The following is a 72089-nucleotide window of genomic DNA, read 5'->3' on the forward strand; positions in this document are numbered from 1 at the left end:
ATGATTCTACTGTAATATCAGTACCACCGTCTGCCGATGCAAAGTTCTCGCACATGTCTTGTCTCGAGTTGTTCTGTGATTGGGCACGACTGTGCGGCGAATTTTCCACGTGAACTGAATTGTTATTTATTTCGTCCGGAGACGTGTGTCCATGAGAATCAGCCTCCATGGTGTAGTTAATCGCCGGTACTGAATCCAAAATCTCATTTGATTTTGATATAGGATTGCTTTGACCAATGACATTGGAATTGTGTGAAGTTTTTTCGATCAAATCATCTTTACTGTTGTTAACCAGGACTGACGAAGGTGACTTTAGACCGTCTGGGATTGGTTCTTTGCAATATATCTCTGGCACACACCTGTTTTGATTTTCAATGTCTCGTTCATCCTTTGCATTTTCCATAGAAGTATGAATATTCCAGCGTCGGTTACGAGGTTCTACAATACGAAACGACGGATTACAGATTGTATCCCGTTCAATATCGTCCGAATCACATATGTTCAGAATATTACCAAAACTGTCTGGATATTTACAAACTATAACCGGTATCAGTGAATGACTTACGACAAAATTACAAACTGATCCTAATGGATGACTTCCGGTGTTGTAACCACGTAATCCCATAATAATCATGGACGCCTCTTGATGGACAGAAGTGCTAATGATAACATGACCTGGTGAGGAGTGACAGGATGTTATTATTTTACCCACAATCTGAAAAAAGAATGATTTGATTTGATTCTTATTGCAATACAAGAGTTAAGAAACATTTAAGCTATGTGAACATAAGCCTCGACCGTTGCAGTCTAATCTTTGCTGGACAAAACTGCGACTAAGCTGTATACTGTGTGGCTCTTCGCGTATACAGTTCATGCAATGACCTGTTGACTTTCGACCAAACGTAAGAAATGAAATGGTATTTAACGTCCTACTGTTCTACTTCTACTGGGCTAATGGAAATGAAATGAAATGAAATGGAGTTTAACATCCTACTGTTCTGCTCCGACAAGGCTAATGCAGACCGACATACGCGATACAGTGTGCTATGAGGGAAATTTTGCCCGGGCAGCGGCACCATAGCCTACTCTTATATCGAATTCCAACTGTCAAGGGATCTTTTACGTGCACGCAAATCTATACACGGGACCCGGTTTTTCGTCACATCTGAACGACTAGACAGCTCTTCTTGTCAGACCCTCCGGCCTGCACCACTGACGAGGGGAAATCACGTCGGCGGAAAATCCCAATAAACTTTCTCGGCCAATGCTGGGATCGAACATGCGTCCTCCAGGCTAGCGATCCAGCGCCTTACCCACTTAGCCACTGGGCTAATGGAGACGGGCATGCCGCATGCAGTGTGCTATGAGGGATATTTTGCCCGGGCAGTGGCGCTATGGCCTACTCTTTTTTCGAATTCCAACTGTTAAGGGTTCTTTTACATACAGACCAATGTGTACACGGGACCTCGTTTTTTCGTCCCATCCGAACGACTATACGTTGTCCCTTGCACTCTCTCCGTCATACATCACTGACAAGGAGGAACGACGCAGGAAAAATCCCGATGAACTTTCTCAGCCAAAGCAGGGATCGAACACGGGACCTCCAGGTTAGCGAGCCAACGTCCTGCTCGCCAATCGTAAGACGTGCGACATGGCATATACAGTGGATGCCTTTTTTGTTCCAATTTGGTTATATATGGCTGACGTGTAAATATATCATTACCATTGCATTACGCAGCATTGATTGGTATTTGACGAAATCATCTGACATTTTCATCTTCTCGTTTTCTATAAAACCTTTTATAACATCAGTATTACCAGCTTTCCCTGAAAACATATACATATAGTTCATATAGTTCTCTCTTTACTTTTCCCTGAAATGGAGAAGGGTGGAGGACTCGAAGGATCTACAGCATTGCGCTGTGGACCATGGTCGTGCTTTCCATCCACATGTGAGGGTAGACTGTCAATCTTCGTTGGTTTTCTCAGGGGTTTCCCCACAGCTAAACATCCTTGCACGTAAGTTGGCATCGTTTTACATGCCCTGGTTTAACTTTATAATTGGGTTCTACATTTGAATCCCCTCAAAGGATCAATAGTCTGGAAGAAACATTATGCGGAGTCAATAAACAGAAATTCACAGAATTTAAGCGAGTGCAATTATACGTGTATAGACATTTCTATTAAATGGGTCATTAACTCGAGAAGGCGGCGTTTTATGTTAAACTAATACAGCGATTGTACCAAAATACTTATAATTCAAAGCCACGTTTGTTGATATATAACATAAATATATGGCATTAACTCTGTAGTATTTAGTGAGTGGGGGGTGGACGTTCCAAAAATCGTCTTTAGTAGTGTTAGGAAACCGGAAGACCCGAGGAAAACCCACGAAGTAAGGCCGGTGCACCCCCACCCCCCAAAATACTTATTATTTAAAGCCACGTTGATATATATAATATGAATACATGTACATGGCATTAACTCTGTAGTCTTTAGAAAGCGAGGGGTGGGGGTTCCAAAAGACCCGAGGAAAACCCACGAGGTTAGGCCGGTGACCCTCCCCTAGTCACATGAGAGATCGAAACGACGCCACTTGACTTAATGACACACCAAATGGTCTAAAGAGCACACGTTAGACATCCAACTCACCACCATTCAAGGAAGGCGAGATGTCAAGAATTACGAAGTAGCTTACCCCCTTCATTCTACCTCCCTATGATTTTAAACCCTTGTGTCGGTTTAGTTTAATGATACATTAGTTAAGAGTTTTATAAAGAGTTGGCCATTCTTGCTATACTAATTCAAAAATAGATGATAAAAACAGAAAATGCTGAAAATTTCAGTCAAATTTCTTTGTTCTGAACGGAATTGTCACTGTTGGAAGTTTGGGCTAGAAATAGGCATCAATCGTGTCTGCACCGTCTATGAGAATCAGCGATCGTTTCATTGACAGACGATAACTCCACCCACATATTCTCGATTATCAAGTAGCATGTTCAATGGCTATGGTGGTCTCGCTTGGCAGGCCTTTCATCACCAGTTTCCGGTAATGACATCAGCGACTAAGGTAAACGTTAGCTTGGTCCGCCATTTATTGATTTAATTTTAAATGAACGACTGTTTAAATCCAAACTGTATCCAAGCCATCCGAGGGTCTACAGAGTTGATTTTGTGCTTGTCATGTGAATAAAGGTCTAATTAATAATTTCTATAACATCTGAAGCCTAAATAAAGACTTGCAATAGGCAGATTTAGCTCTTGCATAATGTATGTTTAATATCAACACAGTCACCAGAAGCCTGGCGGGTATTTATTTGGCATACAAACGCTATGCCGGTTCGTTCAGATCGTTTAAAGGGGAGCAACTCCAATATATTATTCCATTCTAGTGGACATTACTATTCTATTACATGACTTACCTGCAGAAACAGCAGCCAACCTGTCAGTCATCTGAGAACAGCTAACGATGATAACATTATTACCTGGACGATGCATATTACCACAATACCCTATAAAAATATAAATCTATACTCATTACTTGTCAAAATTTAAGTGCCGAATTTGTGAATCCTCTCTACCATCATATTCAATGTCGATAGCACAGGTAATTTTTGCCATTTGACATATTTTAAATTTGCAGAAAAAAACCTCGAAAGAAATACATATACCCTAACAATTTGTCAGTGGGTAAAAATATAATTCGCCTCCGTCTGTTGAGTTCCCTTAAAAATGTATATTTATTTTAGAATTGATTTTACCATGAACCGTGTATATACGGTCCATGATTTAAGCCTATAAATGACAAAATAAAATCATTAATCAATGTCAGGTGTGAAAAGTTTTATTTCACTTCGAAAGAAAGGTTTTATTTTACGGTTAAGTATCATTTTAAAAGGCGTAAAGCTCTATTGTTTAGAAATAAAAATGGACGACAATGGGTCTAAAGCATATATTAATGTATATGAGTGTATATAAAGTGAAATACGTGATCAGTCTTAATTGAATGACAGTCGTTTTAGCCTGCTTTGTCCATTCTTTGCTTTTTATTATTATTATTATTATTATTTTGTCGTTTTTGACCCAGCCCTGATTTTAAAATGTTCATTGTGTACTAAATACTATATATTAAAATTCCATATTTTCACATTAAGACAATAACACCAATGTTGATAGAAATGGACTAATATTGAATTCTAATTCGTTTTTTAAATTTAATACTGATTTAGTGGTCTTGCTCCTTTAATTTAAACTATGGGGTACCAAAATATGTATATCGCTTATACAGTCTTAAAATGTCTTAACACGACCCTGCTCACTCCACCTTACCCCAGTTGTCTAATTGCATAACTAAAATACTTACATTCAAAGGCCCATTCAGAATCCTTGCCACCATCCATTGCTATCAATATAGTCTGTTTCTTTAAGAAGGCCATTGTCTTCGAATATCTCTTGCGATGTAATTCTGACGTGATTATTAAATATCCAAATTTATTTGAAACATACCACGGTCATTTGTAACGTTGCTCTGTAAACCCACCTTAATTACAAACAACGTAATAGATCTACTTTCTTTGATATGAAATGTAGTTTCATTTCACTTGTCAAATATGTCTGGTAACTAGTTAGACTTGATTTACTACCATGTCCTTCGACAAAACGGTTGTACGAGACGGTGACATTAAATGTTTGACATCTCAAACTTGTACCACGAGAATGCTATTATAGACATTCTAAACATTCATAATACGTGTATATTAAGCCCTTTCATCGTGTAGACTATAATACCTTATATAGTTGTTGGATGCCTAGATAACTGGATTAACCCGAAAGCAGAGTGGGTTGGATCCGACGATTTTTGCATGATGTGTCCTGTAAGACATTTTAAAGGAGCTAAGCCTCTCAGAAAAAAATGAAAAGAACGTCTTATTTTTCTGTACAAATGAAGGCAGGCATTATGCGTACGGCACTGGTGCTAGGGAATACTCTTATTTCTATTTCCAACTTTCAATGCTACACACATGATCTCTGCTTTGCATGTCACCCGAAGGACTTAACGATTTTCGTTGTCCGTCCTGCACCACTGATACGGGAACACCCAGCCATGTATATCCCGTTGATCCGGCCGAAGATATCCTGGTTAGTGAGACACTCTCATGCTCGCCGAGGCACCATAACTCCCCTCTGTTAAGATGGTTCACTTCAGCCCCCCCCCCCCAACCTTTGTTTCTTAAGGAAAATCAGTGGCCATCGCTCCCATTGGTTAATATTGTATTTCAGTTATTTTGAAACTAACGCGTTGTTTTATCGAGGGGTGGGGTGGGAGTGAGACGAACGGCCTAATGCGTGCGCTTTAGACCATAAGGTCCGTCATTGAGTCAAGTGGCGTCATGGATCTGGGTCGTCTATCTACACTCGTGGGCTTCTCCATGTGTCTGGTATACTCCCACTGTACCGAGTTTGTGTTTTGAGTGGACGTTAAAATGCAACTGTTTTATCTATTGGACCATGTGTAATTCGAGGTTTGGGGTCACAGCCAATCGCACTCGAGACCTCCCGAGTTTTCCCACAGTTACTGCCAGCACGATCGGCGTTATAGTTGACATCTAGGAATCAGACTACAATAAAATAAACCAGGATCCAAATTCAATTAACTACTGAAGAAGAAGGAACTGACCTCTGATGAATAATCACCATCTGTTTAAGAGGTTTTCTACTTGAGATAATTTCTTTCTGAATTGAATTTGGAACTAGACATTAAAGCTCTGACCGATTCTGGATGGATTTAAATACCTTGCAAACTGGGGAAAGTTGACTCTCTTAAAGAAATATCAGTCCGAAAAGAATTCAGTTCCGTTCAGCATCCTTTATAGGTGAAACAAACAAGCCAGCGTGTTGGGTGAATTCTGCTGATGGATCGTTTTTCGATCCGATTGAATCCAAGTCAGGCGATTATCTATCGTTGATATTTTGATTATGTTTTCTTGAAGTCGCTGATCATCATTTGCATTTTTCGGAAAGTATCATATAACATTTCATGGCTTAGACGTACAACGCTACAATTCATCGCTCTTCTGGCGAACCGACGAATCTGATATATTTAAGTATTGAGAATTATGTGTTTGAAATTTGCCTTCTGTTGTTCCGTGCACATCAAATTCAATTTGTGATTGAATATTTCATACATATACACCAGGACACCGAACGCCATTTACATAAATGTTATTATTTGATGGCTACAGAGAAACAACGGAACGCACATTTCAAACGCATAATTCTCAATACTTAAATATATCAGATTCATCGGTTCGCCACTAACGCGACGAATTAACATAAATTCATTATTTAATATTTAACTATGAAAACAAAATCAAACTAACAACCATAGATAACCCAGTGGTTTGGAATCAATCGGATTAAACAGATTTTCGTGACGATTGTGTGTGCGTGTTTGGGGGTGCTGTCTCGATTTGATCATTTTCCGAATGCTAACAGATTTTGAACTGATATTTCTTTTAGAGATCCAACTTGTTAGACTTTTGGGCCTTTATGTCAGGATCTGGATGACAACACTGGTTTTAACTTCATAATGTGATACGTTTATTGTTCTTTAAACATATCATGTACAAAACTTAAGATTCCGTAATTAGCTCGCGTTGAGGAAGCCGTGGTCCTAGCTTGGCTTGACACCTTTGGGAGCCAACCAACTCCCAACTAACTTACATGACCCTTGTTCTAGCCTTAACCCAAGGCGAACATGGCTTTCTCTTAACTATCTCCTTTTCATTCTTGCTTATATCCCCTTTCTAGACAAAAGATCTCACAAGATTACACATCTGGCTATTGCCAGATTAAGTCTTCAGTACAGATTGCATTACAAGACATTACATAATCGGGCCAGCTATAAGTTTTTATTATGGTAAGACTAATGATTGCAATCTGGACAACGGTGGATGTCTACAGCCGACATACAGATATTTTAATCAATTCTATGTTTCTCGAAATCTTAACTAAAGATAATTATCCAAATTTTAGTAGATACTTCAATTTTGATTGGCCCAACACTAAAATCAATCTACTAATATTATCCAATCAAATTACTAAAATTTGGATATTATCTTTGTTAAAATTTCGTGAAACAGGCCCATGTTTCAAGATGGCACGATAACTATCAATAACATCTGCCATTATGTAACAAATCTTCATAATATTATAACGACCATAGACTTTATATATGTTAAAATAATAAATAGGAGTAGATTTTAATAAGCCGTTAAAAAATGAGATTGTAAACAAAATGAACGATCGGGATGGGCGAATTCATCTCTACTGATTATATCATAAATATATGAAACATGTTGAATTTTACACAGAATTAAAATGAGGTGATGAATGAGTTCTTTAATAAAAGTTTATTTTTTCTCTGATGGTTTCCGACACACAAGTACAGGTATAGATGAATGGTTCACAATATATTCACTGACGCTACCTAGAAACGTTCTTCTGAGACGACCCCTACCACGTGTTCCGGTCACAATTAATGTGGCTTGTTCATTCTCAGCTTGACTGACTATAGCATGTCCAATATCTTTATTCATCAGACGGGTTATTCTACCATTTACCTGAAAGTAAATAATATTATAACAAATTATTCATAAAGGGAGGTAAGTACCTAGTGGCGTAACAGGAGGGTCGGCGGCCCTTGGGCGAATGTACTATGGGGGCCCTTGTCAAATTTTGTTTTTTAGTACAATGTATAAACTGTTATCAATTCGGACATTGGAGACATTACCTGAGAAGAAATCAAAAGTTATAAGACGTCCGGTAACTCTTGCTTAAATTCTTGATGAAATGGCCACAATTCAGAACTAAAACCATTTCTTATATCAGAACTGTAAAGTTCTATGATTTTAACTGCGCAAATGCCTATAATTCTTCGTTTGATAGCTCCAGAGATTCGCTGGATATATAATATTAAACACAACAGTTACCATCTTTGTCCCTCGAATCCTATTTTCAATTGCAGTTTATCAACAATTGGATAAAATACATGACCTTTGAACCCCCTTTCCAGACCCTGAATGAGTAATTTGACTAACATTTTCAATATATTTTTTTTTCCAAAACAAAAGACGTGTTTGTATCAGTAATTTCCGACATTGAAAATAAACTTGGTATAATGTAATTTTAGAAGTGCTGCTGTAGCACCTCGGACAGGAAATTGAAAGAACAAGTACCCTTGGGGTACATTTGATTAACTTGCTGTGGGTTTGTCACGAAATAAGAAACCCATAATTACATTAGCTTATCAAGCGAGCAATATTGTTTTCTTGACACAAGATAACTGACAAGATTACGAAAATGGCCAACAACTTTGGATTTGTATCGACTTTCTGATTAAATTTTGTCACATAGCCTCTCAACGGATTTACTTAATATTTGAAGACATGGACATGGTGATACATATTCTACGACAGATATTTCTGTTCTGATTTCAATTATAATGTTGAAACCTTACCCAGACACCGAATAGTATTTTCTCTGATTATTATTGCATCGTGGGTTATACTTTGTTTTTTATGCGCACATTATCCTCCATTTTCCTTACATCAACCAGATTGAAATGAATTGATCGATATTTCTGAGGAGGGCTCCGCGACCCAAAAGTAAACGATTCTGGAATCAGTGCCTTTACGAAGATTTCATCGATCACAAAATAATTATTAGGAACCTTTTGATGCTGACACGTGGGCCTTTGAATTGCGATAACTTATTTAATTCCAGACGTTCTCTGTTCGGTTGTTTCAACAAACCAGAAACCTGAAAATCAATATAGACTTTCGGAGTGGTCTTAATCATAGACCTTTTCTTTTAATGGCTTTGGTATAACCCAGGTTTTCTTCCTACATTTGAAGTATTGTGACCTGCTGACCACACATGTGTACTAAGCTATCCTGGAATAGCCATTAAGCAAAATAAATACCACAGAGTTGCTTAATGCCAACAAACCAGGACCGATAATAAATGGCATTATCCAGGTTGTTTCGATTTGAAAATCTAGAAAAATATCAGTATGTTTTTCAACAGATAAAAATATATTTTACAGCTTTGCATCGTTTTAGTTTGAATAATGTATATGGGGACCAGTAAAGGTTTTAGCTCCATGTGTAGCAACAGTAATCACACCCTACCTCGTAAACGACACCCGTAGGTCATACACATGGATTGGCGTGGACGGTTTAGTTTGAAGTTTTAGTCCATTTTCTTTGCCTTTCTTGTAAAATTTGACTTCCAAGAATCAGCAGTTTTCAAAAAACATACTTTCAGTCGCGATCTCAAGTATGATCCGAGCAGTGCTTCGTTTAATTAGCCCAAATCCAATTAAACACTGCTGGACTGCCTGATGATTCATGTCCTAAAAAATGACTGGTTAATAGTCGGTTTAACAAACCAATCCATTGTAGCGTAACAAATCAATTGGGAATAACCCGAACTCCAAATATGTTAACTTAAAAGTGTATAATAATGACTGACAATCGCGGCTACATTACGTTACCAGGTACGTCACACCCCTCGAAATTTATTATGAGCGATTAACCAGAGAATTGCAGAAAAAAAACTCTTTGTGTGATAAACGAGGCTATCCGAAATAGCTGCAAACGTAAACAGTGGATAATCGTCACATTTAGAATCTATTTATCAGACGAACAAAATTTTCACCATCTTTTAATACATTTAACCAACTGTTTGAAGTTTTTGAGAAGACCCCCCAGATCAAAGAGATGGGCTGTCATGTTAGGTATTTTGTTTCAACAAACTGAATAGAACTAGGACTGCTAGCAATGATACTCAGGAGAGATTTAATAAACGAAACAGACACACTCCGTCGGACCCAATTTTGTGCTCCAAGCGCAACAATCGCTATAGAGGGATTTCTCGGGTCATTGCCTCAGGAATTTGGACCTCAAGTTGAGAGCAGAATGTCACCCTCATGAAATTCGTTTATTTGTTCATATTTGGAGAATAGTTTTATAGAATTAATAGATTTAAGAATTATAAATAGGATGTCATAAAAAAAAACCCGCAGAAATGTGATTCTTGGAGAAAAGAGCGAAATCATGTAAGAAACGTGAAGGTAAGAAACGAAATTTTGTCCCGGAAGTGCAACCAAACATCCCAAATCAGACCGGTCTCCGTGACCAACGTATAGCTGTATAAGCGAGCTCAGCGCATATCAACACAAATTGGTTAATCACCGCACCGTCCTTGGAATTTGGACAGCCGATCTACCCTGATAATTCTAGCTCATTAAATGAAATGAGATGGGGTTTAACGTCCTACTGTTCTGCTCCGAACTGGGCTAACGAAGACGGGCATACGCCATGGCATACAGTGTGCTATGAGGGAAATTTTGCTCGGACAGCGGTACTGCGGCCTACTGTCAAAGGATCTTTTACGTGCACGCCAATGTGTACACGGGACCTCGGTTTTTCGTTCCATCCTAAGGACTAGACAACTGTCCTTGTCAGACCCTCCGTCCTGCATCACTGACAAGGGGGAAACCACGCCAGAAAATCTGTATAAACTTTCTCGGCCAATGCAGGGATCAAACACCCGATATCCAGGCTAGCCAGCCAGCGTCTTACCAGCTTAGCCACCGTGACCCCATCTAGCCCATTAAAATACACATCAGGTATCTGGCTTTAACGTGACCAGACAGGCATGTCACGCGAGACAATTTGACCTCATGTCGATATTTTCAGACACCCCTTCTGTGTTAAACGATGCAATTTAACACGAAGTGAAAATCTGACGTTGTGAGCTGTCAGGGCTCAAAAATATAAATCGACATCTTCCATCTTTATTCCGACCAAAACCGCGAGATAAGTATTCATTTTAGCCAGGTCCAGTCTCTGGATAATCGAGGTTACTTTATCAACTATATATCGCGCGTAAGTATAGTTCCGACTGTCCAATAATACGACTAATGGAAAGGGTTTTGATGTTAAAGTTACATGAGCCACGCGTGTCTTTGAGGATAGAAATGACCAATTAGACCACGTCAACCCGATATTTCGGTCATTTTGGGAGAAACATACATTAATATTTATTTTCTTCGTGTTACGTAAACGTGTACACTGACAGCGGCGTTTCCACAAAATCTTATTTGTCTGCATCGTCTTTTTGTCAACCAAACAGACGTTATACCCGATAAGCAGTGTCGGATTCAGCCTGCATGGGTTCCCTGGCTGAAAATATCGGGGGGCCCTTGAACCAACAGTGAAAAGGGAGTATATTCTGGTCATTGTCCGTCACACCCATAATTTATATACAGTAGGGTAGATAGATAGATAGATAAATTTATTTTGCACAAATTCTGGGACCCCTTTAATATTGGGGACCCATGGCTGCAGCTCAATTAGCCCCATCTTTAATCCGTGCCTGCCGATAAGTTGATCTGAACTTTGTTTGATAAGCAAAATATTAGTTAACAATTTCTCTGAATTTAGTTTTCTTGCTATTAATAGACAATGGCCTTCTCTCCTTTTCATTCCTGCTTAAAATCCCTTTCTAGACAAAGGATGATCAAAGAGGTTATGCAGCTGGCTATATTACATCATATACCAGATTAAACGTTCAGTACAGATTGCTTTACAAGACAAGGGACATTACATAATCGAGTCAGCTATAAGTTTATATTTTTGTAATGACTAATGATTACTATCTGGACAACGATGCATGACATGCGTCAAGATGGCACGATAACTATCAATAACATGTCATTATGTAACAAACGCGTACATGGAAAGCCGGCCTAACACTAACCAATCCCCAATGTTCTTAGGAATTTTTAAACCGTGTTTGATAGGTGAAACAATCCATTACTTTTATTTATTCTCTTTCCGGTCAAATTTCAAGATGAGAGTTTGGTAAGGAACAGGTGCCTAGTCGTTCGGATGGGACGAAAAACCAAGATCCCATGTATGCCATTGGTAATACATTAACGTTCGCCTGATATTTGCATTTGGAAATAACAGCTGGCGTTGGAATGACGTATACCCATCTTCATCAGCCTTATTGGTACAGGAAAGTAAGACATTTAGCCCCATTTCATGATCGCACAATTGACCTTCAAGCATCGATTTTGCTTGACTTCTATTTTGGAAACAGTCGATTTTGCTTGACTTCTATTTTGGAACCAGATTCTAAGTAATATTAAAATCGTCAACGAAATAAATCAGATAATAATACGATTAAAGATATACGAGTATCATTACCAGAAATAGACTTCAGTAACTGTTCCTCAAGTTAATCAATTTATTGAAACGATTCTTACACAATAAAGATGTCTGTTACACAACAATTCAATTATACAATGAATATTGGTTAGAACTAAACCTGATTAGGATTTCTTCTTTAAACATAAGATATCTTTCAGGAAATATTTGAAAACCATATCCATGACAATATTCTTGATTCTCCTGTTTCCATTCATCAACATATCTGTATCTTTTCACGATGCGAGCAGGATTAAATTGATTCACCTCTTTTGGCAGGCATTGGAAACATCTGATGTGAAATTGAAGAGAAGTTCTCTTCTTTTTAGCTGTTAGTCACGCCAGAAAGTGTGATTCTAGGATAAATTGTATGATTAAAACTTCTTTAAAAGCAATGTGTCCAATAGATTTTTAGCTTTCAGTGATAATTAGAAATTGCGGAATGAAAACAACCTCTCTCTTATTTTTCGGTTTTAATGTTAAAAACTTGAAAATTGTGATTTGACTAAGCTAATCTCCATTTGATGGTTGCTAAATTTTTGTGGCTTGTTTTGGTCGAATGGTCCGGGGAATGGACTTCCCACTAGATTGTCTTTCCTTGGACAATTAAATGCGGTGCTGACAAAACCGTTTCTCCCCTTATAAGAGGCATTATCATTTTCACCACTGCAGCTGGAGACAATTGGGAGCAGGGGGTTGGGGGTTGGGTAGATATTCAGAAAAGGCAGAAGTATCTGTCCAGAGAAGGGAAAACCACACCGGAAACTGTCAAGGAACTTTCTTGGCTAACGCCGGAATCGAAGACCGGACCTATCAGGCAATCTGACACGGAGCTATCAATATGTGATTTACAAGCGATTTGTAGTTTCTCCCATATTATTAGAACAATTGCCTCGTGTGCGCTTCATCGAAGAATTGCAGAATATGAAAAGAATTTGCTATTATAAATCTTCGCTCTGCAACCGCTGTGTGTATATAGTCCTATGCGACAGCATGTAATCCCTCGTGGAGCAATATTGTTGTTCAACCAATCATCAGTGCAAGCTAAAATACTATTTGATCTTACAAAATCATTCGCCATTTTGACCAGTCTCACGATCAGTGTTGGTAATGCCCCCGTCAGACCGGGGTGGTGTCCTTACTGCGCTGCTGCGACCGTACGGCGACTAGGAAATGCACAAGGTCGCCAGCAAACGTGAACACAACACAAGAAAATGTACCAAAATATTACAAACTTGAAAAAAGTCGCATTCTCATAGCTTTCCAGTTCAGATCGCAGAACCTTGGCGTCTGTTTTGAACATGCTCAAAACAAACGCCGTGACTCGGTGATCATTGGCGACCATGGAGACCACAGCACGTTAGCTGGCGTTTCTACCACCCTTATGGCGATCTTGACGCGCTCTAAAACCAATTTTCATCGCGGTAGCAGCGCAGTAAGGACGCCACCCCGGTCTGACGGGGTTATAATCCCAAGGCGGTCGCCCGAAAGTTGCGTGTACACGCAAACATTTTGCCGCCTGATTTCGACACCATCGTCAGTTGCGAAACATTCGCCCAAGTGTTCTAGGCTTAAAACTTGACAATATTGACCCAAAGTATAAATAGCGATGACAAAATTTATGCTCCAGTAGAATGGGGTCTTATGTCAACATATTTTCTAGGATCAATTATCAAAACGAACCATTGTATTTGTATTCTTAGTAAAAATGGTGTATGAATTATCAGTCAATGTTAGGACAATGGCGGCTATATCGCTGAAATAAATATGGTAATACTTGGTATCTATCGATCCAAGTTGATCGGAGATTAAAGTATTTATGAAAAACGCTTCTGTCATGATGATGATAAATTGTCATGTATATCCAGACCATAATCTACGATGGGAATCAAGCGACAATAGTAATAAATATAAAGGATCAGAGACTGATGTTAGCTGTAGTGATCAGTTTTACGTTTAATCAATTTATTTGTTCTGTGATATCACCCGTGTTGGACGTTAACCATTCAGCTATTGAGTAGAATTTCTTGCTCTGTGGTACAGCTAGCTGCTTTGGATTTACTTTGTCATAACCAGGGCATCAACCGTCTCTTTAGTCTGTGCTCCAAGAATATTATTCATGACATTGTTATCTGACATTAGATACTGCATACACGATTATAGATTAAATATGATTAACTAAGACGAACCATGACCCAGTTTCACAAAGTACACATAAGATACGTTTCATGAAACGAGCATCTGATCGATAATTAATCGCATTTCCGCAAAAATTTACACCCTTTATTTATTCACGAAAACTTAGATTTTCTTAAAATATATTTAACTGGGCTACATTGAACTGGAATGGGGTTGAACGTGCTACCCGGACAGCGTGTTTTAGCTTACTCCGCATCAAATTCAAAATACCAAGGGTTGTTTTACGTGCACTCGGTTTAGTATAAAACGGCCTCCTTTATACAATAAGATCGCTTTTGTATAATAAGACCATCTTTCTACTCACTTGGGATCCGCGGTGTATCAGTGAGTACGTTGGCTCGCTAACCCGGGGGTCCAATTTCCCTCATTGCACACTGTATGGTGAATGTCCGTCTCCATTTGCTCGATCGGAGCAAAACAGTAGGACGCTAAACCCATTTCATTTCATTTCTACTCACTCCAGATTTCTGTATTTTTGTATTTAATTCATCTGTTATTTCATCCATGTGTTTCTGCTGTTCTGTTATAACTTTTTCTAGGTGATTAGCATCGTGCCTTAAAGCTGCAAAAAAGTAAAATAAAAATGAATTTTTCTACATTCTAAAATTATTATAATTTTACAGTAAAATAGACCTTGATATAATTATTTCACTGGTTCCGGAAGTGACTCCATAGCTGTTAACGATTACCAACGAAACCGAAATAATGCCCGATTCTCAGTTTGTTCTAGATGAATAATAAAGAAAGTTATGTGTACTTAGCAAAATCGATAGGCATTTTGTTAACAATGCGAAGAGTTTCCACAATGTGAGAAAAAAAATGATGTAATAACTCAAACAATACGACCTCATCTAAAAGCGGTAATGTCGGCCATTGATTTTATAAAGTAATGGAAGTTGGCATCTAATATAAATACATGTTATATCACACAGGTTGGGTAAACATAATTACAGAGATAGTCACGGCTTATAAACCATCGTTTCGTTCCTTCGATTGCTTTATTTTGCGAGTGTAAGAGACAGGAATTGAAATGGGATTAACATGTTTTCACAAAGCGAGATAATCAAAACGGACAGACGCGCTTTCGATTTCCAATAGCCAGGAGATCCTTACAAAGGACCTCGGGTTTCCGTCCTCAACGACGAAATGCTTGCCAGTACCAGCTTCCTCGTGCTATATCCACTGACAAGGGAACTTTCTAGGCCAACACCGAAATGGAATCAGTTAGCTCATATATAGCACCATTTCGCACTTATTTATCCACTGGTCTACCGAATCTATGAATATACGATATCTGGTTTGGCCTGACATTAACATTTCCAATTTGTCTTCAGTCCGCCACATTGAAACAATCTGTATTAAAGATACATTAGTTAAGAGTTTAATAATGAGTTGGACATTTTTGCTATACCAATTCCAAAAAAAGATGATAAGAAAAGAAATTATTGAAAATTTCAGTCAAATTACTTTATTCAGAACGGAGTTGTCACTGTCCCCGCACCGAGAATTGCATATCGTTTGATTGAAAGACGATATTTATACCCCATTCATATATTGTCGATTATCAAATAACACTCCTAATGGCTACGGGACCCTCGATTGGCAGGCCTTTTATCGGCAATCTCCGGTAGTGACGCCAGTGACTAACGGTAAACGTTAGCTTGGTCAGCCATTTATTGATTTAAGTATTAAATAGACGACTGTTTAAATCCAACCTTGCAAGAAAGACTTGCAACAGACAGATTTAGCTCTTAACTAATGTATCTTTAAGCCGATTTGTAAAAATTACAATTATCCATAATTTTGTTCAAGTTTTATGAAATCATTCTGGTGCGATATGTCAAATGTGAATATTTTTAAAATATCTTTGTCTGGCATACTTCGGGTGCTATTGACATAAAACCGATCTTGTCGGTGATTAATAAGAAGCCTTAAAACAAACCAAAATCAATCACCAACACACTTGATACGGAGCAAGAAGCTGAGTTATATTTGTTTGCCGTGTACGGTATCATTATAAAAGCATATAATTCACGGTTACCTTTCAGTAATATATATAAGGAATAACAAGTAGTTATCAGTCTTGTTCCATGTTAATATAATATAGATCAATTTACAAGACATTTATTGTAATTGGATACTTGTTACTTAATGGTTTTAAAGTGCCAGTTACTTAAATAGTGTTTAATCTGGCGGGTAAAAAAAACCCAACATTAACTGAAAGTATGCCACCGTATATAAAATTTATCTAATATATGTTTTGCCTCATTTAATCTTCGACCGCTGTGGAAAGTAAGTGTCTATATCATGTTTTATACTGGACATTATACTAGTTGATAGACATTGTAATCCGTACAACTAAAACTAATACAAGTTCTTTACTATTGAGTGGGGGATTGGTTACTGGTCACCATATAGTACAAATGGTCCATTGCACCACATGATAAAAGAGGTTGGAACACCAGTCAAGAGATTCGGACTCGTGTCCGACTTAGGTCACTTCAATGACTTGACATGCGACTAGATTTGAAACGTTATCGCGACCCATGACGAGGGGGCCATAACTTTAACCTGGTGACTCATTGATGAATTGACGACTTGGGCGGACATTATGAAGAGTTGGGACTTAACGTGTCTCGGCACTGAAGTCAGCAACTTGCGACTCGGGACTCGACTAGGCCTCTGGCTGCGGCGACTTGTTCCCGCCTCTGCATGATAATAAGGATCTAATAATTAATCTATACGAAGTCATACAGAGAGAGAGATAGAGAGAGAGAGTGAGTTTAACAAACACTCGACCCAGACTAGGTCATTTAGGGACTAACATATGGTTTAATTTTATTTCAATAATTCGCTTGCCGCGTAGGTTTTTTTAGCAGACCCACGCCAGTTGACTCAATGACAGGGCTTATGATAAAGCGCGCACGTGCTAACCATTCGGTCATCCCCCCCCCCCACACACACGCATTAGTTATACAAGTCGTACGGATAGTATTTGGAACATAAAACGTAAAATGTGGGCTACCCCTGCTGGGGACGTCCCTGTGAAGGAAATATGTTGAAAGCATAAGTAGGTAAGTGAGTTGTTGTGTGCTTAGTAAAACTTGAAGGAGACAGTTAATGTCTAGTAATATGAGAAATATATAATTGTTATCCTGCTTTGTTTAAAATAAGTGTTGTAGACATCGTATTACAGATTAAATATGATCAGAATGCTAAGACTATAAATCAATATGTCTAGCTTGGTACAGTAAAAAGACCATACCGGAAAATGAGTATAGGGCCTGATACACACTTAGAAAATATTCAAATTAGGGTATTCAGATATTGATATGGATAAAAAAATATGATCTGGACACCAAAACACATCACTTAACTTAAAGGGGCATTATGAGAGATTAGATAAAGTGCTGATGGTTCTCATTTAGTAGTTAAAAACTTGATAATGTAAAGGGAATATGCTGAAAGGTTCAGTGAAATTGCTCCACTCTGAACCGAGATATTAAGAGTTTGAATTTTAGGCCTAGCCTCGATCATCATTACTAATCGATACCATGAAAAATCATAGCCTCGACTATCCATCATCAATGCGCGTTGAGCAGCAAATCGGATTCAAATCCAGTGAAAACCCAACACATAGATGGCATCGAGAGTTGATTAAGGTCTTTTCATGTTAATAGATGTCTAATTAATTTCAGACCCAAAGAAAGACCTGCAATAGGTAGATTTAGCTCTTGCATAATGTATTGGGACTGGGTGGTATTCAGATAGTGATATGGAGAAAATATGTTCTATTTCGTACTCGACACCAAAACACATCACTTAAAGTAGCCAAGTCTCTAACTCAATATCATCCAAAGTCTTACACGTTGAAAACACGAATTATTTGTCAATTCTAATCAACATTGATGCTGTAATCTTACCGGGAAATGGTAGGCTTCTGATATCCAATAGACAAGATAAACATTTTACCATTGGTACACGAATCGTGTACCATAGTGCGTTTCAGCGTCATTTGTAACAAGTGACCAGAAAGAACGAGGCTAGACATATTCAACAACTCTTGTCAAACGGGGATGTCATATGTTATCGGGGGGGGGGGGGCATGCGCAATAAACTAGTATAACCAGACGCTAGAAATTGGCAGTCGGTTGAGACTTATGCCGTTTTTCGCTGGACACAACTGATTTGAAATTAGAGTTAAAACGGAAATATTTGAATGTAAATAAGTTTATATACAACCAGATTACATTATTATAATGCGCTGCGACCCATTTGGGTCAATTTGTCGTTCCCAAATATTACCGATTTAGCTCCTTTAAGTTAATCTACAAACACCCCGGGGGACTTGGTGGTCCAGTAGTTTAATGGGTATGCTGCAAATCATAAGCTTTCTAAAAGTGAAATAATTCTGTGGAAGCAGAATTCGAATGTTCCTAGCTTCACGCGATAGCCGAGGAATGAATAAGTATTTAGAAGGTGCATTGACCGCGTTCAATATTTTATTTGAAAGGAAATGCTATATTGCTTGATGGATGTTTTGGCCAAAGAACTATAAATATGTTCTAACTGGTAATAATAGGATGAGAGAGAAGGAGAAATGGGGTTTAAAAACCACTCTACTAAAACTAGGTTATTTCGGGACTAAAAAGGTAAAAGTTTATTTCCATAATTCGCTTGTGATTGGGGGTCTTTAGAAGTTAGAGGTTGGACAGGTGACCCTACTCCATTTCACGTACAACCTTTGTACTGGTAGGAGATAACTAGTTTGGGTTAGTGATAGTGTTAGGGTTAAACTGGGCTGTGGCTGAAACGTCCTACACAAGCTTGGTACTGATAGGAGCTAACGAGCTAGGGTTAGGGTCAGGGTTAAAATCCTCTGTGACCGAAATATCCTACACTAATAAAATAGATAAAGTAATTTAATTCCAGGCATGTTTGACACCCTACTCGTCAGAACCTCATAAAATCAGCAATTTCCATCAACTATAGATTACGTCAATAGAATACGAGATAGGATTAATGGGCGTAAGTTAGATTAATAGTTATTGAACCTGAGGGAACAGAGTTACGTCAAATGATGCTTGCCTCTCACACGGTCCCAGCTCGGTTCAATCTAATAAGGGCGAATCTGGATTCCATCAATTATATTAAGAATTTGCAATTTAGACTGTTAATTTGTGGATTATATTCTTATAGTTATATAGTGATGACCCAGACATTTGATTTCAATTTTGACCAGAAAAATATTTAAGTGATTAAACGTTGAAAGATTGGCTTCATTCAGACACATCTATCCAGCAAACAGTTGGTCGAATGGTTTCGCTGGGAATCACTGTGGCTTAGCGAGTATGACGCTAACTCACAAGCCGGATTTGGTCCTAGTGTTGACCAAAAAAGATCCTCGGATTTTCCAACCTATTTTACCATCGTTAGTGGTGAAGGACTTAAAACCTCGGTGGGCGAAAAGCCGAGGTTTCGTCTATACCATCGACAGTGTGTTAAAGATCCTCTAACAATCGGAAATCTTAATTTAAGAGTAGCATAAGTTATATCATAACACACTGTATGGCATATGTCTGGTTCGTTCAGAAAAGCAGGATGTTAAACCCCATGAAGTTTTGTTTTCGTCAGTTAAAGATCTACATTTTAGGAACCGAAAGTTTGAACGGATATGGGAGCCCTTCGTAATTGGAAAGAGGTTTGCAATTGTTCCAAACATTTTAATCACGACGATGTCAAACATATCCTATGCGTTATATTAAGCGGGGGAAATAAGGGAAATGTCATATGCATTAGATCATAGAATGGAATAGATAAAATAAAAGATAAAATATGCCCAATCAATATAATGATTTAAAGCACCGTTGCTATTCACCCTAATAAGTACAGAAGAACCACACTACACGCAAAATATCCCCGATAAGACAAACTATACCGACATGTAATGACCGGCCAACGCCTACAGTAGACCTAAACCTAAATCGGTTCAACGTATTTTTTGTCATGAGGGGTCCATATATAACCTTCATTAGTTTTATAGTAGATCCGCCCCTGGCTATCGTCCTTGAAATCCCCCACTTTACTTGCAGTTGTCAGTAATTTGTTTAACGACTAGGAATTTAATGTAGTATGGATATCATTTGGTATACGTATCTATCCTGCCATGTTTTATTAATACAACACAAGTCACGTATTTTTGTTACCTAATCAAATCTCTATCGCTGCATTGAGACTTTAATTTATTTATATCAACATTACGTTATCCTCTAGAGACCAATTCTGGTTTTGGATATTTATTAGAATAACTCCATCATCAGCGGCTTACTTCGGCTTCATTTAATGCATAATTCCCTATAGTATACATAGTAATACTGTAAGTCTAATCTGTCAAAAAAAGCATAAATTGGTGGTTATTTTTGGATACGGAAGTGGTCGATTAAATGGCTCTCCTAACAATACTTTTCTTCGATTGCTGGCATAACTTATTTTGCTAGGCATTTTGGTATTATATTTCTGACAGAATATCGTATTGTTTATAAGATTACATTTTGATATATCCACTGTGTTCAATATTCCAATTAATATTAAATGATATATATTACTAGAAGGACGTTCCGAGGATGGCTGGGGGCTAGATGCGACAACCCAAAAAACTAAATCTAAAACTCTTTTGTACTAAACTGAATACGGACACGTGTTTATGTATATATCAAATAAAATTGATTCATATTATTCTAATGGATTAGATATTTTTATACAACTACATTTTCATGTGGACGTACATTGTCGTCGCCCCTGTCCGTTCGGACGTCCGTCTAGAGGTCACAATTTTTAACCGATTTAAAAAAAAAAACGTTCGAATATATCATCGTTACACCATAATTACGGTTTAGTTCGAATTTCGTGAAAACGAAACGAAACTGTCCGACTAAATGGCCGCTCCCTGTACGCTTGTGGTCCCTCTGTAGGTCCCAGAGGTTTCGATTCCTTTCGATAATAGTGAATATCGGACGTAACTTCCTAGACTATGGCCCCTGATTTGACGAAAAATCACTTTGCTTTAGCTTGTTCTCTGTCCATCTCTTGCAAAATGTGGGCGTATCTTGCAATGCAACCGCTTATATACACGTGTGCTTTATTTTGTTTTGTTGGGTTTTATTTGAAGGGGGGGGGGGGGGCAGGGGTCGAATGTGAATCATCAGTGTCGCTTTACGATGTTTCACTGTATAAATACTTAGATATTGAGTACTATGGACCAGGAACCGCACATGACGTCATAGTCGCCATCTTGGAATTATGATATTTCGAAGATCGTCGCTCCTATAAGAACAACGATAACAACAAGATGGGTAGCGCTTGGGGATCAATTCCTGATGCATAAGGCAGGAGTGTAGGATTAGTGCAGCGATTGCTTGGCTATACAATGTAAGGATTAGCGATTTTATCGAGCAATTGAATTACCTCTGTGCCACGCAAAGTCGCCGATTTCGGTCGTCTTTTCTTCGGGCAATATCTAAATTTTCACGGCTTAATCCACGCTCAAAGGTATTCAAATCGATTATTTAACATTTAATGACTTAAATATCAAGGATAGATAATCTTCCGGCTTTGATTCAACCAGATTAAAAAGAGATCAATCGATAGATGAATCCACAGAGGGATTGTTAACAAATCTTTAATTTATCATATCTTTGTAAATACATAAGGAACCATTTTAGACTGATATTCAAGTTTGACAATATTGTATGTTTGCAAGGGATTCAAAATCCGTCAAATGAAAATCTCTCAAAATTAATTATCGATTTTACCGTGGAATTGAATTGGTGCTTTAAGGATTAATTTTTGATAAGAATTAGTAAAGGCTTTGTGTGAAAATTGAAATTTAAACATGATTTTAATTTATTTACTGTGAATTAACAATAACCAAAAAACTATTCACTTCAATGAATAGCTATTAGCTATATCAACACAGTGAATAAATACTATTCACGTGAGTGAATAGCTATAGTTATATTAGCATAGGAAATAAATACTACTTACGTGAGTGAATAGCTATAGTTATATCAACACGGTAAATAAAAACTACTTACGTGAGTGAATAGCTATAGTTATATAAGCAGAGTAAATAAAAACTACTTACGTGAGTGAATAGCTATAGTTATATCTGCACAGTAAATAAATACTACTTCATCTGTGGTTCGGTGTAAATTCTCTACATAATCTGAAATGAAGATGGAAATCAGGTGTCACTAATTATGTAGTGTGTCAGGTTATTTCAATAGAGGAAGTTGAATTTGCTGACGGGGGCCGCGGTGGCTCGGGTAGCATGGCACAGGCACCCGCTGATTATCTAGGTCCGGACTTCCAACCCTATGTTGAACGAACAAATTGCTCGGAAATTTCCAGTCTGGTTACTCCTTGTCAGTGATGCATGACAAAAAAGTTCGACTGCATTGATTCAGTTACAGAAGAAACCAAACAATTCTTCATTCATATACAATTGTAGGTATGCTACATAACAGTTCTTTTTAAAGAGAAGGAGAGAGAGAGAGAGAGAGAGAGAGAGAGAGAGAGGGGGAGAGAGAGAGAGTATAACGTCCACTCCACTCAAACTAGGTCATTTCGGGACTAACATATGGTTCAATTTTAAGGTCACCTAATGTCGATGGAGTTTAATTCTGCCTTGAAATAAAGATTTACCCTTTGCTATTCACTTAAAGTAAAATAGCCAGTTCAGGAATTTGTATTTTGTACAGATTCTATTTTAGGAATAGAGACAGAATTATACTATTCAAAAAAAGTAGGGGATATTTGATTTTGGGGGCATAATACTAAAATATGCAAATGACTACGAAAAAAGTCACTATAGAACCTAACAGAAGAAACATTTCCAGTTACATGTGACGCCCAAACGCACCAATAGCTACCGCATGGAATGCAGGTGATGCTTGGGATCATCATGGGGGTCCAACCCAAGATTTGCACGACTCTGACTTTGAATGTTACAGTCATTGTGGCATTGAATTCCAGGGTGGAAACATCAGTTTAATTGTTTTAGTGACCAGAAAACAAATTTTGATATGCGTCGGCTTACCCAAAATGAAAGGTTACGTGCCCTTGGCATGCTACAGATCGGCACAACACAGGCGGTTGTGGCGCGGACGATGAATGTTTCTCAGTCTGTCATAAGCAGGCTATGGTCCAGATACCGTGATACACAATCTGTACAGGACAGACCACGCTCAGGTCGACCAAGGGCGACAACTCAAGCCCAGGATCGATTATTCCGTACCTTGGCCTTGAGAAATCGTGTCATCACAGCAAATCAGATCAGCGCTCGTCTTCAAACAGACACTGGTGTGAGAGTGAGTGGCCAGACGATTCGGAATCGACTGCATAGGTGTCACCTTCGCGCCCGACGTCCTCGCGTGATCCCTTGTTTGAGAGATCATCACATTCAGGCAAGACGTCGTTGGTGTAGGGATCGTCAACACTGGGATAATCGACGCTGGAGCAATGTGATGTTTTCAGATGAGTCAAGGTTCACTGTTGATTTTTTGGACAGACGTAGGAGGGTGTGGCGTCGTCGAAACGAGCGCTTTCAAGACGTTAACGTCATCAGACATGATCGATTTGGGGGTGGTTCTGTTATGGTGTGGGGAGGCATCACTGTTGCTGGAAGAACGGCTTTACATGTTGTTGCAGGGCGTGTTACAGGCCAGTACTACCGGGACAACATCTTGGCAGTCCATGTTGTGCCGTTCGCACGACGTCATGGCCGCCGTTTCATCTTCCAAGATGACAACGCAAGATGTCACAGGGCCAGGATCGTTACAGGTTACCTCCAACAACAGAACATCACCACATTACCTTGGCCAGCACTGAGTCCCGACCTCTCCCCCATCGAGCATGTCTGGGACATGCTTGGACAGAGGTTACGTCAACGTCAACAACGTCCTGCCAATGTCCAAGAACTTGCTGCTGCGTTGCAACAGGAATGGGACAATCTGGACCAAAATGACCTTAGACGTCTCATTAGGAGTATGCCACGTCGGACCAATGCTTGTTTGGCAAACAGAGGAGGATTTACCCGTTACTGACTTGGTTGTGATGCTGTGGTAACTTTGCTGTTTGACCCCGGGTATCATTTTACCCTTATAATGGTCAGTCTGTGCCTTACTTAGTCTAACGATCATTTGGAATAAATCGATGAATGTGAACTTCATTTCATTTTGTCATTTGTTTCTTCGTCAGTTTCATTAGGTGACTTTAATAACACTTAAAAATCAAATATCCCCTACTTTTTTTTGAATAGTATATAAAAATGTGTCAAACAGGTTTATTGACCAAATGGCTAAATAAGACAATCTTTCAATTAAGCTTCTTGTTTAAACTGTTGTGCCCTTAAGCTTTATATCAGTCTGGTTATTGGCTACCTAATAATAACTATCAGAAAAATGTCAAGCCACGCGACTCGAACAGACAACACAGACTAACTTACACTCAGCGACGCATGGGATAAATAGTAAATGGACATCATATAATCCTAAATGTCAATATCCAACAGTTCGATACAATAACCCGCCACAAGACATCGGTCAATACAGATCAGTACAGTGGAATAAACATGGCATGCGTCTTACACGACACTAGCTATAAGGTTGAATCTGGCCCTAGTTTAGGCAAGCAATAACGCCCATTGTTTAAATTGTAAAATGTATAAATTGTAAAGTTGATGAAATTGTAAACTTGTTAAACTGTAAACTTGATAAATTAATGTATAAATTGTAATTTGTAAGGGTAGAAACGGTTTCGTCAGAACCGCATTTAGAGATCCAAGGAAAGAGAATCTAGTGGAAAGTCCAGACTCTGTATCATTCGACCACCAAGAGCAAATAAAATCAAAGAACCATGAAATAGAGATTAGCTTAATCAAATCACAATTGCTAAGTATCATTAACCTGACAATAGAGAAATCGTTTTAATTCCATATTATGCATTTGGTGACAGAAGATCGAACAATTGCATTTTCTTTTCAGACCAAAGAAGTTTGAGTCATAAAGTGAAGATTAAACATGCATTATGCAAGAGCAAAATCTGCTTATTACAAGTCTTTCTTTAGGCCTGAAATGTTATCTAAATTATTAATTAGACATTAATTAACTTATCCAGACCATAATAAACTCTCGATGTCAAGGCTAGCCTTCGATGTTGGCTGGATTAGATTCCTATATGCCGCTAACGGCTATTGATAATTAAATCAATAAAAGCGGATAATCGAGACTATGCTGTTTATATTAATGATTTTAGTAATGATGACCGAGACTATGCACAAATTTCACACGCTTCTTTCTCGGCTCATAGTGGATCAATTTGACTGAAATTTTCAGCAAATTACCTTTACACTATCTAGTTTTTAACTATAATAGCGAGAACTGTCATCTCTTTATCTTATCTCCCATAATGTATCTTTAATTTAGTGAATTCCCAATTTCTAAAGATCATTGAAATTAAAGAAATTTCATTCATGAAACCGGTATAGGGTCGTTTACTCAAATCACAATATCGAAATATCACTGAAACCTAAAAATCTGGTATTTTCACTGGGTGCCAATATATTGGACAAATTGCTTTTAAACAAATTTGAATCATACAATTCCAGCTTGTATCACAGTTTCTCAACGTCACTAAAAGCTAAAAGGGAACCTCTCTCCAATTCCACATTAGATGTTTTCAATGCCTGCCAAAAGAGATGGATCGATTTAATCCGGTCTCGCATCCATCGTGAAAAGAAACTAGACACAAAGATACCTAAATTGGTGGAAATAAGAAAATAGGATTTACTTAAACGAATATTATCAAGGTTTTCAAATATTTCGTGAAAGATATCTTATGTTTAAAGAAATCCTAATCAGGTTTAGTTCTAACCAATATTCATTGTATAATTGAATTGTTGTGTAACAGCCATCCTTATTGTGTAAGAATCGTTTCAATAAATTGATTAACTTGAAGAACAGCTACTGAAGTCTATTTCTAGCAATGATACTCGTATATCTTTAATCGTATTATTATCTGATTGGCGATTTTAATATTACTTAGAATCTGGTTCCAAAATAGAAGTCAAACAAATTTGACTGGTTCCAAAATAGAAGGCGGGTAAAATTGGTGCTTGAAGGTCATTGTGCGATCATGAAATGGGGTTTAGTGTCATACTTTTCTGCACTGACACACTTAAAACACGCCAGAAAATCCCAGTGAACTTTCTCGACCAGCACCGGGAGCGAAACCGAGACCTTCTGGTTAGTGTGCCAGCGTCTTACTCACTGACCCACTACAGCTCCCTCAAAAAGATAGTAAAATATACATTTAAATGGATGGTAAAAAAATACATTTAAACGGATCGTAAAAAAATACATTTAAACTATCTGAAGCTTATAAAGAATCGCAAATTGTTTGGAACAAGTTTTCCGATGAAAATAGTAATTTTAATTGAGAAATGTAGACCGATGCTGAACTCACAGAAAATGCTTTTAATCTACATGTCTTAAAGATTCCTCCTCGCGTACGGACTGCGTGACTTTGTAATCCCTTTCACGTGACTTGATTGAGGTAGAATCCATTTTCAGTTTGTATTTGTGGTTAGTCGTTGTCCATTTACGATACATATCGAAGCCTAAATCTTGGATTATCTTCTATGAGCTTCCTTTTCCCGCAGTTTAATCACAGTCTACTGGACGTTTAATTCTCTCGATGTTTTCACAACCGTTAACCATTACATCAACATATAAGAAGCGCTCCTTTTGTCACTCAAGGAAACTTGCAGTCTTTTACGGATACCCTCACATTTTTGTATTGTGCGCACCCCGTGCGTGTTGTTTGGAGAATCTCTACTTGGCTGCCTCTACTTTTCACCAAAACAGAAATACTTTTATTGGATATAACTACCTGATAAATACTGTCGTGGGATGTATCTTTAATTGAACACGTTTTTGAGGCATAATATGAAACGCATACTTGAACGGATTGTGTGAAATGTGAGTTGCACTGTTTTGAAAACTGCTGATGAAAAGGTAATGTATATTAAGGCAATTAAAGTCAATGGGAAGTCATTCAGACTGCTTCACAGATCGTTAACTATGATTTTCGGTGTGTACGTAGCTCAAGGCATCGTTTTAATTGGGCTTAAATTGGCGGGTCTCCATTACAAGATAAAAGAACTAGAAAACTGTATGATATCATTTTGTATTTATTACCCTCACGTCACGGTACAGTTAAACCAAGTCCAGTGAGAGATAAAGTTGAGTTCATAGGGAATTTTCCAGGGTAGTTTCTCTTTGTCAGTATTTAAGAAAAGAATAGTGTTTAGTAGTTAGGATGGGACAAAAAAAGAAAGTTCAGTGTACACGTTGGCTTTGGAAGTTGGAATCGGAAAGTATGCGGAAACGCTGTTTTCCGATAAAAATTCCCACACTACCACAACCCACCCCCTACCCCGTAGTAATTGCATGTCATTTTTATCACTTCATTAGCTCAGTTTAACAGCCTACTCTTATACCGAGTTCCAACCGCCAAGGTATCTTTTACGTTCCACCCGAACGACTATACGTTGTCCCTTGTCATTCCCTATGTCCCACACCACTGACAAAGGGGAACCACGCCAACACATGGATCGAACATGGGACCTCCATGTTAGCGAGCCATCGTCCTACTTACCGAGCCGCCGTGACCCCAAGAAAAGTAAGGCGTTAAAGCCCGATTGATTTCATTTCTTATACACGCTATTAATGGGTTGTCTAGTCATGATTCCATTAGTTACATGAATACATCAATTAACAATGACTTGGCATAACCGTTTCGTGACTATAGATGGTTAATAAAGCAAAGCATGTGTCACTGTTTCACAAAACAAATCGTTAATCGTGAATAATATATTTTATAAAATGTTTCCTCCTACAATGGCATATAACTATTGCTATTGCTTTTGCTCTTCAGACAAAAATCAGGGTCATCCCATGTCAAGTGGACCAAATTTCGGAAAGTTGCAAACATGACCACCTCCAAAAATAGCATTATGGCCTTAAGCTAACAAATCCGAAATAATACCTCGCTAGGCCCAAAGCACGCTGAGATATGGCCATTTGTAACTCAACTCAAATTTCTAATAGAAGTAAAACTCTCTTACTTTGAAATAAACAATTTTTGGTGTAGATTACGAATTTAGCATCACACGCAAAGTACGATCCACACAGTTCGTACCAGGTGACAAAATGTGGAACAAATGAAGTGTTATGCCAGCAGTAACTTTAAACTGATTGTCAAAACCCAATATTCCAATTTGTGAAGCGGAATAACCATTTTTATTTTTCTCATTTTTGAGAGGCAAAATAGATTTAGAACAGTATGATATAGATCCAAAATGATTGCATATTCGTAATCTACGCAAAAGTTTACTCTAAATAGACACTTTTGAGGGGTATCTGTCATTTAGAAGTAATTTTAAAGTCAACAATTTTGATAATAGCCATTAAAACTTCATCTCCGCACAGCTGATTTCAAGTGCCAATTATAAGCCATCAAATACACAAGATGGACTTCAATATATGTTATAGTGGGGTAGATGAAATTTCATTATCAATCTTTTTTCAGAATTTTAACCTCACTCCTACATGGCCAAAATTGAAAGAGAATATGGTCAAATTTTGTACGTTTTCCATTGTACATTTTAAATTTCAAGATTGAATATTTGGAAAACGGATATATCCCATCGACTTAGAATGATAAACGAAAAACTGGCATGTTGTGTAAAGAATCCTGAAAAAAAGCGAATAATACGTTTGTTCCAAATGCACCGGACATTGGGTGCGATGCTAAATTCGTAATCTACACCAAAAGTTGTCCTAGATTTCAGCGTTAGAGAATTCTACTCCTATTAGAAATGTGAGTTTAAAGCACCCGAAAACCTGAAAAAAATACTGAATTTATCAACCGTTTCAGCATCCTAATTTCAAATAGCAATATCCAAGTGAGTTTTTGACCTAGAGAGGTAAAATTTCGGCTTTGTTAGTTTAAGACCATATAATAGAAGATATATTTTTTATAATTGTTTTGGAGGGGGTCATGTTTCCTCCATTGGTCCAGTTGATATGGAATGACCCATCAGAGGATTTTCCCATAAAATCCGATAAATTTCAATGGCTGGTTAAGTTCTTATTTTAAAAGACAATGCAGCCACCGTAGTTTTCCATTAACTTATTAAATTTCTATGCTTGGTCACGTATCAGGGGTGGCGTCTGTAAGGCTGACAAGGAAAGCGTGTCTAAGCATTCGGATGGGTACAAAAAAAAATACGAGGCCCAGACATATACACATTGGTATGCACGTAAAGTAACCATTGACAGTTGAAAATAGAATAAGAGTAAGTGGAAAAGGCGCTGTGTAGGCAAACTTCACTCAATTACTGTATGATCTTTAATCAAAGAAGACAAACACGCGTACTTGTTAAGATTGTACATGAATAATGGATGGAATTAATAGCCAGGAAAATAATGATCTTTTATGTAAAGCGACACCATCTCCATAATATTGTCTTCTTAATTGATGGTGGCATGTTATCGTGGCACCATGGTCCGTCTATGAATAATATTACATAAATACATAACAATTATAAGGTGGATCTCTGTAGCTTTAATTAATTTCTGGAAAATCCTTGACATTGAACACCTACTTTCGTATATCTTAATTAATTTCTGGAAAATCCTTGACATTGAACACCTACTTTCGTATATCTTAATTAATTTCTGGAAAATCCTTGACATTGAACACCTACTTTCGTATATCTTAGATACCCGTTTCTTTGAGACGTCAACCCAAGCCTTGCTTAACTAAATGGTTATCAAGCGTTTTAACTACCAATCGCGTAACAAATTTAAAGTTACAATTTCATATTTTCTAAGAAAGTCAAAACATAATTATCTTTATGTCTTTTGCTCAATAGGTTGTCAACTCACTATTATACGATCATAGGTGTCATTCTCACACTTAAAACTCATTTACACCGGAAATAGTAACACAATTACCTCCCAATTACCTCCCTTGTTTTCTATTCTCCACCATGGAGTAGCTATTTCAAACTTTGGAATTTGAAGATGAAAATGATATTTTTGCCAATTTTTCAACTGGCAATAGTGAATTATAGGATTAATAGGATTATTCTTTAACAAGGTAGGACTGTTTATAGGTACCATCTATTTTAAGGCTTTATTTTAATAAATTTTAAAAATATGAAATTCCAACTTTAAGATGCATTATATAAGAGGTAAATCCTCGTATTGCAAGTCGTTTTTTTTTACTTCAAATGTTATATAAATTATTATTAAGACATTTATTCACATGGCAAGCCTATAATCAACTGTCCAGTTCATCGTAATTCAAATGGTTTGAAACACGATCTCCATTTAATGATTTTATTTTCAAAAGTGGTGAATCTCGATTAATAAGTATCGTTGCTACGATGATAAACAATCTATTCCACACCCTGTCAAAACTTCAAACAGTGATAACTTCGCTCAGAATAAAGTAAATTTGAATGAAATTTTCAATATATTATTCAGACAGAACGTAGGATTGGCTGATGGGCTTTCTGACTACTGGTTCCACACAAAATGTCTCCTTTGATACAGCACTACTGAGTGCAGATTTATTAACGAAACACCGCAACGCGTATGAATACGGAGTTGAATTATAAAGACTATTCATCAGAAGTGTCAAGGTTTTACGTCAAAATCTTTTTTTTCTGTTTTGAAATTTCATCAACCTTCTCTCGTTCGTGAAGGCATGTTTTCTCATTTCTATTGAAATCATCATACGGAATGGTATAATGGCATAGAACTTAATTTCATTAGACGAACAGGCACTAGAAGATCAAATCACCCAGAAATTTTGTGATAAATACGTCATAATATTCTGTATAAATCATGTAATAATAATCGATAGAATTCATAATAGACCATTTAAGTTCATGACCGGGGTAAAACTATAGATGATCGATTTCTTTGGTCTTACAATACTATTTCACCTTGAAACTAAATGGAGTCTGTTATTTCTAGACATGACATGTTGATCCCAGACAAGAATTAAAGTAATCAGATTGGTATTTTGAGATTAACATATAGTCTTTATCAACGTGAAATGAAATGAAATGAAACGGGGTTTAACGCCCTACTATTCTGCTCCTATGCTGGGCTAATGAAGACGGGCATACGCCATACAGTGTGCTATGAAAGAAATTTTGCCCGGGCAGCGGCACTATCGCCTACTCTTATATCGAATTCCAACTGCCAAGGGATCTTTTACGTGCATTCCAATGTATACACGGGACCTCGGTTTTTCGTCTCATCCGAAGGACTAGACAGCTGTCCTTGTCAGGCCCTCCGTCCTGCATCACTGACAAGGGTGAACCACGCCAGACTTTATCAACGTAGTTTCCCCCTGTCAGTGGTGCATCTAAGAGGGTTGGGTGTGTGCGTGTGTGTGGGTGGGTGTGTGTGTGTGTGGGGGGGGGGGGGGTGCTGGCAAGGAATAGCATATCGTCGTTCGGGTAGAATAACTTGTATAAGAAAAACCGAGGTCCAGTGTATACATCGGCATGCCCGTCTGGAAAACAATCCATGCATATTACACTGCATTGCGTATTTTCGTCTTCATTAGCCCTCTCGATGCAAAACGATGAAATGAAATGAAATGGGGTTTAACGTCCTACTGTTCTGCTCCTATACTGGGCTAATGAAGACGGGCATACGCCATACAGTGTGCTATGAGGGAAATTTTGCCCGGGCAGCGGCACTATCGCCTACTCTTATATCGAATTCCAACTGCCAAGGGATCTTTTACGTGCATTCCAATGTATACACGGGACCTCGGTTTTTCGTCTCATCCGAAGGACTAGACAGCTGTCCTTGTCAGGCCCTCCGTTCTGCACCACTGACAAGGAGAAACCACGTCGGAAGCAAAACGTAGAACGTTAAACCCCTTACCCTTTCATTTCTGTCACGTCGAAGTTTGGTGTTAAACACGTGGTTAAAGTTGCTATAGGAAATCGTGTGGCGTGAAATACAAGTAATTACCTAACATTTACTAGCAACTGGAAAGATTTCGCGAAGATGGTAGGGGTGGCGGAGTAGCTATATACGTTAAAAATAACCTATACTTCAAACCCCGCACTGATTTGATTATTAAAAACTTAGAAGCTGTCTGGGTAGAAGTCCAGTTTAATTCTAAACATATTCTGATTGGATCTTTTTACAGGCCGCCTTCCAGTAAAAGTGGCTATTGGAAGTTAATTGAAGATAGTTTTTCAACTGTTTGTAATTTTCCAAATTCTCATGTAATTATTTTAGGTGACTTTAATATAGATTTCCTAACCACTTTAAATAGTAAAATCCATGATCTAATTTGTCTATTTGACTTTCATCAGCTGGTAACCGAGCCAACCCGCATTACACCATCTTCTCGATCTCTTTTAGACTTGGCCATAACTAGTTGCCCCGACTTCGTAAAGAATGTAAGCGTTTCTGATTCGGGCCTTAGTGATCACAGCAATATCATTTTATGTCTAAATTTCACTTCTCCAAAAACTCAATGCTTTCAAAGAACTGTTTGGTCTTACTCCAAACTAAATGCCACGGATCTTAATAATCACTTTTCAAGTTACAACTGGGACAATATTTTTCAGCTACATGACGATCCTCATACACTTGCGGATAATATATCCAAAACAATTTTTTCTGAACTGAAGAATTTCATACCAAATAAAACCGTTACAATCAGACTAAATGACCGTAAATGGATGAGTGGAAAAATCAGACTTCTCATTCGCAAACGTAATAGACTTCATAAAAATGCGAAAAAATCTAATTTACAGTTAGATTGGCAGAATTTCAGAAAATCCCGCAATATTGTCATCTCCGAAATAAGGAAATCCAAATCCTTGCACTATTCAAAGATTGACACTAAAATTAATAATAATGACTTCGGTGAATCGCGTTGGTGGTCTTTGGTTAAACAAATCTCTTTAAAGAAAGGCTGCTCTAACCAGGAAATTCCACCTCTCAAATATAATGATAAGATATATTTTGAAAACTGTGATAAAGCTAACGTCCTAAACGATTATTTTGTCTCCCAGACGATACTAGACTCGGATCAAGACGGCCTTCCAGACTTACCGTTCTCTACCATAGAAATTTCTTCCCTGACAATTACTCCTAAATTAGTCGAAGATACGCTTTCTTCTTTAACCCCTAAAAAAATCACGTGGACATGATAATGTGAACAACTTTGTTCTAAAATTACTCCACAAATCCCTGGCAATTCCACTCAGCCGCCTTTTTACAATACTAGCTGATAGTTGTATCTTTCCAAATTGCTGGAAATCTGCCAATGTTGTTCCCATCTTTAAGAAAGGATGTGCCCACGACTGCACAAACTACAGACCCATTTCTCTCCTTAGTTCTCTAGGTAAAGTCTTTGAAAGGATTATTTATAATCATATTTTCAATTTCATCATTAGGCTTAAAATTATTACTCCCCATCAATCCGGATTTCTCCCTAACAACTCAGCTACTTACCATCTTCTAGAAATGTACAATTATATTTGCAAGGCTCTTGATAAGGGACATGAAGTAAAATCTGTCTTTTTTGATATTAGTAAAGCCTTTGATAGAGTTTGACATCGCGGGTTACTTCATAAACTATACAGCTATGGTATCCGTTACGACACTCACAAATTAATTACGAATTATCTCCAGGATCGCGAGCAATGTGTCGTCCTAAATGGTCAACAATCTTTTACAAGAAGTGTTTCCGCAGGTGTGCCGCAAGGGTCGATAATTGGTCCCCTTTTATTTCTCCTTTATATTAATGACCTAACAAATAACATTTCATCTAATATACGCCTCTTCGCTGACGATACCTCATTATTTCTAATAATAGATAACCAAGTCTCTGCTCAAAATAAATTAAACGCTGATCTTGAAACGATTTACAAATGGTCATTAAAATGGAAAGTAACATTCAATCCTTCCAAAACTACTAGCCTTACCTTCTCCAGGAAACTATCACCTACTTCTCTTAGATTAAATTTCAATAATGTTCTTCTAACTGATGCTAACACTCATAAACATCTCGGCGTTTATTTTAATAATTGTTGTACTTGGGATACCCACATTAACCACATGATAACTAAAATTAGCAAAACCATTAACTGCTTTCGGTCACTAAAATATCGACTAAAACGTAAAACTCTTGAAATTATCTTCAAATCTTTTATCCTACCACTTTTCGACTACGCTGATTGTGTCTGGAATAACTGTACAAAAGAAAAAAGTGAACAGCTAGAATCGCTTCATTTAGACGCCATTCGAACCATTACAGGCCTTCCTCGCGGTACTTCTCATAATTTACTTTATACTGAATCTGGATTTTCCAGTCTTTTAAAAAGACGTTATGAACATAAAATGGTTTTATTTTTCAAAATTATCAATCTACAAACACCCTCGTTCCTATTGGATTTGGTCCCTCTATCTATAGCGTCCAGTCAACCATATCAACTCAGAAACTCCAATAATCTGATGAGTATTAACTGTAAATCTAATCTTTATCAAAATTCGTTTTTCCCATCATCAGTACAAGAATGGAATCGTCTCGATGAAAACGTCAAAACTTCAAATTCAATCTCTTCATTCAAATTTCAGATTAGAAAAGCATACGGTAAACCTAAATACAACGATCTTTTCAATTTTGGCGACCGGTCGTTCCAGATTATTTATTCTAAATTACGCAACTCTAAATCTGACCTAAATCATCATAAATACCTCATGCATATATCTGACGATCCATCCTGTTTATGCGGAAACAGGTGTGAATCTAGCGAACATTATTTCTTTCATTGCCGCCTTTTTATAGACCAACGCAAACTCACTATCGATAAATTGGACGACCATTACAAGAATGTTAATTCACTTTTGTTTGGGATTGACAATCTTTCAAATAATAAAAATATGTCTGTACTCTCGGTCGTTCACCAATATATAGCTCTAACAAAACGCTTCAAATCTCCGAAATGAAGGTGCTTCCACTCCCTGCGAATCACTATTACAACTTGGAAATGCGAAAAATGTTTAGCTTGATCACATTCTAATCCCTCTTTGCTCAATCCATGGGTAACCTAGCCTCACGCGAGAAATGTGTACTTAATAACATTTAAAACTACTATAATAAAAGTATTCCTGACTAGCTTTTGGTGCGTGTTTGGCTTTTTCTGGTTTTCTGGCGTTGCGTCCCAAGCTTCTTTCTAACTCAAATCTCTATCGAATCCCCTCCCTCCCCTCCCCTATATTTATGTCCCCATGTTTCTCTTCATTTTTCTTTCTCTTCTTTTATTTGATTTTTCTTACTTCTTACTTAGCACCCTTTCTACATACCATCATTTACTAAAACATTAATTTAGATAACCATTCTTATTCTATTACATTGCCAGCTGATCTTTAAAAATTATATTCATATCACCCTTTTCTGGAAGCAGTTTTATATAAGCATTAAGTTGCTTGTTACTGTATCCAATTTATTCATATTATTCCCATCATAGTTGTATATAAGAATTCTGAATAAATACTTTTTAAATCAACTGGAAAAATTGATATTTTGTACATAAGGAGTAAGGAAGGGGCCGCGGTGATTTTTTTTTATCGTCGTTTCGCCTTGTCAGCGGTGCAGCATGCACGATTTGGCATAGACTAGCGTCGAATGGGATGAAAAAACATGGTCCAGTGTACTCGTTGGCGTGCACATAAAGGGAGTCTTGGTAATTGGGATTCAACGAAGAGTAGGCCGCTGCCCGGGCAAAATTTCCCTTATAGCATGACAAATTGCATGACGTACTCGTCTACAGTAGCCCGGTTGGTCCAGTGAAAGTTGCACGCTACCCCCCACCCCCAATTTTATTATATAATGAGTAAAACACACGATGTCTGCACTGTAATGTACAAAACATGTAAAAGAAGTATATAAAAACTACATTCCTGTAATCATGATAAGATTAAAGTAGATACCACGTCATAGAGATATTTTCTTAAGATCTAATCGTTAACATACAAAGAAGGTTCTATATGTACTACTTTATTATTAACACGCGATGTGGGTACTTCTTACCGTCTTATCGTTTTCCAATATTAATCTAGTTTTGTTTTATAAATTCATGCACAATGCTCTCTTGTTTATGTCTATTTTTATCGTACGTGTCGACCTATTATCTATGAAAACTTAAAGTAGTAATATTTTTATTTTAATTTTAGAATTTATAATAGTCAACCAGGTCCAATATGGCTATTTACAAATATATTGTATTGTTAAATACAGTTCTGGAAAACTCTAATTCGTAATGCTTTCTTTACATATAGTGACGTTATAGAGAAACGACAAATGGCGATGATTAAAAGCTGATTAACTACAACAAATTTTTCCGACTTTAGAATGCTAAGTCACGGTTTTGTAACCAAGGATTATAAGTATTTAGTTTATGTACCAATGTCATGTGAGTTTAAACACCAATGGACCAAACATAAACAATCGAAAATGTTTACGTCCATAGATAAAGCCAACATTGAGATATCACCGACTGTTACATCTCTGTCCACACAGAAAGCCAAAAAGAAAGTAAAATTAATAGATAAATCAACTTCCGCCCAATCTTTCGACTCTTAAGTTGCCCTATCACCCATTATTGTATTTTGACCTGCATCAAATTAATCGTTCATTTGAAGTAAGTACCGGAATCGGAAAAAAAACCAATTAAGAGTAACCTTGAATAAATATAGAATGAAAGACATATCAGACGTTTGTGAATTTTGTTTTGTTTTGACCAACTATTTAACATAAATGATTTTACTCTTTAAAGTTTAGACGTTTTAGTTAAGGTTGAAAATCAGGACCAATTCTTCGCGTATGTGTTGTATATTATAGATTTTAAGGCGTATAAACTAGTGTACAGTAGTACAAGAATGGGTCTAACGTCGGCTTCCTCTCAATATCGCAGTCATCGATACAGGTGATCGCGTTCCGCAATTGTATGACGATCTTCGGAAATACTATGAAATGTGCTCTTTCAATTCCACAGAAACATTACTTTAAAGCTAAAGAGTCATTATCCGATATATTTCTGATACGACATCAACAACACTTTAAATTATCATAAATACTCAAATCTTGGTATGTACTTACAATCAAAAGCATAATCCGAATATTCACTTCCGTCCATTGCAATCACTATCCTCCGAGAATTAGATTTGGAGGTCGCCATCTTATACTATGAGAGATATCCAACAGGTTGTTTGCAAGGAGTGAGAAACGTGCCGGCTGTGTAGTTGCTGCTGAATGAATGAATCTAGTGGAGTAGTAATGATGTGACGATCATGCTGACTATAGCAGTCGATATGTAAGTAGAATAGAGGTAACAACAGCTTGAGTTTTCTCTTTACTCTGGTAATCAATATATCCATATAGTTATAATAGAAAGATACAGAGCGATATTTGTCTTACTAGGTGGTGGGTGGACCAGGGCCACACGTCCCGAGTGACAGTTGTTTTACAAGGGTGGTAGATGGGCGAAAGCCAAGCGACAGTTGTCTTACAAAGGTGGTAGATGGATCAGGGTCACACGTCCCGCGCGACAGTTGTCTTACAGTGGTGGTAGGTGAATCAGAATCACACGTCCCGGGCGCGATTTGTCTTACTAGGGTGGTAGATGGGCCATGGCCACATTGACACACGCCCATAGTAATAGTTGTCTTACAAGGGTGGTAGGTGATCCCGAGCGACATTTGCCTTAAAAGGGTGGCAGTGGGGCCAGGATATTGGGAGAACCATGGTCTCACGTCACCCCTGGGGCAGGGGTGAGAGCGCATAGTCCTACGGTATTTCGCTAGCTCTCTCTCTTCGCTTGTTATATAAACTAATATTATAAAAATATAAATTTTACATGAATTTATGCACTGTATAATCAGGAACCACTGATTATTGGGGGGTTGGATGGCCGAATGGTTAGCACGTGCGTGCTGTATCATAAAGCCTGTCATTGAGTCAACTGGTGTGGTTTCGAATCCCCGGTTGTACGTGACAAGGAGTAGGGTCGCCTGTCCAACCTCGTGGGTTTTCTCCGGGTCCTCCGGATTCCTCCCACTGCTAAAGACCCCTACGCGCAAGCGAATTATTGAAATAAAAAAAATAAACCGTATGTTAGTCCCGAAATGACCTAGTTTGTGTCGAGTGGACGTTAAACCCCATTTCTCTCTCTCTCTCTCTCTCTCTCTCTCTCACCACTGATTATTATATTTGGTAAAATAAACAATGGCTACCCGCTACATGCATTTACAGTTCTTTTGTGTACTATAATAATGACAATCGCATATAGCATACTGATAACAATAGAATTGAAAACAATTATGAAAAATATAATATATTAGGTGTATACTATGATCGCGATATTATTTTATATACAATTATAAAAACGATATCATTGGGTATACTGTTATGAAAACGATATTATCAGGTCATGTGCATTCATTGACCAATCAAATTATCTGTATTGGTACACAGGGCTTAATATTGTAATTACGGGAATTTCTAGATGCAATATTTATTTTATTTTTCTGAAATTATCACACATGATTATGTAATGCGGCATGTAAGTACAGTTTAAAATATTGTAGCGGTCTCAGAACATGCGTCGCCATTTACGAAAAATATGAAACAGAAAAAGAACAAATTTCAGTATGATTGATTACATTGGAATACATCTAATACATTGTCAAGACAATGTTGTTATCTATTCATTTCAAGATGACATACGTTAAGAATGAATGAAACGTTTCATTTCTCTACACTATATGGGCTAATGAAGATGAGAAAACGGTATGCAGTGTGTGACGAAATACTGTTGTCATTGGTTCTTTACGTGTACTTTAGTGTGTACACGGGGCCTCGTTTTTTTTCTCTCATCCGAACGAATAGACACTGTTCCTTGCTAGGCACTCCGTTCTGCACCACCATTCCGTTCTGCATCACTCTGAAAATCTCGAGGTACAACATTCTCAGCTAGCACCGGGACCCCTGACGCTCCGTTCTGCACCAGCGAAAAGGGGAATCACTCTGAACATCTCGGCTATACCCCGGAATCTAACCTAAACTTGGATCTCCTGGTAACTAATCAAGCACCTTACTCGATTTCCACATACGTTGAATACTTCCACAAATTCGTAATTGTGCACACACAAAAAAAAACAGCACACAAAATTATTTTATTCCACAGAAATTATTATATATCATCACAATGTTTATTTGCACACTAAAAGATCTTATTCATATAGTAAAAGATTCAGACCGTACCCTATTGTAGATGAAAAAGTAAAATTGCCCCGAGATTCAGTATTATCTAGAGAGACGGGTATGCATTATCAATGTATTTAAAAAAATATATATACATTGGACTTTTTTCAAACATCCATAATAAAGCAATAATTAATTGTTAATTTCATCATCATATACTGCACAAAATAAACAGCACCATTAAACTTCGTTTAAAACTGATTAATCTGAATTTATTTTAAAGATCAACCGTTTGGTTTCCTATAAGAAACAAACAGTCAAACTATCTACAGATCTATCCGTTTTAAATCTTTATATTGTATGGAGATGTACTGCGATTCGTTTGATTTTTAAATTTTATATTCCATATTTTACCATCTTACAACAATTTGCTTTAAAGAGATCAGTAAAAACGAAACGAAATGCATAATTTTTCTTCATTAGATTGAATCACTACAATAATCATCGAAATCCTTATATATATTAAAAATAGTTTTCACGGTCAGATTAATTAAATTGGTAGATATCTAATTATCGTAAAATTTAATATTATCTGAAGTCCATTTCGGTTTGTCCTCAGGACCATTCGGTCTACCGTCATTAAAGTCATATTTTTCAATACCAACCAACCTTAGAACTTCCGGTGTCTTAGTAATATCGGGCATCTTCTGAACGGCGTTAAGACTTTCTGGAATGTCTTCACTGAACAAGTGGGCTCGAACTTTTACACATGGCATATGGCATGTCAGCGACATATTTTCGAAAGCTTTACGCTTGAATTCTAAATCTGCATCGCTAGCCCAGATTGCTGGAAGCATGCACGCAAACACGACGTAGCGCCATCTGTCAGCGTGTGGTCTCCCCTTCTTTGCTTTGACGTTATCGTGCACTGTTCGTGTATCCCACAATACTACTGACCCCTTTGACGCTGGAACTAACTTTTTGAAACATCCCTTTGAGCTATACCACGCGATCTCATCCTCAGACAGTTTATAGTGATCTTTGTCGTGGCTATTTTTGGTAGCCTCGGGATGCGTAGAAAAAAATTCATCGGTATATTTGCTGGAACCTTCCATAACTCGCAGACAACCGTCAGTTTCTGTTGTTTCCTCTAAGTAAATCCCACCTTGAAATGCGTGAAGACCGCGTCTATATCCGCTTCTGTCTACATGTAGCCACGAGAAGCCAGTGTCGAAATCACCAGTGCTGATTTCTGGAGGCGGACATATTGATAATTTATCAAAGCTAGAAACCAACTTGTCTGTTCCCCAAACTGCTGCAAAAGCATCCTTGGCCAGCAATCTGGCTTTCCACGCAGATTCTAGATGACCTATGCGCGGAACATTGATCAGGGAGTGTGGCTGTTTAAAAAGTTCCCCATTATCTTGAGCCAGAGCCCAAGATTTTAGCTCTTGACTAAGTTCATCACACTTTTTAGCCGGAATCACATTTGGTATTACACAGTATCCCCGCTGACGTAGATCCCTCCATATGGCTTCACTGTAATAAAAACAAACAAACTGGGTGTGAAAGATATTTAGAAGTAGAACATATACAATCACATGGTAAACACAGGGTTTCTATAGTGTGTTTAATATACAATAAGAAGTGCTACCGAGAAAGTGTGGGCATATCCTGCCTGGTGTTACTTTTTGTCAAATAGTCTAGAGCTATAGCTTAGCCCAGGATTTCAGAAGCCTGAACTACTAAAATAACCTCGAGGCCAAGTCACCAGCAGAGTCCTTACATACCATAGAAAGCGGAACGTATATACCACGGATCAATGATGCTTATGGAAATAATTGATGGCCTCGTTGGATCACCGTATATTAACAGTCCCGACTGTCTCTAGTTGGATCACTCAAGATGAAATAAGTATTCCTACATTTTGACCCATTTAAATGTTATCGTGTACGTTTCATAAACGCATAACTTTGAATAAGATATATGCCGTATATACCAACAGCAGTTACTTTCCTTTTATGAAATGAAATGGGGTTTAACGTCCTACTGTTCTGCTCCTATACTGGGCTAATGAAGACGGGCATACGTCATACGGTGTGCTATGAGGGAAATTTTGCCCGGGCAGCGGCACTATCTCCTACTCTTATATCGAATTCCAACTGCCAAGGGATCTTTTACGTGCATTCCAATGTATACACGGGACCTCGGTTTTTCGTCTCATCCGAAGGACTAGACAGCTGTCCTTGTCAGACCCTGCTTTTATGAAACGAATATACATATACACAGGCCTATACTGATTATAGCCTACATCATTGTGGTTTTTATTAGTCGGTTTGTTTTCTGAAAATTGGTCGATTAAACTACATAAAATGGGCATCGGCCTTAATATTAATACAGTGTGCTTTATCCAACAGTTTTACTATCTATATATTCAAGGAGTATACATACCTGTCAAACCTGGACATATTTCTCTATTAATGGTATAAATTGAGTATAATAATATGTTTAGTTGTTGGGTTGTTAACCAGCTGTACAAACTATCAACCTTATGTCGAGTTCGAACAACGTGTGATGTCAGTAGACCTACTAACCTACAGGCTCTACTCTACGGGTAGCCTAAACTGCTATAGTGTGTTTTCTTATCAAGGCTATCTAACTCAATACAGTACTTCTTTAAAAGGGTGGTTAATGATATAGGCCTACGACCGATAGAATAGCATTATTGTTAGCAGCCGTGTCTGTTCATCCGCCGCCCACAATTGATTGTGGCTTCTGATCGTTCTTGATGCTACAGTTATTATCCGATTTTCGCTAGAAATTTACACACAGTGTTTATTTCCCCGAGACTAAGGGGGATAATGCATTTCGTAGACCTTGGTCATTTAGAAAAAATGTCACGGTCACCCTGGAAGCTGATGTTATCATACGAAGTTTCATTGCCTATGTTCGCTAGACGAAATGGTTTTGATTTTCAACATTTCTCTAAAATTAAACTGGTTTTAGAATTAAGGAACGTCATTATTTGGGGTTTATTATGATTCGGTTTGGGTTGCTAATTGGAACCGAAATCAGATAAATTATATAAATGATCTCAAATGATAGTAAATTAATCATCATCATAAAAGAGATGAGATAAGTGTTTAACATTAAACAGCAGGTGATAGCTTTTGAAGATATTCTATTAAATCTTTAACATGTACATAAAATACGGTGGGAATAATGTTACAACTCTGATTTACATCAATCGTCAAAGAAATTTACGTTTGATAATTCATCAATAGGTTATATTCTATTGGTAGTTTAATGACACATTGATTGTACAGTATCTACATTACCTTTCATATTAGGTTTTAGGGAGCCACGGTGGTTCAGTGGGTAAGACGTTGGCTTACTAACCAGAAGGTTCTGTATTCGGGATTTTTAGGCGTGCCCCCCCCCCCCCTTTCAGTGGTCCAGGTCGGAGGGCTTTAACGGACAACGTCAGTGGTTCGGATGAAACGAAAAGCCTAGGTCTCGTGTGGAATTCGATGTAAGAGTAGCTTGTATTATAGTGTCGCTGTCTGGGCAAAGAATCCCTTTTAGCACACTGTAAAATCGGCGCAGAACAGTAGGGCGTTAAACCCCATTTCATTTCATTGTGTATATTATGTTTAAGAAAATGTTGTGCCAAAGCCCTACAATTTTTGGATGTTCATTTTACTTGATTTTATATTCAAGCTTTAAATATTTTCTTGGACTTTCAGTTTCTTGTCTGATGGTCGGTGTACATGTAAAAGAACCCTTAAAAGTTGAAATTCGATAAAGAGAAGACGCAAACAGCACTGTCCAACAGCAATCCATCGCCATAGCATTGCACAAGGGACCTGGTTAGTCTCAAAAAGAGACATTAAAAAAAACCATTTCTTTATTTACTCCCTTTGCTTTATTGACTCCAGACTAATATACTCTTAAAAAAGTAGGGGATATTGAAATGCAAATACCTATGCAGGTTGCGATATGATAAATAGTCATGGACATTTGACATGCTTTGAAAGTATGTTCACAGATGAAGAACTTATCGCCCCAACAGAACCACTGAGAGGTTCATTGTCAAATTTGACACTTCAAGGAAGGGTTGATGAAAACTGCCGCGTGCTGGTTTATCTATCTATGTTTGCTTTCCTATCGGTTCTTGCATAATATTTACTGTTTAGCGTATCTTTGCTTAAGTGTGTTACGTTTAATTTGATCGGGAGACGTGTTCGTCGACGTCAACGTCAACCGACAACATTGGCCGTGGCAATGCAAGAGGAGTGGATCAGATTGCCCCAAATCGTGATTGGACGGTTGATTAGGAGCATGCCACGACGAAATACTGAATGTCTGAGGATTGGTGGAGCAATTACTCATTAGTAAGACAAAAATCAAAAACGCCCATTTTCACTTTTGACAGTGTATCTCCTCTTTGCGAGTGAAATGGGCCGTCAGATAAGCCGCCCATATGAACTGTTTATGTTCATGTGTAGGCAATTGGCCTGTTATTAACATACACTGGTTAGCTCTAATAAAAACAGCAGTGCATTTCCGCAGTTTTGTATTGTTTCTGAATATCCCCTCCTTTTTTTGAAGAGTATAGTAGCGAGTATATAACATTTATCCCATATAAGGAGCTGTCCATAGCGGTGTTACTTTTCATTCTTAATTCTTCAGTACACCAATTAACAATTACATTATGGGTGATACTTTTCCTGGGCATTACTCATCTTGCTGTTCTTATTCTTCTTGGGAGGGGAGGGGGATGCGACACTACGCCAATTCATGTGCTGTCGATATGAATATCGGCATGCTTGTTCCTGGGATAATTTCGCATCATTTGGCAAACATCGACTGATTCCACAAGTCCAAGATGTCTGCGGGAACTTATCGCCCCAACAGAACCACTGAGAGGTTCATTGTCAAATTTGACACTTCAAGGAAGGGTTGATGAAAACTGCCGCGTGCTGGTTTATCTATCCATGTTTGCTTTCCTATCGGTTCTTGCATAAGATTTACTGTTTAGCGTATCTTTGCTTTAGTGTGTTACGTTTAATTTGATCGGGAGACGTGTTCGTCGACGTCAACGGACAACATTGGCCGTGGCAATGCAAGAGGAGTGGGTCAGATTGCCCCAAATCGTGATTGGACGGTTGATTAGGAGCATGCCACGACGAAATACTGAATGTCTGAGGATTGGTGGAGCAATTACTCATTAGTAAGACAAAAATCAAAAACGCCCATTTTCACTTTTGACAGTGTATCTCCTCTTTGCGAGTGAAATGGGCCGTCAGATAAGCCGCCCATATGAACTGTTTATGTTCATGTGTAGGCAATTGGCCTGTTATTAACATACACTGGTTAGCTCTAATAAAAACAGCAGTGCATTTCCGCAGTTTTGTATTGTTTCTGAATATCCCCTCCTTTTTTGGAAGAGTATAGTAGCGAGTATATAACATTTATCCCATATAAGGAGCTGTCCATAGCGGTGTTCCTTTTCATTCTTAATTCTTCAGTACACCAATTAACAATTACATTATGGGTGATACTTTTCCTGGGCATTACTCATCTTGCTGTTCTTATTCTTCTTGGGAGGGGAGGGGGATGCGACACTACGCCAATTCATGTGTTGTCGATATGAATATCGGCATGCTTGTTCCTGGGATAATTTCGCATCATTTGGCAAACATCGACTGATTCCACAAGTCCAAGATGTCTGCGGTGACGTCATACTTATTTACTGGTCAATTTTACGGTGGCACGTGTTTTTTGTTTTATGTATTATCAATAAATGAATATTGGGAGAAGTCAGGTAAGGAAATTGCTTATCGCGAACTGAAGGTTCTTCAGTATGAAATATATCATCCAATGTTCCAGTTCGAGCAGTGAGGTCACCACATATAATTGCTTTTGGTGATTCATTATATCTCTTGAAAGCGCTTCGTATAGATCGAAATTCTATCCATGAAATTTGTTTGGGAGGGGTGTGTGTGTAAATTTTAGGTGACATTATATTACCCCAAACTGTGCTAATAGGTGTGTTGATAAAGAATATTTATAACAATCTGAATCTACTTCTTATTGGATAACCCGAGTCTCCAAAAAACAAATAACATTTAAATTATTTACATATTCTATTCTATACATTTACATGATTAAACTCTATAGGAAGACTGTACATTTTCTATTAAGTGGTGTGCAATCTTTGCATTATTCATACCTGAGATTATAGAAGTACAGCAGATCGCATAAAATATTTATGGATATCAAACAGAACGGAAATGTGTCTGCAAATTGCATGTTGAGTACAAAGGAACTCTTTGTTTAATCCTGGTTGTTTTGAGCGGTGTTCTGTTTGGCACGATATATTGCTTTAAATAATTTAATGTATTATAAATCAAAGTTTGAACATATCAGGAGAATGGCGTGCCAGGAGGTCCCGGTGTTGCCGAAAAAGTTCATTGGAATTTTCCAGTAGGGTTGTCACAATCCCCGTGCTGCTGGACGGAAGGTCTAACAAGAAAAGATGCCTATGCCTTCAAATTGGACGAAAACTCGAGGTCCTTGATGGTTGCAATTCCATTAAGAGTAGACTGAAACTCCATTGCCAAGGCAACTTTTCTCTCTTCATATCATTCACATCCTGCCTAAAATAAATCTATCTTTCAAATTTGCTTCCATTGTCGAATAATACGAGTTACCATGTGCACGTGTATTTAATTCGATTACTGTTCGTTTTCATTTTAATAAATATTTTGCTGTTGGTTCGTGAGTGTGTCAGATAAAATTGTTATCAGGTCACGTGAATTCGTTGACCAATCAAATTGTCTGTATTGGTAAACAGGACTTGATATTGTAATTACGGGTATATCTAAACGCAATATTTACACCCTACGCAGACGTAAACGCGTTTTTCGTTGGGTGACCTGATAATCTATTACCATTTTAGAGGTCAAAATAGTGCGTGATGCATGTGCTGTACTTATAACGAATGGTAAATTTCACCTATACGTACGTTGTTTTTATGAAATAAAAGTCTGGTTTTACCCGCGTGGTTTCGAATCCCCGGTTGTACGTGGGTTTTCTCCGGGTCCTCCGGTTTCCTCCCACTGCTAAAGACCCCTACGCGAAAGCGAATTATTGAAATAAAATCAAACCATATGTTAGACCCGAAATGACCTAGTTTGTGTCGAGTGGACGTTAAACCTCACCTCTCCCTCTCTCTCTCTTTCTGGTTTTACCCAGACACCGTATAATACAGCTTGGGACACCGGTCTCCATTTTCAGATGAAGACTGACGGGTTTAAGTTGTTTGAATCGTACCACGTATAGTAAGCTAGTTGCTCGGCCCTAAGGTACATGTAGATGTTTTTAAGGGCTTTTTACACGAAAACGAAATTGTAATATTGAAATATTAATTTTGATTATCATGAACTGATGCATCTTTTATCTATTCTGTATATAATATGGTAATGGTAAATATATTGTTTAAAACTGTTCATTAACCTATTTCTAACCTTCGAAATAAGGGTAATATTACTATTACATGTATTAATGTTATTGTCGTGTTTGATAAAATGCATATAATCACATTAGCTTTTATTTTTCTGAAATAATGACACATGATTATGTAATGCGGCATAAACATATAGTTTAAAATATTGCAGCGGTCCCAAAACATGCGTCGCCATTACCGAAAAATATGAAACAGAAAAAATTAAATTTCAATATGATAGATTACATTGGAATAAATCTGATACATTGTGTACAAAATTTGACCCACAGTCAAGACAATGTTGTTATCAATTCATTTCAAGATAGCATAGGGGAATGAAACGGGCTTTCACGTCATAATTCTTTACATTACATGGACTAATGACGATGAAAAAAACGGCATGCAGTGTGTGACGAATTCCAACTGTCATTGGTTCTTTTACGCGCACACCTACCTTTTTTCCACCATTCGAACGACTAGACAATGTTCCTCGCCATTCACTCTGAATATATGAATATATGGAGGTACCTTCTCGGCTAGTACCAGGATCTAGACTAGGACCCCTGACACTCCGTTTTGCACCATCGACAAAAGGAATCACTGAGAATCCCGAGGTACATTCTCAGCTATCACCGGGATCTAGACGCTCCGTTCAGCACCACCGATAAGGGGAATCACTCTGAACACCGGGATCTAACCTAAACTTGGACCCCCAGAATCTAGACTAGGACCCCTTACCCCACCGACAAAGGGAATCACTCTGAAAATCACAAGGTACATTCTCAGCTAGCACCGGGATCTAGACTAGGACCCCTGACGCTCCGTTCTGTACCAACAATAAGGGGAATCACTCAGAACATCTCGGCTATTCTCCGGGAACTAACCTAGACTAGGACCTCCTGGTAACTAATCAAGCACCTTACTCGATTTCCACATACGTTCATAGGCGTACGAGCTGGGGGGCCGCCCCCCCCCCCCATTTTGGGCACACAATTGTACTTTGTAAAAGTTGTATAAAAAAATATTGTGTTCTTGAATGTGTCCAATTTAACAGCGAATTTATTATTATTATGTAACATACTAAGAACTTAACTACATTTTTTGGGCACCAACCACCACCGTCCCCCCCCCCCAGTCAAAAATTTCCCCGTACGCCTATGCATACGTTGAATATTTCCACAAATTCGTAATTGTGCACACAAAAAAACCCAAAAAATTATTATATTCCACAGAAATTATTATATATCATCACAATGTTTATTTGCACACAAAAAGATCTTATTCATAAAGTAAACGATTCAGACCGTACCCTATTGTAGATAAAAGATGTAAGATTGCCTCGAGGTTCAGTATTATCTAGAGACACGGGTATGCATTGTCATTTAAACATACATTATGCAACAGCTAAATCTGTCTATTGCAGGTCTTTCTTTAGGCCTAAAATGTTACCTAAATTATTAATTAGACATTAATTAACCTATCCAGACTATAATCAACTCTAGATGGTATCGCTAGCCTGCAATCTTTAGTGGATTGTGAGTCGATTTACTGCATAACTTTCCTTCACGATTTAACTATTAAATGGATAATCTAGACTATGTTGTTCATCGTACTGACTTTAGTAATGATGATCAAGGCTTGGCGGAAATTCAATGACTTTGTTCTCGGTTCATAGTGGATCAATTTGAATGAAATTTTCAGCAAATTTCCTTTACATTATCTAGTTTTTAACTATTATAGTGAGAACTGCCAACTCGTTATCGAATCTCCCATAATGTATCTTTAAATAAAGTTACCAGTGTATTTAAAAATCATATATGTACATACATACATTGGTCTTAGTGTGAAAAATCTCCATTTTTTAAAACATCCTTCATAAAGCAATAATTAATTGTTGATTTCATCATCATATACTGCACAAAATAAACAGCACCTTTAAACTTCGTTTAAAACTGATTAATCTAAATTTATTTTAAAGATCAACCGTTTAGTTTCCTATAAGGAACAAACAACCAAACTATCTACAGATCTATCCGTTTAAAACCTTTACATTTTACAGAGATGTACTGTGATACGGTTTATTTTATTTCATATACCATATTTTACAAAAGGACAGCTAAAACGAAACGAAACGAAATACATGTACATGATTTATCTTCATAAGATTGGATCAGCGAAATCCTTATGTATATTAAAAATATTTTTTACGGCCAGATCAATGAAATTGGTAGATATCTAATTATCTTAAAATTCAATATTATCTGAAGTCCATTTCGGTTTGTCCTCAGGACCATTCGGTCTACCGTCATTAAAGTCATATTTTTCAATACCAACCAACCTTAGAACTTCCGGTGTCTTAGTAATATCGGGCATCTTCTGAACGGCGTTAAGACTTTCTGGAATGTCTTCACTGAACACGTGGTTTCGAACTTTTACACATGGCATATGGCATGTCAGCGACATATTCTCGAAAGCTTTACGCCTAAATTCTAATTCTGCATCGCTAGCCCAGATTGCTGGAAGCATGCACGCAAACACGACGTAGCGCCATCTGTCCGCGTGTGGTCTTCCCTTCTTTGCTTTGACGTTATCGTGCACTGTTCGTGTATCCCACAATACTACTGATCCCTTTGGCGCTGGAACTAACTTTTTGAAACATCCCTTTGAGCTATACCACGCGATCGCATCCTCGGACAGTCTGTAGTGATCTTTGTCGTGGCTATTTTTGGTAGCCTCGGGATGCGTAGAGAAAAATTCATCGGTATATTTGCTGGAACCTTCCATAACTCGCAGACAACCATCAGTTTCTGTTGTTTCCTCTAAGTAAATCCCACCTTGAAATGCGTGAAGACCGCGTCTATATCCGCTTCTGTCTATATGTAGCCACGAGAAGCCAGTGTCGAAATCACCAGTGCTGATTTCTGGAGGCGGACATATTGATAATTTATCAAAGCTAGAAACCAACTTGTCTGTTGCAAACTGCTGCAAAAGCATCCTTGGCCAGCAATCTCGCTTTCCACGCGGATTCTAGATGGCCTATCCGCGGAACATTGATCAGGGAGTATGGGTGTTTAAAAAGTTCACCATTATCGTGAGCCAGAGCCCAAGATTTTAACTCTTGACTAAGTTCATCACATTTTTTATCCGGAATCACATCTGTTATTACATAGTATCCCCGCTGACATAGATCCCTCCATATGGCTTCACTGTAATAAAAAAACAAACACATTGGATGTGTAAGACATTTACAAGTAGAATATGTAAAATCACATGGTAGACACGGGGTTTCTATAGTATGTTTAAAGATACATTATGGGAGATTTTTATAGAGAGTTGGCCATTCTTGCTATAACAGTTCAAAAGTAGACGATGAAAGAAGAATATATTGAAAATTTCATTCAAATTACTTTATACTGAACAAAGTTATCATCGTTGTAATATTTGACTAGAAATGGTAGTCAAATATATCTTGACCATGGCCGATGGTTTGATTGACAGGCATTAACGCCACCTACAAAATCTCGATTATCAAGTAACGTTTTCAATGGCTTGAGACGGTGTTGCAGTTCAATTCGTATCACATTTATTTTTTACTACAAATTAAAAATAAGACTTTTATTATATAGATAAGAAGCGAAAGTTTGAAAGGAATGGACCAAATCAATGAGGCATAATTATAGCCGACTTCTTGTTAGCCTGCGTGTACTCTTGTACTGTAAGGTGACTACGTGACTCCCGAAGCAGACAAATAGGAAACACTACAGTGATCCAATGGGGCTGCAATTCAACTGGGGTGATGTTAGCTGCGATGTTTATCAATTTTTCTGTAAACGCAATTGACAAAAGAGCGTATAATACCAACATGCAAACTCTCATTTTAACCACAACTGAACATAATATGAAGGCCGTCTATATCGAACTTTCAATCAAATTGACTGACATGCGGCATCGCTCAACAGCGGCCTAGCTTCGTACACTCTATCATTTAGCCTTGATCTAACTGATGACGTCAACGTAACGGTTAATAATCTCCGCATGGCGCGCCATTTTTGATTTAATCAATCAGTGAAATCCTATTTAAATCCAAGCTGTAGCCGAGCCATCCGTGGGTCTACAGCGTTGATTTTGGGCTTGTTTAAATAAAGATCTAATTTATAATTTCTATAGCATCTGAAGCCTAAATTAAGACTTGCAATAATCAGATTTAGCTCTTGCATAATGTATGTTTAATATACAATAAGAAGTGTTACCGAGAAAGAGTGGGCATATCCTGCCTCGTGTTACTTTTCGTCAAATAGAGCCATAGCTTGTCCCTGGATTTCAGAAGCCTGAACTACTAAAACCCGAGGCCAAGCTACCACCAGAGTCCTTACATACCATAGAAAAGGGGACGTATTCAAGATGGATCAATGATGCTCTATGGTGATGCCTTTTCAAGAAAATATTTATACTACAGTGTTTTATGGTCATTTTTGTTTAGTATTGTGGAACTGACTAATGGCCTCCTTGAATATCCGTATTTTTTAAATTATAAAGACCTTTCATTGGCTAAAAGTAGTGGTAAATTATTAAGACGGCTACAGTACATGGATTTATATATAAAAACTATATAACTATATGCCACAGTACGACGGCGTGCATCGAAATGATTGGTGGTCTCATTGGATCACCGTTGTTTTAAATTATCGAAAATGCTGATGATCTCGTTGGGTCACCATAGAGTAACACTATGGAAATATTTGATGGCCTCGTTGGCTCACATTATATTAACAGTTTCAAAACGGTCTCGACTGTCCCTAATTGGATCACTTAAGTACCTCTACATTTTGACCCATTTAAATGTTATCGTGTACGTTTCATAAAAGGGTAACTTTGAATAAGGTATATATAGTGTCTTTCTTTCTATGTCGTATACCAACAGTAGTTAGTTTGTTTTTATGAAACGAATATACACACACACAAGCCTATGTTGATTATAGCCTACATCATTGTGGTTTTTATTACTCCGTTTGTTTACTGAAAATTGGTCGATTAAACTACATAATATGGGCATCGGCCTTAATATTGATACAGTGTGCTTTATCCAACAGTTTTACTATCTATATATTCAAGGAGTATACATACCTGTCAAACCTGGACATATTTCTCTATTAATGGTATTGTAATATTTCCTGACTCACTATATATGTTGAACCACCAAACACTCAAGGACGAGCTGTAGTAGCGACGTGTTGTATGTTTGGTAGCTGTATAATAAGTGATTCAGTTACGTCACACTAAATCACGTGACCTTTATAAAACTCCTCATTTACAACATCCCTCCCCATTTTGTTGGCACGGATAAGGATACAGGAGGAATTTTACAAAACTTCGACGAACATCATACAGGTACCAGATCTAGTTAAAATCAGTATGTACAAATATTCCATGAACAGTATATACGGGCTAAAATCTCGAATGACCGTAAAATATATCGACAGTGGAAAATCTCCACTAAAACTAAACACAGACATGTACATAATAAAATCTTCTAAACTCCTGGTGGAGATTACAGGCAAAGTCGTATCGACCTCTTCATCCGGAATAGGGGATCACGTGGCTAAGTGGGTAAGACGCTGGCTCGCTAGCCGGGAGGTCGGGCATTCGATCCTTGCAGGATGCAGGATGGAGGGCCTGACAAGGACAGCTGTCTAGTCGTTCGGATGGGACAAAAAACCGAGGTCCCGTGTACACATTGGCGTGCACGTAAAAGATCCCTTGGCAGTTTGAATTCGATATAAGAGTAGGCCGCTGCCCGGGCAAAATTTTCCTCATAGCACACTGTATGGCGTAGCCCAGGTTAGGAACAGAACAGTAGGACGTTAAACCCCATTTCATTTCATTTCATCCGGAATAAAAACATGCCACACTTGCCCAGTCAATTAATCAGCTGGAACCGATTCGTCAACTGCAAGTCTGTCATATTATGTAACATCATTGCAGCAATCCTCCCAAGGGAGTAACGACTTCTTATTCTTGTTGGAGATTACAGGCGTTCGTATAGATCGAAATTCTATTTATGTAATTTGTTTGTTTTGGGGGGGGGGGGGGGTTGGGTTTTTTTTTTTTAATTTTTAGGGGACATTATACTTATATATACGTCGTTCTCAATTTTGAAAATGGACTTGCTTATATACCCAAAAATATGTACCGTCAAGCTTGCTTTTAAAGTTATGGACTTTTAAAGTGCTAATAGGTGTGTTGATAAAGAATATTTATAACAATCTGAATCTACTTCTAATTGCATAACCCGAGTCTCCACAAAACAAATAACATTTAAATTATTTACATATTCTATTCTATACATCTACATGATTAAACTCTATAGGAAGACTATAGATTTTCCATTAAGTGATATGCAATCGTTGCATTATTCATACCTGAGATTACAGACGTACAGCAGATCGCATAAAATATTTATGGATATCAAACAGAACAGAAATGTGGCTTCAAATTGCATGTTGAGTAAAAAAGAACTCTTTGTTTAATCCTGGTTGTTTTGAGTGGTGTTCTGTTAAGCACAAAGTATTGCTTTAAATAATTTAATGTATTATAAATCAACATGCCAGGAGGTCGCGGCGTTTCCGAAAAAGTTCATCGGAATTTTCCAGCCGGGGTTTCACAATCCTCGTGTTGGTGAACGGAAGGTCCGACAAAGGAAAAGATGCCTATGCGTTCAAATGGGACGAAAACTCGAGGTCCTTGACAGTTGCAATTCGATTTTGCATAAAATAAATCTATCTTTCAAATGCGCTTCCATTGTCGAATAATACTGTAACAGTGCATATTGACGAAATATGCACACATATTTTATTTTAGATATTTAATTTTTATGTATTTTAAAGAATGTATATTTCATAGATTCTATAGTTTATTTTAAATGTATATATGTTTATTAAAGACGGCAAATGAATAATTCCATAATAAGCATAAATCGACCTTGACACTGATGGGTGTAAATAGATTTAAAGTAATATAATATAATTGTATACCTGTATCAAAGAGCTTTAATAGAGGGTCCTTTATTGATTGTTTATCTAGACGAAATTATGGAAGATTAATGGTGACGGTTTAAACTTTTAAAACAATACGCTAGGATTAAACTAACGCTATTACTCAATGTCGTTACCTGACATATTTAACCCAGCGAGTCTCGATCTGGCCAATCAGACTTCGTATCGAGAAATGGGCGTCTTTCGTTAATGGTTTTCCGCCAATCAAAAATGAGTTTAACCCTACACGTGGCTGTCAATACTTGCCGGGACTTTTGGAAGATATAAATAATCTAGCTCAAATTTCACCTTTATCTTCACTTAATAAATTACTAAGAAACAACAAATTGGATTCGTCTTATATACAGGTAAGCGGTCTATGTACAATTTGAATGTTAAACTTTATATATATATATATATATATATATATATATATATATATATATATTTATCTTAACTTAGGATTTAGAATTATATCATAATATATCGGATAAGTACGATTAGTAGAATCGAGTATTAGTTTAATAGATATTTCAAAATTTACGTAAGCATTAATGAATATATATATATATATATAATTTCATAATACTGTAAAATATATATATATATATAATTTCATAATACTGTAAAATATATATATATATATATATATATATATATATATATATATATATATATATATTATAAGTTACACCACCCTATGCATATATATGATTATAAGCTACACCACCCTATACATTGTATTTATGATATATTGTTATTATTCTTTGAAATTTAATAATCAAATATCTTCACTAAATAAATTACTAAGAAACAACAAATTGGATTCCTCTTATATTCAGATAATAACCCAAAGAAAACCACTTTTACAATAAGAGTTATCATATCACGTCCCTATTTTGTTTTTAATTCGATTACTGTTCGTTTTAATTTTAATATTTTTTTGTTCTTTCGTTAGTTTGTCAGATAAGATTATTATCATGTCACGTGAATTAGTTGACCAATCAAATTGTCTGTATTGGTAAACAGGGCTTGGTATTGTAATTACGGGTATATCTAAACGCATTATTTACACCCTAGACAGAAGCAGACGTAAACCCGTGTCCTATAGTAGTACGGGTTGGGTTATAGTACACACGAACCTGTAACTGAAATAAAATGGTATTGACAGAAAATTGGTTAGACTACAATGTGCACACTGATCAGCAGTGAATATTCGCTAGGTCGCTATAATGATAGGGATGACATCGACAAGACCCCAATATTAACTTTTTTTCCTTCTGCCAACTAAAGGGATCATCCCGATTTTAACAGAGTCCCAGAAATAAAAATCTGTGTACGTATGAAATATAAACGCCAAAATATAGAGGAATGGTGTATTTACCTTGTCTGAAAATTTCAGCTCAAAATACTGAGTCATCAAAACCGCTTATCTGGACACGTTGGGTGACCTGATAATCTATCACGGTTCCTTTAGAGGTCAAAATAATGCGTGATGCGTGTGCTGTACTTCATAACGAATGGTAAATTTCTCCTATACGTTATTTTTATGAAATAAAAGTCTTGTTTTACCCAGACACCGTATAATGCAGGTTGGGACACCGGTTTCCATTTCCAGATGAAGACTGACGGGTTTAAGTTGTTTGAAACGTATAGTAAGCTAGTTGCTCGGCCCTAAGACAGAGGTTTTAAGGGCTTTTTACACGAAAAGGAAATGGTAATATTGAAATATTAATTTTAATTATGAACTGCTGCATCTTTTATATATTATGTATATTATATGGTAATGGTAAATATATTGTTTAAAACAGTTCGTTATCCTAATTTCTAACCTTCGAAATACAGGTAATTACTATTATTAATGCTATTGCCATGTTTGATAAAATGCATCTAATCACACCAGGTTTTATCTTTCTGAAAGAATGACACATGATCATGTAATGCGTCATGTCTAAATGCAATATTTTTTTTTTTTTCAGAAATAATGACACATGATTATGCAATGCGTCATGTACGTACAGTTTAAAATATTGCAGCCGTCTCAGAACATTTGCGAAAAATATGAAACAGAAAGAGAACAAATTTCAGTATGAAAGATTACATTGAAATAAATCTAATACATTGTCAAGACAATGTTGTTATCAATTCACTCCAAGATGACATACGTTAAGAATGAATGAAACGAGCTTTCGCCTCATAATTATTTACATTACATGGGCTAATGACGATGAAAAACGACATGCAGTGTGTGACAAATTTACGTGCACGCCTACCTTTTTTCTACCACCCGAACGACTAGACAATGTTTCTCGCCATTCACTCTGAATATCTCGAGTAACCTTGTAGGCTAGTAGCAGAATCTAGACTAGGGCCCCTTACCCCACCGACAAAGGGAATGACTCTGTAAATCCCGAGGTACATTCTCAGCTAGCACCGGGATCAAGACTAGGACCCCTGACGCTCCGTTCTGCACCAACGATAAGGGGAATCACTCTAAATATCTCGGCTATTCCCCGGAATCTATCCTAAACTTTGACCTCCTGGTAAGTAATCAAGCACCTTACTCGATTTCCACATACGTTGAATATTTCCACAAATTCGTAATTGTACACACACACACACACACAAAAACAAAAAAAAAACACCACACAAAATTATTTATTTCACATATTATCATAGTACAATTTGTATGTACACAGTAAAAGATCTTATTCATATAGCAAAAGATTCAAACTATTCCCTATTGTAGATGAAAGAAGTAAGATTGCCTGGAGATTCAGTATTATCTAGAGATTGTCTACTGTGAAAAATCACTATTTTGTAAAAGATTCATAGTAAAGCAATAATCAATTGTCAATTCCATCATTATATACAGCACAAAAAACAAAATCATAGCATCATTAAACATAGTGTAAAACTGATTAATCTGAATTTATTTTTAAAGATCAACCGCCAAACTATATATTTGTAGATTTCTCCGTTTAAAACCTTTACATTTTACGAAGATGTACTGCGATTCGGTTTATTTTATTTCATATTCCATTCACACTAATTTGCTTCAAATGAAACAGCAAAAAGGAAACTGGTGATAGAACTGGTTAAACACGTTCCAAATATTATTTTATCACGGAGATCATTGCTACGATAGATGGGTAATCAATGGTTCAACAATAGGAAGTGACGAACGCAAAAGGAAAACACGAGTTATCCCTTTATATAACTGAATGAAGTGACAGGTGATAACAGATACATGGGCGAATTTCTGCTCACTAATAATTCCTTCGAAGACCAAAAGTTGTGTTATGGGACTGTGAAAGGATATCTGACAATTCATAAACAAAATTGACTCTCACTAGATAAGAGTACATGAAAGAAAAATAGAAACAGTCCGTGCATTACCATGTTTTTATTAGTATAGAATGAATAAACACCCGTGAATGTACGGACTGTTTCTATTTTTCTTTCATGTACTCTTATCTAGTGAGAGTCGTTTTAGAGACCAAAGTTAATATCTGATTGACTTTAAATTTATACACAGTGTTTAAGGTCGTGAGACGAAGAAGCCTATTGATTTTCAGCGATTTACGATAATTACTGCCAGAGTTATGGCCCTTGATCACTTTGAAAAATCTTGTGGACGCTCTAGAGGCCAAAGTTAATATCTGATTGACTTTAAATTTATACACAGTGTTTAAGGTCATAAGACGAAGAATCCTATTGATTTTCAACGATTTCCGATAATTACTGTCAAATTACTGTGGCAGAACTTTATAAAAACAAACAAATTCTAATGGTTTTCTGATAATTACTTCATGAGTTGTTGCTCTTAATCAGATTTTAGTGTATTATAAATGTTTCATTATCGAAAAAAGTAAAAATATGCGACAACTCTTGTTGACTGCTCGGACGATTTAGCTGTTGTGGGCGTATGTTTCTTTGTCTGGCAACCTATCTTTTGAATTGTCAGATATACTCTTACAGTCTCATATAACAACTTTTGGTCTTCAAAGGAATTTTTAGTGAGCAGAAATTCGCCCATGTATCTGTTATCACCCGTCACTTCAGCAAGTTATATAGAAGGATAACTCGTGTTTTCCTTTTGCGTTCGTCAATTCCTATTGTTGAAAGAGAGAGAGAGAGAGAAATGGGGTTTAACGTCCACTCGACACAAACTAGGTCATTTCGGGACTAACATATGGTTTAATTTTATTTACATAATTCGCTTGCACGTAGGGGTCTTTAGCAGTGGGAGGAAACCGGAGGACCCGGAGAAAACCCACGAGGTTGGACAGGCGACCCTACTCCTTGCCACGTACAACCGGGGATTCGAAACCACGCCAGTCGACTCAATGACAGACTGTATGATACAGCGCGCGCACGCTAACCATTCAGCCACCCCCCCCCCTATTGTTAAAACATTGATTATTCATCTATCGTAGTAATGATCTCTGTGATAAAATAATATTTCGAACGTGTTTAACCAGTTCTATCACATAAGTGATAACGACTGGCACCAATATTGTCCTTTAAGATTCAATATTATCTGAAGTCCATTTCGGTTTGTCCTCAGGACCATTCGGTTTACCGTCATTAAAGTCATATTTTTCAATACCAACCAACCTTAGAACTTCCGGTGTCTTAGTAATATCGGGCATCTTCTGAATGGCTTTAAGACTTTCTGGAATGTCATCACTGAACACGTGGGTTCGAACTTTTACACATGGCATATGGCATGTCAGCGACATATTCTCGAAAGCATTACGCCTGAATTCTAATTCTGCATCGCTAGCCCAGATTGCTGGAAGCATGCACGCAAGCACAACGTAACGCCATCTATCCGCGTGTGGTCTCCCCTTCTTTGCTTTGACGTTATCGTGCACTGTTCGTGTATCCCACAATACTACTGACCCCTTTGGCGCTGGAACTATTTTTTTGAAACATCCCTTTGAGATATACCACGCGATCTCATCCTCGGACAGTCTATAATGTTCCCTGTCGCGGGTTTGTTTTGTAGCCTCGGGATGCGTAGAGAAAAATTCATCGGTATATTTGCTGGAACCTTCCATAACTCGCAGACAAGCATCAGTTTCTGTTGTTTCCTCTAAGTAAATCCCACCTTGAAATGCGTGAAGACCGCGTCTATTTCCGCTTCTGTCTAAATGTAGCCACGAGAAGCCAGTGTCGAAATCACCAGTGCTGATTTCTGGAGGCGGACATATTGATAATTTATCAAAGCTAGAAACCAACTTGTCTGTTCCCCAAACTGCTGCAAAAGCATCCTTGGCCAGCAATCTTGCTTTCCACGCGGATTCTAGATGGCCTATCCGCGGAACATTGGTCAGGGAGTATGGGTGTTTAAAAAGTTCCCCATTATCTTGAGCCAGAGCCCAAGATTTTAACTCTTGACTAAGTTCATCACACTTTTTAGCCGGAATCACATTTGGTATTACACAGTATCCCCGCTGACGTAGATCCCTCCATATGGCTTCACTGTAATAAAAAAACAAACGCATTGGATGTGTACGATATTTACAAGTAGAATATGTACAATCACAAGGTAGACAACGGGTTTCTATAGTGTGTTTAATTATGGAAGGGGATCGACGCCACATTAAAAGACATGTAAACACGAGTAGAAGTTACTATGTCAGCATATGAAAGTGTTGTTTTGATGATTTTTCCATGTTCGATTTTACGAAATAGAAAAGTATTGTCCACTAACGAAAAAACACATGTACAAATGCGCCTTGTAACGTTTGTATTTTCTACATCTGATCTTTCAACTGTTGTAATTTCTACTAGTGCATAATCGACATATGTAACTTCGACATCGGTATTTTCTTCCAATGTAATTTCTCCACATGTCACATCCATCAAGGCGTGGTTCCGATTTTAGCCGAAGCTTGCGTCATAAAAACAAAACCTCCCTTCAAGTAGTCTCGGTCATCCAGACAATATGGCTCCTCCGCGATGGCTCCCTCGACTAACGGGCTTGGATGACCGAGGCTACCCTTCGAGGAAAGTCATTCCTACTACCAGAAAGTTGCATGGGGAGCATCAATAATTTTTAACGGAAGTTAACACTAACATATTGTTTTATGCTAAATTTTAATACAACTTTTAATAGTTTGCTTTCTTTGTTATTTTTATGTGTCTTGAATTCACCATTTCTGGTGTTCATGTCGTTAACATAATTTTGAATGCATAGTTATAGTTTCGAATAAAGAACCGCCCCTGTCGGCCCTGTCGTCTGCTCCACATTGGTGACATCGTTCAATCGTAGCCATGGACAATAATAATCAGGTATATTTATGTTTGAATATCTTCCACAAAAAACTTGTTCTTAGAGCACATAAGCGTACAAATATACTACATAAGTGACACAGGTCTTTCTTCTTTTTTTGGTTGTCAGATGGTAGCACTATCTACACTACAGTTCTACACTCGTTCAGTCGTTGAGTCGTTATAGTTTCACGCGTAGACGCCGTAGATACCACATGGTCAATGAAATGGGGTTTAACGTCCTATTTTGATGTATTTTTTGTACTGGCTAATGAAGACTGGCATATACCATGCAGGGTGCAATGAGGGAAATTTTGTCAGGACAGGAATTTGATACCCTTTTTTTTTAGACCAATGTAATACATGTTATGTTCAAAACAACCCCCATCTAATAGAAACTCGAAAATATTGTTTGTTTACTATAATCTTATAATAAAGCTAAACTACACTCAATCACATAAGAGCTTATCTACCTTGCATTGGCCTTGATTCATTATAATATAATATGCAGGCCCGTAGCCAGACTGTAATCAACGGCGCAATTTCAGGGGGGCGTCAGGCCATGATCAAGGTAACCTTCACCCCTACCCCTTTCTAAATCGATGCATATTTGATGAATAATGGACATCCAGATCAGATGATCATTCATGATATTTATTTAGAGCTATTTATTTATCATTCTTATTTATTATATGGGGAGCAGCAGTGGCTCAGTGACTACGGAGCTTGCTTACTAACCAGGTCCAGGTTGTTGATTCGATTCCCGGTCACAAAAACTCATGACGGATTCCCCTTCCTTGTCAGTCACATTGATGCAGACCCGAGCTGAGGGGCTGGCAAAGAATAGCACCTAGTCGTTTGGATGGGACGAAAAACCGAGGTCCAGTGTGCTGCATCAGGACAGGGCGCATGCTAAAAATCCCAGACAGTTGGAAATTGTTAGAGATACTGATAGTACTAGTAGTAGTAGGCCTAGTGATTCATTTCATAGACATAGTCTAGCTAGGGCTAGGCGAGTTATTGATGGATGTCCTGACAAAATTTCCCTCATTGCACCCTGCATGGTATATGCCAGTCTTCATTAGCCAATACAAAAAATACATCAAAATAGGACGTTAAACCCCATTTCATTGACCATGTGGTATCTACGGCGTCTACGCGTGAAACTATAACGACTCAACGACTGAACGAGTGTAGAACTGTAGTGTAGATAGTGCTACCATCTGACAACCAAAAAAAGAAGAAAGACCTGTGTCACTTATGTAGTATATTTGTACGCTTATGTGCTCTAAGAACAAGTTTTTTGTGGAAGATATTCAAACATAAATATACCTGATTATTATTGTCCATGGCTACGATTGAACGATGTCACCAATGTGGAGCAGACGACAGGGCCGACAGGGGCGGTTCTTTATTCGAAACTATAACTATGCATTCAAAATTATGTTAACGACATGAACACCAGAAATGGTGAATTCAAGACACATAAAAATAACAAAGAAAGCAAACTATTAAAAGTTGTATTAAAATTTAGCATAAAACAATATGTTAGTGTTAACTTCCGTTAAAAATTATTGATGCTCCCCATGCAACTTTCTGGTAGTAGGAATGACTTTCCTCGAAGGGTAGCCTCGGTCATCCAAGCCCGTTAGTCGAGGGAGCTATCGCGGAGGAGCCATATTGTCTGGATGACCGAGACTACTTGAAGGGAGGTTTTGTTTTTATGACGCAAGCTTCGGCTAAAATCGGAACCACGCCTTGATGGATGTGACATGTGGAGAAATTACATTGGAAGAAAATACCGATGTCGAAGTTACATATGTCGATTATGCACTAGTAGAAATTACAACAGTTGAAAGATCAGATGTAGAAAATACAAACGTTACAAGGCGCATTTGTACATGTGTTTTTTCGTTAGTGGACAATACTTTTCTATTTTGTAAAATCGAACATGGAAAAATCATCAAAACAACACTTTCATATGCTGACATAGTAACTTCTACTCGTGTTTACATGTCTTTTAATGTGGCGTCGATCCCCTTCCATATTTAATATACAATAAGAAGTGCTACCGAGAAAGAGTGGGCATATCCTGTCGCGTGTTACTTTTCGTCAAATAGAGCCATAGCTAAGCGAAGGATTTCAGAAGCCTGAACTAATACAATAACCTCGAGGCCAAAGGTCACCGCTGACGTCTGACGTCCTTACATACCACGGAAAACGGAACGTATACACAATGGATCAATGATGCTCTGTGGTGATGCCTTTTCAAGACAATATTTATACTACAGTGTTTTATGGTCATTTTTGTTTAGTATTGTCGAACTGACTAATGGCCTCATTGGATAGCCGTATTTTTTTAAATTATAAAGAATTTTCATTGCCTTAAAGTAGTGCTAAATTATTAAGACGGCTACAGTACATGGATATGTAATAGTTATATACCTTGTTTTCAAGGTGTATGGGTTGATACACCGTCTCTTTTTTGAGTGGGGCTCAAACGCTTATTTCTACTCAGGTAAATGATGTCAGTACACCGCACGTGCATTTCACGGTTTAAATCAGGTCAGGTCAGGGAAAATGTTCACAACAGGGATATTGATTGGTTGAGAAAAGCAAACGTCATCATTTCTTGTTGTTTTGCCAACATCCTGGCAGAAATGAATGCGGGAATTCGTCGAAGAATCCTACTTTATAATGTCACAGATATACATTTCTAAGACCGAGAATATCAGCTCTGCAAGAGATTTCAATGATCGCGAAGATTTAGAAGCCCGATCCTTCACAGAACAAGAAATTAAAGCCATGCAGATGAGTCGAATTCTGCCAAACACGAGGAAAAATACCAATTGCATAGGAATATGGTGACACTTCGAGATCAGTACAAAAGATTGGATTTTAACTTTTTTTGATAAGCATGGTACATGTGCTAATTTCCGCACAGATCAATTCATCAACTGCGACAAAATGTGAAAGTGTGACTAAAAAACCAAAATGTAAAGAAATGTGAGACAAAATGTAAGAATCTGACTGAGAGTGACGCACATTCGAAAAGTGCTGAGACAGTTGAAAATGATGACTCTTTTACCATAACATGTTCAAAACGGGTTGTAGATGTTCAAATAAATATGTAAATCATGATTTTGTTATTTTTGTCCCTTTTCAACTGATACACGGCCACTTTTCAAAGTGGCCGTGTATCGGTGTATACCCTCCCATTTTCATCAAAGAGTCGAGAAAAAGTATGGGCATAAATATATATATATATAAACTATATAACTATATGCCACAGTACGATTCCGTGCATCGAAATGATTGGTGGTCTCATTGGATAACCGTTGTTTTAAATTATCGAAAATGCTGATGATCTTGTTGGGTCACCATAGAGTAATATGGAAATAGTTGATGGCCTCGTTGGATCACCATATATTAACAGTTTCAAAACAGTCCGACTGTTTCTAGTTGAATAACTGAAGTATTCCTACATTTTGACCTATTTAAATGTCATCGTGTACGTTTCATAAAAGGGTAACTTTGAATAAGCTATATATAGTGTATTTCTATGTCGTATATACAAACATTCGTTAGTTTACTTTTATGAAACGAATATACATATACACAGGCCTATATTGATTGTAGCCTACATCATTGTGGTTTTTATTAGTCGGATTGTTTCTTGAAAATTGGTCGATTACATAATATGGGCATCGGTCTTAATATTAATACAGTGTGCTTTATCCAACAGTTTTACTATCTATATATTCAAGGAGAATACATACCTGTCAAACCTGGACATATTTCTCTATTAATGGTATTGTAATATTTCCTGACTTACTATGTTGAACCACCAAACACTCAAGTAGACGAGCTGCAGTAGCGGCGTGTTGCATAATAATTGACTCGTTTAAAGTCAGTTACGTCACACTAAATCACGTGACCTTTATAAAACTCCTCATTTACAATGAAATGAAATGAAATGGAGTTTAACGTCCTACTGTTCTGCTCCTAACCTGGGCTAATGAAGACGGGCATACGCCATACAGTGTGCTATGAGGGAAATTTTGCCCGGACAGCTCCTCATTTACAACATCCCTCCCCATTTTGTTGGCACGGATAAGGGTACAGGAGGAATTTTACAACACTTCGGCGAACATCCTACAGGTACCAGATCTTGTTAAAATCAGTATGTACAAATATTTCATGAACAGTATATACAGGCTAAAATCTCTAATGACCGTAAAAAATATCTACAGTGTAAAATCTCCAATAAAACTAAACACAGATATGTACATAATAAAATCATCTAAACTCCTGGTGGAGATTACAGGCATAGTCGTATCTAACTCTTCATCCGGAATGAAACATGCCACACTTGCCCAGCCAATTTATCAGCTGGAACCGATTCGTCAACTGCAAGTCTGTCATATTCTGTAACATCACTGCAGCAATCCTCCCAAGGGGGCAACGGCTTCTTATTCTTGAAGGATTTGGTTAAATGGACGCAGCCACAAAGATCTTACTGCTGGTGAGTACAGCTTTAACTCTGAATCCCAGGGATTTGCCTTCGAAGGTAACCGGGTAAGCATGACAGAGATTTTATTCCATTCGCGGATGCTTATTTCACTATCGGTATAACGGGGGACCATGTAAAGACCAGTCATCTCCGACTCATCGAAAACGATGGGAAAGTTGATACACACTCGAATCACTCCAACCTTCTTGTTTAAAAACATTGGTATTGAATTCAAATCGACATGAGATGGCTCAATATTTATAACACCAAATTCGACTCCTATGGAAACTGTCTGGACATGAAATTTGGTAGCAGAATCTGGAGCCACCAACTGTTAAATAAACTCGGAATTTGCAAGATATGAACCTTGTTGTAAACAAACAAAGCAATTAGAGTCGTCTACAACACTGGTACAGGTTTTCTTTGAAATATTTGCTTCAGAAGAGGGTATGCAATTTATCGAAAGAATAAGAACCGCTTCCCCATCTCAATTCCACGAGTTCACCACGCATTTATTCTTTTGCGAGAAAGAGCTTTCAATGAATATGGTAACAGCAGATAGCAAATAACCAGAGTTCAGCTTCGAACCGATCCCTTTGAGTCGAACTGCTTTGCCGAGTTCCACATTCTCCACCCCATTCAAAAAGGAAGTTAAAACCAAGGAAACCATAACAGCAGTATTAATCACTGTATCAACTTGTCTCCAAACAACTGGACTAGTAGAATTAACCTCAACCCAGACGGATCCCTTCGAACAGAATTGGACATTCTGTTTTTAAGACTGGTTGAACACCCTCACAGCCAGCCGACTGAAGTTTAAAGGATCGTTTCTGTCCCTAGAAATTGATTGCCAATGTGCGTGTTGTTCCGTGGCGGCACCACCTGGTGAACGCCGAGGATTCCAAGGTAGCTTACGTGAAGGATAGTGGGGACGAAACCAAGATGGTGACTGGGACAGCTGACCAGAAGAGCGCGGTCAAATGTATTGCGCGCATCTTGAGGTGGATGGATATAAGGGTTAGGAGATTGAGACTGGCTACAATCAGAAGAAGTGCGGTAGCCTGAATTCTGATACCCCCGATTGGGCACTGGAGAGCTGAATCCGGAAAAGGGATATTGGGGTATAAGTTTCCACCTCAGATGACGAAAAGGAAGATGTGGACATTTCGCGACGGGAAATCTTCAACCTGTCTATGAAAGCATTGGTGCGAACATGTGACACTGGTCGAAAATTGGTACAATACCTCTCATCACAACCCGGCTTAGAACCTGGTGCTTGTTGAGAATTAACAACTGGCATCAAGGGATTGAAAGCGAGGGCAAAGTAAGCCTTTCCTGTTAACAAGTAGAAGTCATTGGATTTTTATGCGAATCGAGAATCTTAGTATGATAGCCATCAGCAGGGACCGAAGACTGAACATTACTCTTAATATATGTGATCGGATAAAGACTTTCCTTTCTTACTGCTTTCTGGAATGGCGCCCAATATGTTGTTGATCACAGGGTCTGCAGTTTCACTGGAATGTGGTAGTTTAACTGGGTCAGATAGGATAGGAATGGAAGTTGTCGGCATTGTTTCTGACATGGGCAACTGTAACCCAAAGCGCTCTAACACCGAAGTAACCTCGCCAACAAGATTTTCGATTGCTTCACACTGTACCGCAAACTGTGCATCATACCTCCTAATAATCTGATCATAAAGCTTCGATTGACTAGCTTCAAACTGGGCTAAAGTCAACGCCTGTGGGGCATCTACTTGCCTGCCATCAAAGACGGTGCCAAGGGTAACACGGCCCTCATCAACCCATTTGCGCCAAATATCAGGTTGCAACCCCGTGACCTCAGTTGCATCTGTCATCGTAATAATCCCTAATATTTCCCTTTCTTCTATTATACTCTTCGCCTCAACTTGTCCTAATCCAGGCACATTATTGATGTCTATAGGAGACATTCTCCCTTCTACTTCAATGGAAACTGACAGGTTATCTTTATTGTAAATTATCACCAATTGGCTGTAAGTCAATATTCAGAAGATAATTTTGTTAGAGATTGTCTTCCATACACCAAGTAAAATTGACTTTTTATGCACCTATACCAATAATAAGCGCAACAGGGACTATGACTGATAGAACCTGAAGAACTGACTTGAAAAAATATTAATATTAATATTAATTTATAATTCAGATAAGAATTTAAAAAGTTTTCACTCGAAGTACATCAGCACAATTCGTGAAAATTACCGGGAATAAATACACTGACTTCGATTAATTAGAAGTTGTAATTTTTGGCAGCTATGGTCGCCTATAAAGTATAACTAACGCAGTCGTCAATGACTACTTTTCTTCTTTATTGTTGTAGGCACTTGTAGGACCTTCTGAAATCTCTGAAAACTATGACCTAATTTTTAAGCGTGAAATTTACAACACACCTGATTGACTCGACCTAACTGAAATTCGTGACATACTATGTTGAACCACAAAACATTCAAGTAGACTGCATTGGCCGAGAAAGTTCATCCAGATTTTCCGGCGTGGTTCTCCCTTGTCAGTGATGCAGGACGGAGGGGCTGACAAGGAAAGCTGTCTAGTCGTTCGGATGGGACGAAAAACCGAGGTCCCGTGTACACATTGGCGTGCACGTAAAAGATCCCTTGGCAGTTGGAATTCGATATAAGAGTAGGCCGTAGTGCCGCTGTCCGGGCAAAATTTCCCTCATAGCACACTGTATGGCGTATGCCCGTCTTCATTAGCCCAGGTTAGGAGCAGAACAGTAGGACGTTAAACCCCATTTCATTTCTTTTCATTTCATTTCATTTCAAGTAGACGAACTGTAGTAGCGACGTGTTGTATAAATAAAATAAAACCAAGTACGAACAATCCAGACTATTAGACAAAATTCGAAATCCTAAAAAACGTTATCGGCAAAATAGTGTAATCAGCAAATGGACTGTTCACCGTGCATAAAATACACGACAAACAGTGGTAACAGGTGTCCGGATGAGTGAGCTAACCTGGCCTGACGTCACAACCGCCATAGCTGCATCCAAGCTACCGTAATTGATCAATGGACTATCCGTATGCAAAATGCACGTGATAAACAGTGTTAAATTAATCAGGAAAATAGTATAGAGAGGCATGCTATATTCACTAATCAAGTCAATATGACCGCCATAAAACTTTTAAAAGGTTTTTGTAAGTTTAGTGGGCAAGTATCCCTGTAGTTGAAGCTTAGATGACAAATCAGAATAAAAGGAACAAGTTCTCGCGTATCGAACTAGATGCGACACATACACTGCATAAGCTGGTCATATTGGAATGTTACTATGACACATTGATTGTACAATATCTACATTACCTTTTATATTAGGTTTGGGGGAGCCATGGTGACTCAGTGAGTAGGACGTTGGCTTGCTAACCCGGAGGTCCAATGTTGACCGAGAAATTTCATCGAGATTTTTAGGCGTCCCCCCCCCTCGTTAGTGGTGCAGGTCGGAGGGCCTGGTAAGGGACAACGTATATTGGTTCGAATGGAACGACAAATCGAGGTCCTGTGTGGAATTCTTATCAAAGGTTTCTTCTCGATACAGTATGTCTTTAATAGGGTGGTTAATGACATGCGACCCATAACACGGTGCAGAACGGAGGGCCTGGCAAAAGACAACGTATATTGTTCGGATGGAACGAAAATTCGAGGTCCCGTGTGGAATTCGATGTAAGAGTAGTTCGAAGTGTCGCTGTCTGGGCAAATATCCCCATTGTAGACTGTAAAGTCGGTGCAGAATAGTAGGACGTTAAACCCCATTTCAGTTCAGTTCATTGTGTATATTATGTTTGAGAAAATGCTGTCCCAGTACCCTACAATATTTGGATGTTCATTTTACTTGATTTTATATTCAAGTTTTAAATATTTTCTTGGACTTTCAGTTTCTTGTCTGATAGACGGGGTCGACCCTTGTACGGATTAATGTGCATGTAAAAGAACCCTTAAAAGTTGGAATTCGATAAAGAGTAGACGCAAACAGCACTGTCCAACAACAATGCATCGCCAGAGTTCACAGAACAAAGAAGAAAAATAACCATAGGTTAGTCTCAAAATGGCCGAAGTTCTGTTTTAAACATAAGTTAAAAAAACACATTTCATTATTTACTTCATTTGTTTCATTAACTTCAGACTAATCTTTGCCTCACTAATGAGGATATAATATCTATCCCATTTAATGAGTTCGAATCCCCGTTTGTACATGTCAAGGGGTAGGGTCGCCTGTCCAAACTCGTGGGTTTTCTCCGGGTCCTCCGGTTTCCTCCTACTGCTAAAGACACCAACGCGCAAGCGAATTATTGAAATAAAATTAAACCATATGTTAGTCCCGAAATGACCTAGTTTGTGTCGAGTGGACGTTAAACCCAATTTCTCTCTCTCTCTCTCCCATTTAATGAGATGTCCATAGTATAGTGATCAACCAAAGCATGAACAAAATTGAAGATTTTATTAATTGGTTTTACAGATCTGTCATCACACGTTGACCTCCTTGGTTCATCTATTTGGGTTTCGTGCCAAAACCCAACATGGTTTCCATTATCAGTCGTGTAGAATGAAGAGCCTAGCAAGGAAATACGTCTATTCGTTCGGATAGGAGTAAAAAAGAACTAGGTCCACGTGTTGGTGTGCACGTAGCAGAACACGTGATAGTTACCATTCGATGAAGAACAGGGCGGAAACTCCGTGGTTCCGGGTAAAATGTACGTGTGTTTTGTTTTTTTTATCAATAAATAAATATTGGGAGAAGTCACATAAGGAAATTGCTTACCGCGAACTGAAGGTTCTTCAGTATGAAATATACTATTCAAAAAAAGTAGGGGATATTTGATTTTTAAGTGTTATTAAAGTCACCTAATGAAACTGACGAAGAAACAAATGACAAAATGAAATGAAGTTCACATTCATCGATTTATTCCAAATGATCGTTAGACTAAGTAAGGCACAGACTGACCATTATAAGGGTAAAATGATACCCGGGGTCAAACAGCAAAGTTACCACAGCATCACAACCAAGTCAGTAACGGGTAAATCCTCCTCTGTTTGCCAAACAAGCATTGATCCGACATGGCATACTCCTAATGAGACGTCTAAGGTCATTTTGGTCCAGATTGTCCCATTCCTGTTGCAACGCAGCAGCAAGTTCTTGGACATTGGCAGGACGTTGTTGACGTTGACGTAACCTCTGTCCAAGCATGTCCCAGACATGCTCGATGGGGGAGAGGTCGGGACTCAGTGCTGGCCAAGGTAATGTGGTGATGTTCTGTTGTTGGAGGTAACCTGTAACGATCCTGGCCCTGTGACATCTTGCGTTGTCATCCTGGAAGATGAAACGGCGGCCATGACGTCGTGCGAACGGCACAACATGGACTGCCAAGATGTTGTCCCGGTAGTACTGGCCTGTAACACGCCCTGCAACAACATGTAAAGCCGTTCTTCCAGCAACAGTGATGCCTCCCCACACCATAACAGAACCACCCATAAATCGATCATGTCTGATGACGTTAACGTCTTGGAAGCGCTCGTTTCGACGACGCCACACCCTCCTACGTCTGTCCAAAAAATCAACAGTGAACCTTGACTCATCTGAAAACATCACATTGCTCCAGCGTCGATTATCCCAGTGTTGACGATCCCTACACCAACGACGTCTTGCCTGAATGTGATGATCTCTCAAACAAGGGATCACGCGAGGACGTCGGGCGCGAAGGTGACCCCTATGCAGTCGATTCCGAATCGTCTGGCCACTCACTCTCACACCAGTGTCTGTTTGAAGACGAGCGCTGATCTGATTTGCTGTGATGACACGATTTCTCAAGGCCAGGGTACGGATAAATCGATCCTGGGCTTGAGTTGTCGCCCTTGGTCGACCTGAGCGTGGTCTGTCCTGTACAGATTGTGTATCACGGTATCTGGACCATAGCCTGCTTATGACAGACTGAGAAACATTCATCGTCCGCGCCACAACCGCCTGTGTTGTGCCGATCTGTAGCATGCCAAGGGCACGTAACCTTTCATTTTGGGTAAGCCGACGCATATCAAAATTTGTTTTCTGGTCACTAAAACAATTAAACTGATGTTTCCACCCTGGAATTCAATGCCACAATGACTGTAACATTCAAAGTCAGAGTCGTGCAAATCTTGGGTTGGACCCCCATGATGATCCCAAGCATCACCTGCATTCCATGCGGTAGCTATTGGTGCGTTTGGGCGTCACATGTAACTGGAAATGTTTCTTCTGTTAGGTTCTATAGTGACTTTTTTCGTAGTCATTTGCATATTTTAGTATTATGCCCCCAAAATCAAATATCCCCTACTTTTTTTGAATAGTATATATCATCAAATGTTCTAGTTCGAGCAGTGAGATAGATTCCTTATATCTTTTGAAAGCGCTTCGTATAGATCGAAATTCTATCTATGTCATTTTTATATTTATTTATATGTATCTAAATGCCCGGATCTTCGATGTAAATGTTGCGACCATATTACGCCAAATAACAAATATAATTTTCATAAGTTTACGTTTAGTGTCAACGACAATATGAATTGTAACACAAAAAATCTCATATACATGTATGTCTTGACTTGCAATGGGTGTCTAAATTTCTACATAGGAGAGACGTCCACGCATCTATCTACGGGATTGTAATATTGAAAATGGACCCTTATTTGTAAATAGACATACTCGGTATCCTAGGACTGGCATTTTTCCATCTTTACACAATGACATTATTTATGAATAGTCCCAAGACGGACGAAAAATACTTTAAAATGTTATTAAACCAATGTTAAAACCAGTTTTTGTCGGCACACTTTTTATCTTTTCATCGTATACCGTGAAAGAAAGTTGTGCAGCTTTACGG

At 38.0% G+C, this 72089-nt stretch overlaps 3 protein-coding genes and 1 long non-coding RNA gene across 4 annotated transcripts in view; all 4 read right to left on the reverse strand.

Annotated features, from left to right (window-relative positions):
- Window positions 1–4467, reverse strand: part of LOC126827773 (uncharacterized protein DDB_G0290685) — a 5102-nt gene extending 635 nt beyond the window's left edge. Inside the window, exons 1-4 of the mRNA XM_050557295.2 lie at window positions 4364–4467; window positions 3423–3512; window positions 1724–1827; window positions 1–715 (exon numbers count right to left, since the gene is read on the reverse strand). The exon at window positions 1–715 is cut by the window's left edge and continues 635 nt beyond it. Coding sequence (XP_050413252.1) covers window positions 1–715; window positions 1724–1827; window positions 3423–3512; window positions 4364–4436 — 982 coding nt within the window. The 5' untranslated portion in view covers window positions 4437–4467. The remainder of the gene's footprint in view (window positions 716–1723; window positions 1828–3422; window positions 3513–4363) is intronic.
- A 2987-nt stretch (window positions 4468–7454) lies between these two features.
- On the reverse strand, window positions 7455–37891 carry LOC130013640 (uncharacterized). Its single transcript, XR_008788847.1, has 4 exons — window positions 37752–37891; window positions 22621–22701; window positions 14936–15039; window positions 7455–7622 (listed from the first exon to the last, which is right to left on the reverse strand). It is a non-coding gene; the product is annotated as an uncharacterized LOC130013640 (long non-coding RNA).
- Window positions 37892–40384: 2493 nt separating this feature from the next.
- Window positions 40385–42424, reverse strand: LOC130013639 (uncharacterized). The gene is made up of 2 exons (XM_056102475.1): window positions 42306–42424; window positions 40385–41393 (listed from the first exon to the last, which is right to left on the reverse strand). The coding sequence occupies exons 1-2, from the start codon at window positions 42320–42322 to the stop codon at window positions 40421–40423; spliced, it is 990 nt and encodes a 329-aa protein (XP_055958450.1). The 5' UTR covers window positions 42323–42424; the 3' UTR covers window positions 40385–40420.
- A 16040-nt stretch (window positions 42425–58464) lies between these two features.
- Window positions 58465–64610, reverse strand: LOC126827780 (uncharacterized). Its single transcript, XM_050557316.2, has 2 exons — window positions 64457–64610; window positions 58465–59885 (listed from the first exon to the last, which is right to left on the reverse strand). The coding sequence occupies exons 1-2, from the start codon at window positions 64471–64473 to the stop codon at window positions 58922–58924; spliced, it is 981 nt and encodes a 326-aa protein (XP_050413273.1). The 5' UTR covers window positions 64474–64610; the 3' UTR covers window positions 58465–58921.
- Window positions 64611–72089: the final 7479 nt, after the last annotated feature.

This window comes from Patella vulgata, chromosome 7 (assembly GCF_932274485.2).
Source record: "Patella vulgata chromosome 7, xgPatVulg1.2, whole genome shotgun sequence".
NCBI lineage: Eukaryota > Metazoa > Mollusca > Gastropoda > Patellidae > Patella > Patella vulgata.